This window comes from Mytilus trossulus, unplaced genomic scaffold, assembly GCF_036588685.1.
Source record: "Mytilus trossulus isolate FHL-02 unplaced genomic scaffold, PNRI_Mtr1.1.1.hap1 h1tg000406l__unscaffolded, whole genome shotgun sequence".
In the NCBI taxonomy this organism is placed as follows: domain Eukaryota; kingdom Metazoa; phylum Mollusca; class Bivalvia; order Mytilida; family Mytilidae; genus Mytilus; species Mytilus trossulus.
Window position 1 is genome coordinate 651,431 of NW_026963350.1, and position 65,931 is coordinate 717,361.

Sequence of the window (65,931 nt, forward strand, 5' to 3'; positions counted from 1 at the left end):
TGTTGATTGCATATAGAAATTAGTAATTGGTCTTATACGGCCGCATCTTTCACTTTATTATGAAAATGAAAACGGTGAGTATGTATTGTTTTGTTTTTACTTTCGGAAACATATTTTACGAGTTTGACTGTCCCTTTGGTGTCTTTCGTCCCTCTCTTATGAGCTATATGGTAGTCACAAGCACTTGTCTCAGAAAAGAAATCTATACCTGAAAGTGAGGTTTATGTAAAGGCCTAAATTAAAATATTGTTTGTTTGCCCTTTTCCGACCCTATGTTTTGAAACAGTAAAAAATAACTTAGCTCGGTACATTTTTTGTCATGGGTAGGCAGGTAGGTATAATATTTTATTTTATAGATACAAAATCTGCATGATGTTATTTTTGACTGTATTGCTTTTGTTTAAGTATGCTTTTGCTAATAAGTTTCTAGGACTATAAGTATAATAGTCCCAAGTTTTGAAAAACTTATATCATGTAGAATGTAAAGTTAATTCATATGTACTACAATTTTTTTTCAAATATCAAAATATAGGGCTGTGCAGCATTTTTTAAACATTTACATACCTGGAATTTTTAAGAATTTTAACTTGCACTAATATTCTGTACTATGTACCTTTTACGCTTACCTAGACCTAAAGTTTTCCTGTAAGAGTTAACTTTGTCCTGGTAAAATATGTCCGGGCAGAAATACATTGTATATACTAGTTAAAAAAGTAAAAAAAAAGTCCCTAGAGTGTTTAAATTTTCGTGTGTGCCTGTGTTTCCAATTAAATTGCTACGAGACCTTAAACTCAATTGTCATATATTTTACATCGCATTTGTAAATGATCTGTATGGGAAAACACGGCGATTTTACTGCCAAATATTCTCCCCTTTCCAGACCTTATGTTTGGTTCATGTCAGATATAAATCAGAATATATCAATGCTGGTCAAAGGCATCGTTAACATAATCATCCTAATCTACAGACCACCAAAGGCCATCCCTACATGGGGTACAAAGTCTGTTTACAAAATATTTTGTACACACGTTGATAATTTAGTATTGGACGAACTTTTTTTTAATGAACCCTGCTCTTCAAGTATAAAGACACAGAGTAACGTTCGTTAAATAATGATTTCAAAGCTTTCAACATTGATTTTAAACAAATGCTTTGAAACTCCAAATGCAAGTGTTCATACATGTCAAACGCTCATGTGATACCAAAAGGACTAGACCTTGTACGGGAAAGATAAAACCTGAGAATTACGGTGAAAAAGTTTTCTGCGGGGAAATACAAATATAAGATCTTTGGTAGGAACAAAAAATAAAATAAAATAAAATCTTGCTGGTAAACACAAATAAAAGATTTTCAGGCGGAACGAATTTATAGGGTCGGTCGGTAAAGGGCAAACAAGCAATATTTTAATAGACATATTTTTTTCTGAGACAAATTTGTATGTGGATGATTCAATAATGACAGATAATTCAACTTCACTGCTTTAGTATCTATTAAATGGTGGTGTTACAAATCAGTGTACTCTGGATTCTTGTTAATATATATTATATAGATATTTGTATATAAGAGTTACATGTCTGTCTAATTTGTATCCGATTGTTTATCATTCTATTCTACGATTCTAATAAAAGTGCAGTACAAATGCATGTTGGACACACTTTTATACAAATTCGTTTTTTCCAACAGATTGAATTTAAAAACACATTCATATTTTCCCACAAAACTTTCTTGTGATATTCTTCCGAATGCGTTAACACAATTTTCTGTACGTGTGCATAGATTTTAAAACATATAGATATTTCTAACAACAAAATATTTTCGTATTATTAATTTTTGTTCTAATGAGTATTCATTGAAGAAATTAATTTATTAAAAGCGAAAAGAAATGTCATATGATAAGTTACCGAAACGAAAGTCAAATCTTTATGGCAAAAATACTGAAATGTTTATGACATACGAGTATTTCTCTGATAAAACCTTTTGTTAAATGAGTGGATGTGACAAAGAAATATTGAATGTGTCAAGGCAAAAACAACTCGACCATAGAGCAGACAACAGCCGAAAGCCACAAATGGGTCTTCAATGTAGCGAGAAACTCCCGCACCCGTAGGCGTCCTTCAGCTGGCCCCTTAAAAAATATGTATACTTGTACAGTAATAATGGACGTCATACTAAACTCCGAATTATAAACAAGAAACTATAAAATTAAAAATAATACAAAACTAACAAAGGTCAGAGGCTCCTGATTTGGGACAGGCGCAAAATTGCGGCGGGGTTAAACATGTTTATGAGATCTCAACCCTTACTTAAATTTATACTAAACGGGAACTTTATTTTATATAGATCAGACCATTTCATAAAAATATGTTATACCAAATATGCAAGAAAAGTCGTATACAGTTTAACGTTATTATAATAGTTCGCAAACGTCAAATTGCAGTTACGGGGACATGTCATTGGACATCTTAGATCGTTTTTGATTTTCTACCTGCAACTCAAACAAATGTATACATATCATATCAGTTTAAAGGAAATTAACTGTATTTTGCCTTCATATCAGTTAACAGGTGTTAAACATTCGAGATATAGTAGAATTTCGTTTGATAAAATGCCTCTGAATTGTTCTTTGTGTTATTTTGTAGATCGGGACATTTCATTGGACACTGGAAAAAGGAATATGTTTTTAAAATAAGACCACAGAACTTTACATAATAACTTCAGATAGCTTCTTCGGGACATGTTTAATTTTTCTGATATTATTAAAATCCATTTTCGTCCATTATATGTGTATGTTTTTTTTAACGGGTTAAGCAGCTAATTGGGACATTTTTTCTTCTTTTTTATTTAAACTCTTTTGACGATCATTCTTCTCTTACAGTTAAAAACGTGTATTATTTCATTGAAAGTTAAATGTATACAATACAGAACTTTGCAAAATTTATTTTAAACCATTCTACTTTCTAATGAATCCGGACTGGGATTTCAAAGACGCACATAAAACAAAATTGTAACAGTAGGACACCCTTGAAATTACGTTATAGGCTCATCAAACTGAGCAAAGTTTTGAATTAAAAAACAGATAAAGCGCAAAATCATCTATGTTATTGATTTCTATGGTTTATTTCCTTTCGAATGATATGCATAACATGGATATCTATTGTAAAGGGTAAGAGCTTGAATTTGAATAATCCGCCTTCTAACTAATATTTCCAAAGTGACATTTAAAAAAGAAAACAAAATTGACCTGACATAAAATGGAGAAAATCAGCATCTATCTAGAGTTCTATTTTTAGTAGCAGGCGCCTTCCGGGGTGTCATTGAACTTATAGACAGGACATTTTTTTGCCCTCATCCTTATATTAAAATCCCTAATTCTTTGTTTTCTTAATTGTAATTATTCTTTTGGTGTGTTTCTGTTTTATCTTCCATAAATTTACTACACACAACGTTTGTTTACGATCTATGTTACTATCAATTGCTAGTTTATTGTCGACAGCGGTCACTAATAATTTATTTGTATTAGTATTAATTGCCGATTGACGACCAAATGTCAATGTTGTTCTCATTTTTTCTATTCATATTGCAAAACAAATAATGTTTTTTTTCTTTCAAGAAAATGTTCACATGATCACATTTAGTCACGGTACGTACTATTACATTGGACAATTAAGAGTCATTTCATTTCTTAAAAAGTGTGGATGTTGGTTTTTTTTAGGATATCAAAAGCCATTTTTAAGGCCCGATTGGCTCACAATATATCTGAAGGGTGCCCATTTTTGTTTCTGATGGGTCTTTTGTATTCCTAATATGTAAAAGTGAGGAAATACGGGCACAATATGGCATCTGAGGGGTTTAAAACAAAGCACGCGAGAGATTGAAATTTGCCTGCAATTTTTCTTAGGGGTCTTTGACAAGGTCTGATCCCCCGGCTTTTCATATATTAAATAGAATATCCCATTACAAAATTGTTTCTATGCAGCATTTTTGTTTACCATTTAAGACTATGGAGCAGTCATGGCGGATCAAGGATTTTTCAAACGAGGGGGTAGCTTTATTTCAGAAAACGGAATCTATCTACTACCGACGAGCGGAAACAGACATTTTCGCTATTTAGGAATCTGCGAAGTAGTGTTGATCTCTAGACAGCAACACTTTAAAAAAAAATCCTATCAGAAAATTATAAGGACAAGTCTTTAAACGAGTTGTATATTATGCATAGAAGAGGGCTTCCCGCCGCCTGTCAAAGTATAATAATAATAATAAAACATTCTTTATTTAACGAAGGTAACTCATTTAACATACAATTGTTAATCTCACACAAGGCCTTCACACATTTAAATGAATAACTCATATAACAATCAATGCATATATAGTTAACAGTTCCATTCAATCGATTTCATCCTTCCATTGGGACTCTTCGGGGTAACTGATACGAAGCCATATCAGTTATCCTGAAGAATCCCAATGGAAAGATGAAATCGATTGAATGGAACTGTTAACTTTTTAAATTATTTTACTATTTTATTTAATGAATATATATATATAAGTACGTCTGAGTCAGTGACAACCCTACAAGAGATGTATCCATCGGATCGCCATCAATGATGGTGATACATGGCTGTGTACATAATGTATATACAACTCGTCTAAACATCAACCCAACAATGTTAGATCTGTAAATTTGCTTTCGCAAATTTTTGGTTCTTCCCTCGCCGGGATTCGAACCCATGCTACTGTGATATCGTGACACCAAATCGCCTGCACTGCAGCCGTCCCGCTAGACCGCACGACCACCTGGGCTCTCATAAAAGAGCTTTTGGTGGGCATGTGTTACCTTTCCACGTCAGTTTTAATCTAGCGGCGTACTACAGTACATGATATATAAGGCATGGAGATGTTATTGTTACAGATCAGCTAAATTATCTATAGTAAAGGATCCTACAAATTAATGTAAGATACAGTCACAGAAAATAATTATTTTCATAAGTACGTCTGAGTCAGTGACAACCCTACAACAGATGTATCCATCGGATCGCCATCAATGATGGTGATACATGGATGTGTACATAATGTATATACAACTCGTCTAAATATCAACCCAACAATGTTAGACCTGTAAATTTGCTTTCGCAAATTTTTGGTTCTTCCCTCAACGGGATTCGAACCCATGCTACTGTGATATCGTGACACCAAATCCCCTACACTGCAGCCGTCCCGCTAGACCGCACGACCACCTGGGCTCTAAAAAAAAAAGAGCTTTTGGTGGGCATGTGTTACCTTTCCACGTCAGTTTTAATCTAGCGGCGTACTACAGTACATGATATATAAGGCATGAAGATGTTATTGTTACAGATCAGCTAAATTATCTATAGTAAAGGATCCTACAAATTAATGTAAGATACAGTCACAGAAAATAATTATTTTCATAAGTACGTCTGAGTCAGTGACAACCCTACAAGAGATGTATCCATCGGATCGCCATCAATGATGGTGATACATGGCTGTGTACATAATGTATATCATGTATATACAACTCGTCTAAACATCAACCCAACAATGTTAGATCTGTAAATTTGCTTTCGCAAATTTTTGGTTCTTCCCTCGCCGGGATTCGAACCCATGCTACTGTGATATCGTGACACCAAATCGCCTGCACTGCAGCCGTCCCGCAAGACCGCACGACCACCTGGGCTCTCAAAAAAAGAGCTTTTGGTGGGCATGTGTTACCTTTCCACGTCAGTTTTAATCTAGCGGCGTACTACAGTACATGATATATAAGGCATGAAGATGTTATTGTTACAGATCAGCTAAATTATCTATAGTAAAGGATCCTACAAATTAATGTAAGATACAGTCACAGAAAATAATTATTTTCATAAGTACGTCTGAGTCAGTGACAACCCTACAACAGATGTATCCATCGGATCGCCATCAATGATGGTGATACATGGCTGTGTACATAATGTATATACAACTCGTCTAAACATCAACCCAACAATGTTAGATCTGTAAATTTGCTTTCGCAAATTTTTGGTTCTTCCCTCTCCGGGATAGGAACCCATGCTATTGTGATATCGTGACACCAAATCGCCTGCACTGCAGCCGTCCCGCTAGACCGCACGACCACCTGGGCTCTCAAAAAGGAGCTTTTGGTGGGCATGTGTTACCTTTCCACGTCAGTTTTAATCTAGCGGCGTACTACAGTACATGCTATATAAGGCATGAAGATGGTATTGTAACAGATCAGCTAAATTATCTAGAGTAAAGGATTCTACAAATTAATGTAAGATACAGTCACAGAAAATAATTATTTTCATAAGTACGTCTGAGTCAGTGACAACCCTACAACAGATGTATCCATCGGATTGCCATCAATGATGGTGATACATGGCTGTGTACAATATGTACATACAACTCGTCTAAACATGATCCCAACAATGTTAGATCTGTAAATTTGCTTTCGCAAATTTTTGGTTCTTCCCTCGCCGGGATTCGAACCCATGCTACTGTGATATCGTGACACCAAATCGCCTGCACTGCAGCCGTCCCGCTAGACCGCACGACCACCTGGGCTCTCAAAAAGGAGCTTTTGGTGGGCATGTGTTACCTTTCCACGTCAGTTTTAATCTAGCGGCGTACTACAGTACATGATATATAAGGCATGGAGATGTTATTGTTACAGATCAGCAAAATTATCTATAGTAAAGGATCCTACAAATTAATGTAAGATACAGTCACAGAAAATAATTATTTTCATAAGTACGTCTGAGTCAGTGACAACCCTACAACAGATGTATCCATCGGATCGCCATCAATGATGGTGATACATGGCTGTGTACATAATGTATATACAACTCGTCTAAATATCAACCCAACAATGTTAGATTGTAAATTTGCTTTCGCAAATTTTTGGTTATTCCCTCGCCGGGATTCGAACCCATGCTACTGTGATATCGTGACACCAAATCGCCTGCACTGCAGCCGTCCCGCTAGACCGCACGACCACCTGGGCTCTCAAAAAGGAGCTTTTGGTGGGCATGTGTTACCTTTCCACGTCAGTTTTAATCTAGCGGCGTACTACAGTACATGATATATAAGGCATGGAGATGTTATTGTTACAGATCAGCAAAATTATCTATAGTAAAGGATCCTACAAATTAATGTAAGATACAGTCACAGAAAATAATTATTTTCATAAGTACGTCTGAGTCAGTGACAACCCTACAACAGATGTATCCATCGGATCGCCATCAATGATGGTGATACATGGCTGTGTACATAATGTATATACAACTCGTCTAAATATCAACCCAACAATGTTAGATTGTAAATTTGCTTTCGCAAATTTTTGGTTATTCCCTCGCCGGGATTCGAACCCATGCTACTGTGATATCGTGACACCAAATCGCCTGCACTGCAGCCGTCCCGCTAGACCGCACGACCACCTGGGCTCTAAAAAAAAGAGCTTTTGGTGGGCATGTGTTACCTTTCCACGTCAGTTTTAATCTAGCGGCGTACTACAGTACATGCTATATAAGGCATGAAGACGTTATTGTTACAGATCAGCTAAATTATCTATAGTAAAGGATCCTACAAATTAATGTAAGATACAGTCACAGAAAATAATTATTTTCATAAGTACGTCTGAGTCAGTGACAACCCTACAACATATGTATCCATCGGATCGCCATCAATGATGGTGATACATGGCTGTGTACATAATGTATATCATGTATATACAACTCGTCTAAACATCAACCCAACAATGTTAGATCTGTAAATTTGCTTTCGCAAATTTTTGGTTCTTCCCTCGCCGGGATTCGAACCCATGCTACTGTGATATCGTGACACCAAATCGCCTGCACTGCAGCCGTCCCGCTAGACCGCACGACCACCTGGGCTCTCAAAAAAGAGCTTTTGGTGGGCATGTGTTACCTTTCCACGTCAGTTTTAATCTAGCGGCGTACTACAGTACATGCTATATAAGGCATGGAGATGTTATTGTAACAGATCAGCTAAATTATCTAGAGTAAAGGATCCTACAAATTAATGTAAGATACAGTCACAGAAAATAATTATTTTCATAAGTACGTCTGAGTCATTGACAACCCTACAACAGATGTATCCATTGGATTGCCATCAATGATGGTGATACATGGCTGTGTACATAATGTATATACAACTCGTCTAAACATCAACCCAACAATGTTAGATCTGTAAATTTGCTTTCGAAAATTTTTGGTTCTTCCCTCGCCGGGATTCGAACCCATGCTACTGTGATATCGTGACACCAAATCGCCTGCATTGCAGCCGTCCCGCTAGATTGCACGACCACCTGGGCTCTCTAAAAAAAAAGAGCTTTTGGTGGGCATGTGTTACCTTTCCACGTCAGTTTTAATCTAACGGCGTACTACAGTCCATGATATATAAGGCATGAAGATGTTATTGTTACAGATCAGCTAAATTATCTATAGTAGGGGATCCTACAAATTAATGTAAGATACAGTCACAGAAAATAATTATTTTCATAAGTACGTCTGAGTCAGTGACAACCCTACAACAGATGTATCCATCGGATCGCCATCAATGATGGTGATTCATGGCTGTGTACATAATGTATATCATGTATATACAACTCGTCTAAACATCAACCCAACAATGTTAGATCTGTAAATTTGCTTTCGCAAATTTTTGGTTCTTCCCTCGCCGGGATTCGAACCCATGCTACTGTGATATCGTGACACCAAATCGCGTGCACTGCAGCCGTCCCGCTAGACCGCACGACCACCTGGGCTCTAAAAAAAAAGAGCTTTTGGTGGGCATGTGTTACCTTTCCACGTCAGTTTTAATCTAGCGGCGTACTACAGTACATGATATATAAGGCAAGAAGATGTTATTGTTACAGATCAGCTAAATTATCTATAGTAAAGGATCCTACAAATTAATGTAAGATACAGTCACAGAAAATAATTATTTTCATAAGTACGTCTGAGTCAGTGACAACCCTACAACAGATGTATCCATCGGATCGCCATCAATGATGGTGATACATGGCTGTGTACATAATGTATATACAACTCGTCTAAAAATCAACCCAACAATGTTAGATCTGTAAATTTGCTTTCGCAAATTTTTGGTTCTACACTCGCCGGGATTCGAACCCATGCTACTGTGATATCGTGACACCAAATCGCCTGCACTGCAGCCGTCCCGCTAAACAGCACGACCACCTGGGCTCTCAAAAAAGAGCTTTTGGTGGGCATGTGTTACCTTTCCACGTCAGTTTTAATCTAGCGGCGTACTACAGTACATGATATATAAGGCATGAAGATGTTATTGTAACAGATCAACTAAATTATCTATAGTAAAGGATCCTACAAATTAATGTAAGATACAGTCACAGAAAATAATTATTTTCATAAGTACGTCTGAGTCAGTGACAACCCTACAACAGATGTATCTATCGGATTGCCATCAATGATGGTGATACATGGCTGTGTACATAATGTATATACAACTCGTCTAAACATCAACCCAACAATGTTAGATCTGTAAATTTGCTTTCGCAAATTTTTGGTTCTTCCCTCGCCGGGATTCGAACCCATGCTACTGTGATATCGTGACACCAAATCGCCTGCACTGCAGCCGTCCCGCTAGACCGCACGACCACCTGGGCTCTCAAAAAAGAGCTTTTGGTGGGCATGTGTTACCTTTCCACGTCAGTTTTAATCTAGCGGCGTACTACAGTACATGGTATATAAGGCATGAAGATGTTATTGTAACAGATCAGCTAAATTATCTATAGTAAAGGATCCTACAAATTAATGTAAGATACAGTCACAGAAAATAATTATTTTCATAAGTACATTGTACGTATGAGTCAGTGACAACAATACAACAGATGTATCCATCGGATCGCCATCAATGATGGTGATACATGGCTGTGTACATAATGTATATACAACTCGTCTAAACATCAACCCAACAATGTTAGATCTGTAAATTTGCTTTCGCAAATTTTTGGTTCTTCCCTCGCCGGGATTCGAACCCATGCTACTGTGATATCGTGACACCAAATTGCCTGCACTGCAGCCGTCCCGCTAGACTGCACGACCACCTGGGCTCTCAAAAAAAGAGCTTTTGGTGGGCATATGTTACCTTTCCACGTCAGTTTTAATCTAGCGGCGTACTACAGTACATGATATATAAGGCATGAAGATGTTATTGGTACAGATCAGCTAAATTATCTATAGTAAAGGATCCTACAAATTAATGTAAGATACAGTCACAGAAAATAATTATTTTCATAAGTACGTCTGAGTCAGTGACAACCCTACAACAGATGTATCCATCGGATCGCCATCAATGATGGTGATACATAGCTGTGTACATAATGTATATACAACTCGTCTAAACATCAACCCAACAATGTTAGATCTGTAAATTTGCTTTCGCAAATTTTTGGTTCTTCCCTCGCCGGGATTCGAACCCATGCTACTGTGATATCGTGACACCAAATCGCCTGCACTGCAGCCGTCCCGCTAGACCGCACGACCACCTGGGCTCTCAAAAAAAGAGCTGTTGGTGGGCATGTGTTACCTTTCCACGTCAGTTTTAATCTAGCGGCGTACTACAGTACATGATATATAAGGCATGAAGATGTTATTGTTACAGATCAGCTAAATTATCTATAGTTAAGGATCCTACAAATTAATGTAAGATACAGTCACAGAAAATAATTATTTTCATAAGTACGTCTGAGTCAGTGACAACCCTACAACAGATGTATTCATCGGATCGCCATCAATGATGGTGATACATGGCTGTGTACATAATGTATATACAACTCGTCTAAACAAAGCAAATTTACAGATCTAACATTGTTGGGTTGATGTTTAGACGAGTTGTATATACATTATGTACACAGCCATGTATCACCATCATTGATGGCGATCCGATGGATACATCTGTTGTAGGGTTGTCAAGAACTTCGCGGTCACCTAAAACATCGGGGCTACAAAAGGAAAGACATTGATAAAGGTTTTTCACGTGCTAGCAACATCAGCCGAGATGAACATTTACAATATAAAGTCAAAAAGGTCAACAGGAGGGTGCCTTTTGTGTTGACCTACCATCCAAAATTTGACAACTTATCTCACCTTATTTGGAAAGATATCGAAAAACATCCTAAACTATCCAAGATCTTTCCCGAGCCACCTGTACTGGCTTTCCGTAGGCCCAAAAGCCTTAAAGACTTGCTGGTGAGAGCTGAGTTATCCTCTCAAGCAGGCTCTTCGTCAGTGGGCTCTTGTAAGGGTTGTGGAAACAAACGATGTCTGACTTGCAAACAAATACTGATTACCCAGACTTTTAACAGTCACTCCACTGGTACAGAATACATCATATTTTGCAATGTTAATTGCAAGACTACAAATGTTGTGTATCTCCTACAGTGTAAATGTGGTAAACAGTATGTTGGCGAGTCAGAACAGCCGTTTCACAAACGAATGAACGGTCATCGTAGCGACTACCAATGCAAGCCAGACCTCCCTCTTAGTCGACATTTGAGATCCCCTGGCCACACTAAGGCAGATCTCAATCGACTGACCATTACTATCATTGACCACAACTCTGCTTGGTCTAGGGAGGATAGACTTACTCGGGAAAGATTCTGGATAAGAAAATTAACAACTTTGGCACCAAATGGGATAAATGAAAAGATGTAGTTCGACATCATGCAGTGCTTCACATCTGGGTTATACTACTTATTATTACAGTCTCTGTTTCTATTTCTTTACCTTACTCATCTCTAAAATAAATCTGTTGAACATAACAATTTAGATTGCTTAATTTTTTGAGGGATGTATAAGTACCAAGCCACGTTCAACTAGTTTACTTTAGTCAAAATGTATTATTATATTTTAACGGCCGTTGGTTTTAAACATATCAGACTCTAATGTAACTATTCTACTGTTGTCAAATCTGTAATATTGACAAATTTAGACCGTTCAGTGCTGTTTATTTGGAATTCTTACTAACGCAATCTTTCTTGGAACATCATAATTATAGATACCGTTAAAGCTTTGGAGTTGTGCTAGTTCATATCGCACATTATTTTTTTTAATTTAAAGCATATATTTGAACTCTCTGATGTAAATAGTCATATAACCTATGTCGTGTTTAACACATTTTTAGAACTGTGCAAGCGTCCTACCTAATGTTCGGTTTGACCTTTTTAATTGTATAAACTTCAAGATTGTAACAGCTTAATCTAAGTAGATTGATAATTGATTCATTCAACATCACAATCATATATACTGATGAAGGATATCTGTTATCCGAAATATTTATAAATAATTACATTTATAGTTCCTTTATGTGTTATTGGTGTTGTTATGTACACTTTTTAGGCGTTTATATAATTTATTTTATTGTGTACATGTATCGTTATTTGTAACGATCCAGCGCCCTCGCGGGGAAAAATCGTTGACTATAATTCAGACGTTTTTTTTTTTATATATATATATATATATATATACACACAAGCATGAAAACAGGCTGCAGAACTAGCATGGCAAGAATGTCCTAAAAAAGTTTGTCTACTCAGTTTGTTTTATGATAAAGAGATTAGCACATTTCATCTTAAAGCTTTCTATATGTCTTATATCTTTTATAGCATTTGACAAATTATTCCAAGTGATTAGACCAGAATATTGAAAAGTCTTTTAGAAGTATTCAGACTTTGGCCTTGGTACATGAAGATGTACAGATGTTGTTGACCTAAAAGAATAACTATATAGATCAATACACGCAGTAAATTTACTTGTAAGATAATCTGGCGCTAGTCCATTCATACATTTAAACATTAAAATGGCTTGAAAATATTTTATCCGGGTAAAAATGGTCATCCAATTAAGTTCTTTAAACATTGATATTGATGGATAATCAAAAGGCTTATTCACAATTAATCTCGCTGTGCGCTTTTGAAGTTTATGAATCCGCTCAATGTTACAATTTGCGGTAAAACCCCATATGGTGCGACAATAATCATTTATTGGTAATATATAACTATTTCAAAAAAGGAAAATAGTAAAATAAGCAGATAAAACCTTTGCAAGGTAAATATCGTTTTAATCTTTTAAGCAGGTACATGTATAATCTGCTTGAAAATTGTTCACATACTTTATCTTTGTGGACCATGATAGATTTTTATCAATATGGATACCAAGAAGTTTTCCCACTTCTACATTGTCAGTTTGATTTAACGATAATACACACAAGACATCGTTACAATTCTCAAGTTTTCTCTCAGATCCCATAAGCATACATTTGGACTTCTTGTTATTTATTATCATATTGTTTTTAGCACAACATTCAATAACGTTTTCAAAATCTTTATTTAAATAAGAGTCTAAGTTTGAAATAGATTTGAACGATATATGCAAAGTTGTGTCATCTGCATATAATTCATAATCTGTGTGTTCTAATTTAAACGGGAGATCATTTATATAGATTAAGAATAATAAAGGTCCTAATATGGAACCTTGTGGGACCCCAACTGTTACATTATTGTATCCTGATTTAGTTGTTCCGATTTTAACCTTTTGTAATCTATTTGAGAGATAGGATGAAAACCACTTAACAGAGTGATCATCACATTTATAGAAATTAAGTTTCGATAACAAAATTTTGTTATTAACAGTGTCAAATGCTTTTTTAAAATCTAGAAATAAAACAGCAGTAAAATTGCCTTTGTCAAGTTCTTCTAACCATTTGTCAATTGTTTTGATAAGTGATGTGTGGCATGGATGTTTTTCTCTAAATCAAGATTGTTGTTGTACTAATAGTTTGTATTTAGTTAAAAATGAATACAATTGTTTAAACACAGTCCTCTCAGAAATCTTAAACACTGTAGTTAAAATCGAAATAGGACGATAATTGTAAGGATCATCCTTATAACCAGCTTTGAAAATTGGAGTTACTTTTGCATACTTTAAAATATCAGGAAATATACCTGTACATAACCTAATGTTTATTATATGAGTGAGAGAATCTACTATTATTGATTTTGATACTTTTAATATTCTTGGACCAACTCCATCGGTCCCGGTGGATTAATTAACATCTAGATTTGAGAGATATTTAAAGACATCAGCATTTTTGACAGTGTATAGTGAAAACAATGTGTTATCATTAATTTTGGATTTAACATAATTGTTTATTTTCTCTGATTCAAAATTAGAATGGGGATGTGGAATAAGTTTTTCTTCCACTGAACTAAAGTGATCATTTAAGCAGTTTACAATATCAATTTTATCCGTAAGATTCTTATCTTTGGATGTTATATCAATATCATGACCCGTTGTAGAGTTAAGATCTTTTAAATGTCTCCACAGAGTTTTACAGTTTTATCATGATTAATGGCTTCCGTAAAATACTTAGATTTTGAAGAACGAATCAGTTTATTTGTTAGGTTTCGATATTTCTTATAATTATCCGTATCTTTCTTTTTATGATAATAATCTCTCTGGTGAGCTGATTTACAGATTTCCTCTGTATACCTATCTGGTTGATATTTATTTTTTATCCGTTTGGTTACAACAGGGACATGTTTATCTGAAACATTAATAATAATTAATACCACATATTAATTGCTTCATTTGGGTCACTTATTTCATGTATAACATTAAATGGTTGTTCAGACAAATCATTTAAGAATAATTCTTCAATAAATGTTTTAAAGTTTCTGTATTGAATCTCAAAATGTGAACCAGATTTATCCTTGATTAGCTTAGTAAATATGTTTACGGTGCAGCTTATGGGGTAGTGATCACTTAAGGCATTAGATGACACTGTGACATCGATAATCTTTGAGGGATAAGTGCTGTAAATATGGTCAATTAATGTGACACTAGTTGAAGTAACTATCATATGTTTCCTGAAACGATTGTGAAGGAAATGGTATAAAAAGACAGTTTTTGTCAAACATACTCAAAGTTATATCAAATATGTTGTGTATACTCATAGAAGTGTGTTATAATAAGACGTGCAAGTTGAAATGCTGGTCCCAGCCGGTGCAGTGGTGGTCCTAGTTTCAAACAACAGTAAAATATACACATGTAATACTAAATAGTCATAGTTTTATTTACAAGCAGTGGCGAATCCACTGACTGCCTAAGAGGGGGGCGACTTCCAGTCATGCTCCAGTGATTCCCTAACTAAGCAAGTTTTTCCCACAAAAAGGGGAAAGATGGACCCCATGCCCTCCTCCCAAATCCGACACTAAGTTTTAACTAGTATATCTTTGACTCAGGTCGGTAGTCAGGAATTCCCAAGGGGGAAAAGGGGGGGGGGGGGTGTACTTGGACTCGCAAACTCAACTTTATCAGTCAGAATTCAAACAGAACCTTGATTTAACAGTGCTTTGTATTTGTTTTTGAAGGGGGTCGTCCGAACCCCCTCTTGCTACGGGTATGGTTGACTACACAATAGGGTCTTGCATGAGACCGTCTGAACAGAGACAGTTTATAAATTGCACAGAGTGTCAATGGCAATACAATTACCTTGAAACCAAGTGACATATAATACTGTATAGAATTGTTACGTTATACATTAATTTCCGTTATGCTAGGCCGGGTTAGTAAGAGATTAATTACAAATGTAACAATTCTATTTGTGTTTCGGTTAAGGTTTTGTTATTGTTGTGTTAGGTATTTAAATTTAAACCGACTTGATCCTGAGTTTTAGATTTTTTCTTGAATTCTCTGATATACATGTATGCTCGATAAAAATGATATTATGCATAGCAATGTAATATTCCCCACAGAAAGTAACCGAAAGTTAGCGGGCAATAAATTCCAATATTGCACTAGTGCAATAAATCTATTATTAATTAAAATAGATTATTCTCGCATGCTCGTGCAATATAAAATTCTACTTGGGACAATATTCCCCAATATTCATGCAATAACCCTATATTATTATTATTATTATTATTGTTTCTTTTAGCATTTTTACATGTTTTATTCAACAAATAATATTGGTCAAAAAGTTTTTAAGTATTTATTGTTTTAATATATGTTCTTCAAGATAATACTATAGTTTAGTAATGCCAAAGGTGAAGAATATAGCTCAATGGTGCCATGTTCAGAAGAAAAGTATTCACTTCTATGATTTTAACTGCACATTGCAGCATCACTCGATTTTGATGGCTGTCTTTAATTGTTCCACTTGACCAAAAATTAGTAAAACATGCACCAAAAGCACATGTATACTGGATGTGCTGAAGCTGCCATTGAACAACAATATAAAAGAAAACAAATGATGTGGTATCCATTTATGACACAAAATCAGTACATGCATATAGCAACAAATCACACATGAAAAGCAAAGGAACAGTGCTTTTATTGTTGTTCGTAATCTCAAAGTTACATTCAGTCAGTGGTACTGTTTGTACAAGTAGAAGTAAATAATATATACTTATATAAGGTAATTATAATGTTTGAATAATCTCCCTTAATTTTCTCAATAATTTACTTGAAAAGTATTTTTTTTCATAAAACCACAAAAATTCTCAAGTTTGAGATGTAAAAACATGCCTTTCCCAGGTTAGCTCATAATTATTTTTCTTAGATTTCAATGTTTCATCACATTAATTCAACAAAGAAACTGATTGGGCAAAGATCTTAAGTACTTGTGCAAGGCCTTCAAAAATTGGCCCTTTGGGGCTTGTAAATGAGCAGTGTACTTAAGATAACAGACAAATTAAATTAATTAGATTTTTATTGTCCATGAAATTACTTAAATGATTAGTGAAGACATCTGCAAAGGGAAGACAATTAAAAATAATATTATAGCAGAGAAGTTTATAGAATTCAGGAAAAGTAAATATGATTAGTTTTTTAATAACATGTCTAAGGGACATAACTAAGGCAAACAATTATTTACCTATATACAAGTTAATAAAATACACTAATATAAGTATCTTACAAATTTACTCATATACCGTTAAGTACTAGTATATTAATATTTACTTCTTCAAGTAGTAACACTGACTTCTTACTTGTGTGTTTTTTCATTGAAGTGTCATCCAAACTACAGCATGTTTGTGAATTTCTGCAATCCTGTCTTCGTTTAAATGCATTTAATAATAAAAATATATATTAAAATACTTAAATATTTATTTCTAAATTCTCCATATCTCATGTATACTGAGACAAGCATGATATTGTAGCAATGAAATTCAAAAACAATAATTATTTTCTTTAATTTTTCTGGTAGACCTATACCTGTACTTCGCCCTTCCTCCAATGCCAGCTGATTTCTTTCTGCGAGGCATTCTTCATCCTACAGTAGAGAGTATATCATATTAGAATAATAAAAAAAAACCTTTATCTTATAGCCTATTCTGAGACACTTATCTAAGATGAAGGTTCATCAGTAATTGAACAATCATGTTGTGTATGGACCTTGTTAGGTGTGATTCAGAATTTCTCAGTTCTGCATCATTCATGATTGCCAGAAAAACACACAAAAAATTGTTTCCGTAAAATTACAAATTTTACATACTTCTTTCAAGGTTACATCCGAGTTTAGTCAGTAAATTCAAGCCTACAATTGCACTTTTTATTCAAAGTGTAAATAAACAAACATTAACGATTATTACAAATCTTATATTCACACTTACCGAAACTTAAACCTCTCTAAACAGCCACATTTGCTAATTAAATAATTCTCTTCAGCAGTCAAAGATGGCGGATCTTGTTCACCTTGTCAATCACCTCGGATCACGTGACTTGCATGTTATCGATGACCACAAAATAATTACGTGTTGACTGGTCAGTACAGGAAGTGACCAATCTCTGTGTTATAGTAGTCTCAGCTGACAGCGAGGCCTGTGTGTTGTATAATAATAATATGTACGAGATAGTGTATCATTGAATTGTTTATGAATAACAACTTTCAAATTATATATTAATCAGCGGTTCAAATTAACTTTAAGCATTGGAAGGTCCAGGACTTTTGACCAAAGATACTTAAAGGTCCTCCATTATTCTTAGAAAGGTCCAATTTTTATTTAAAATTCAATTTATAAAACTCCAATCATATCTTACTACATTTACTTCATTTTTGGAAAGTTTGCTATAGCAATAAACTTTCTTAAGTCATCGGCATCTAACAGGAAGTGAGACAGACTATCTTACTTTAGGAAGTGTGTCCTACTTTTAGATAATGTAGTACTGGTATTTGATAAATCAAATAATTCAAGTTTCTTTTGAAAATGGCAATCACAAATACTTCTACGCGGAACTGCGCTATGGGGAAAGTAAGATTAATACACATACGATGGCAAGACAGTAGTTTCTACGTTATGCTTCTATCGGTATTCTCCAGACATGCGTCAGATCCATATGTGTGCCTCCAAAGGGACTACATGTACTATATTCCTGGTTCTAAAGGTTTTCTACATGTACCTTTCTCAGGTTGAAGAGAACATTAATACCTTCAAATGTTTAAAATATTTCATGACGCGGACTACGATTTTTACAAATATCAAATGAATACGTAAAAGCCCAAGAGTATCGAAAGTATCATGGTAAATCATCTCATCTGGGCCTACAACAAACTCAGCCTTTTCCATATTTGGCATTAGGAAATCGGACTATAACAAAATTCATAATTATACCTTTTGCTATTAAGACTCTTAAACAAAGTTTTTGATCACTTCTCATTATTTTTCTTCTTATGGTCTATTTAAGTGTATTTTGAGGGGCCAACAAAAGGGATGAATTTACTATAGAACCCTCTGGGATATTTTTTAAATTTTCAAATGACTATAACTTAAAAACAGTAAGTAACAGACACACATGGTTTTCAGTAATGATCACAGTACCATAAACACAAATCAAATCAAATTTAGGTTGAGTCCATGGGATCACCCCACCCAACCTATTATGTTTCATAACGTAAAAACAGTCAAAATATCCACCTCTAAACCATATATTCTTATACAGTAACACAAATTTAATCAAAAGGAATAAAAGGCGAGTCCCCTGGGGTCACTTTCACCCCCTTGTTGTTCGAGAACTTGTTAACAGTTGAGATCCCCTCCCATTTATTAACCATATATATTTCTGTATTGGACAATGAATTAAATGAAATGAAATATAGAGGAACTCCAGAGGGGTCAGTCACCCAACCCATTTCTTTTTGAAAACTTGTAAACGATCGAGATCCCCACCCCTAAACCATATACATTTTTGTATGATGCTACAGTTGGGTGCAGACCAAGCATTACATAAAGTAAACGCAAGTTAACGCCGCGTGCACATACTTCGTTAATTAACTTCAAATAACCCGTTTACTAGTAAACGCACGTTTACTATAAATACGTTAAAGTGGTCGAAATGAAAATTTCTAATGTCTACCCTAGTAAACGGGCGTTTATTATGTGTCCGTTTAGTCAGTAGTAAACGGGCGTTTACTTCAGAATTCTTCAAATTATGTGTACGTGCACTTAAAAGTAAACGGGCTTTTAGTACAGATTTTACAAGTGTATTTATAAGTGCACTTGAAAGTTAACGCACGTTTACTTTTCGCGTTAACTGATTGGGTAAATTTAGAAATAAACCTCAAGTTTTATAAAAACGACCATTAGTCTTAACATTTTACGTATATGTGTTTCAAACCAGAACAATTCAAAAACTCTTTTATTTCGAAATATTAAATGACACAAAATCACTTTCATTAAGTCCATTAACTTTACTGATTGGCAGATTTTCTATATTTTCCTTTCAAAAGTTACATGTGCAAATATCGATACGGAAAGAAAGGTTGCCCGAGACATCGGGAGAATATTTTTATTTGATGGGATATAAACATCATGGTTTACGTTGTTTCGTTCCCCATTGATAAGTTTATCTTCGAATTCCTTAACTCGGTGCATTTAATACAATAGTTTTAATCGAAATTCACCTTGTTTGCCTTGGATTAACATGATAAGAATCTGTTTTTTGACAAATGATAAAAAACATAAATTGTACAGTGTATTGAAAGGGATATCAATAAAGTGTAATATAAGTATGTACATTTGTACCATCTCGTCAATTTAAATGTTCAAATATTGCTATCTTTACATGGATATATAACTAATTTACTATGCAGCTATATATAGTGCTAATATGTATTGTTTTGGTTATAATTGGAGTCAGTCTGAGGTTAGAAAACTACTGAAATTTGTTTCAATATTCAATATTTTGAATAAAAAAAGGACAAGCTGGCACTCTAAATTTTTTAGTCATAATATTCAAATATTGCTACTGTTTTCATTATACATGTACAATCAATCCTTACATGAAAATATAACTCATTTACTATGCGGCTATATAGATGTACATAATAAAATGCTTATATGGTCAGTTTTGGTTGTTGCGGACAAATAATTTTATTATATGAGTCAGTCTGAGATATGAAAAATATTGATTTTTGTTTATGATTCAATATTTTGAACAAAAAAAGGACATGCTGGCACTCTTAACTGATGTGAACAAAATTTTCTAGTCATAATATTCAATTATTGCTACCTTTATTATTATACAATCAATCCTTACATGAAAATATAACTCATTTACTATGCGGCTATATAGATTTACATAATAAAATGCTTATATAGTCAGTTTTGGTTGTTGCTGAAAAATAATTTTATTATATGAGTCAGTTTGAGATATGAAAACTATTGAATTTTGTTTACGATTCAATATTTTGAATACAAAAATGACATGAAAGACATGCTGGCACTCTTAATTGATGTGAACAAAATTTTTTAGTCATAATATTCAAATATTGCTACCTATTTTTTTATACGATCAATCCTAACATGAAAATATAGCTCATTTACTATGCCACTATATAAATTTACATAATAAAATGCTTAATAGTATGGTCAGTTTTGGTTGTTGCTGACAAATAATTTTATTATATGAGTCAGTCAGAGGTATGAAAACTACTGAATTTTGTTTATGATTCAATATTTTAAATAAGAAAAGGACATGCTTGCACTCTAAATTGATGTCAGCAAACTTTTTTAGTCATAATATTCAAATATTGCTACCTTTCTTATTATACAATCAATCCTTACATGAAAATATAACTCATTTACTATGCAGCTATCTAGATTTACATAATAAAATGCTATTATGGTCAGTTTTGGTTGTTGCAGACAAATAATTTTATTATATGAGTCAGTCTGAGGTATGAAAACTACTAAAATTTGTTTACGATTCAATATATTGAATAAAAAAAAAGACATGCTAAAACTCTAAATGGATGAGAGTAAAATTTTTTAGTCATAATATTCAAATACTGCTATCTTTTTAATTATACAATAAATCCTTACATGAAAATGTAACTCGTTTACTATGAGGCTATATAGATTTACATAATGAAATGCTTATATGGTCAGTTTTGAGTGTTGCGGACATAAATTGTATTATATGAGTCAGTCTCAGGTAAGAAACCTATTGAATTTTGTTTGGGATTCAATATTTTGAATAAAAAAGGACATGCTGCCACTCTAAATTGATGCAAACAAAATTTTAATGTCATAATTTTCAAATATTGCTTCCTTTTTTATTATACAATCAATCGTTATATCAAAATATTACTCATTTACTATGCGGGCTATATAGATTTACATGATAACATACTTATATGGTCAGTTTTGGTTGTTGCGGAAAGATGATTTTATTGTATGAGTTAGTCTGATGTATAAAAACTACTGAATTTTGTTTACTATTCTTTTTTTTTTAAATAAAAGAGGTCATGGCCGTCAGGCTGGTACAAAAATTGCTGTCAATTGTATAATATGGTCAATTATGGCATAAAACTATAACTGAATTACTTCTATATATAATAAGATAACTTGTTAAAGGGTAAATATTGTCAGTTATTGTGAATGATATCAAATAATTTTGTTTTACGAGTCAGTCTGTCTAAGAAGAGAAAACTGTTTGATTTTGGTGAGGATTAAATTCCACGTATTTGAATAAACATATTTAAACTATTATTTGCGAAGAACAAGAAATTTACTATTATTTTTGTTCAATAAAATACAAATGTGTGACATTTTTAAATAACCGTAATCGTCAATATGTCAAGCGGAAATGACTAGTTGGTCAATTAATTTTGATGTTCCTTATCAATTCATATTTAAAGTCAGTGTATCCTTTTTACGATGACAATCTGCGTTAACGGGCGTTTACTACAAACAGTAAACGCGCGTTTACTTATTACGAAAATAGAAGACGCGCATTTTTCCACGTTAACGCGGAGGTAAACGGGAAAGTAAACGCCCGTTTACTCTTTAAAAGATTAGAAGACGCGCCGTTTTTGCGTTAACGCGGAGGTAAACGCGAAAGTAAACGCCCGTTTACTTTTTATGTCTACTGCAATTTCGAGTTAACGGACAGTTAACGCGGCGTTTACGTGAAGTGCACGCGAGTAAACGCCGCGTTATCTTTTTCGGCCCGTCTACATGTAATGCTTGATCTGCACTCAACTGTACAAATAAAATGAAATAAAATGGGAGTCCCTTTGGGTCAGCCCCACCCCTCTTGTTTGAGAACTCGGATATGGTGAAGATCGCCTTCTCTTAACCATATATATATTGTTGTACTGGACAATAAATCAAATCAAATGAAATATAGAAGAAGTCCACGGAGGTGACCCCACCACCTTCTTTTTGAAAACTTGTATATAGTTGTGATCCCCTACCCTTAACCATATATAGTCTTGTATTGGATAATAAAACAAATCAGATGAAATAAAAGGCTAGTCCCCTAGGGTCACTCTTATCCCTATCTCCTGCCTGTTTTAGAACTTTTAAACTGTCTAGATCCCCACCCATGAATCATGAATATTGCTGTACATGATTTCAAGAAGATTTGAATGACATACAGGTGTAATACCTAGACGTCACTTGTGCATATCACTTTACTAGACCAGACAATTTTGTATTGGACTTTGCCCAATGTCAGGCGACCGTGGGCGTGGGAATGACTAATTTTGAGCGCTTTGTTTGGGAGACTTCGTAGCAGCATCCTGTTACGTTTATTATTTCTTGAATGAAGTATTTTTTTTAAGTAGGACACAAGTTAACAACGCAATCTACACGACAAGTTACTTGTCACAAGCTAAACAGGTATATCAAATTGAGCCTGGAAAAGGGGAATGTGTCAAAGAGACAACAACCCGACCATAGAAAAAAACACAGCAGCAGAAGGTCACCAACAGGTCTTCAATGCAGTGAGAAATTCCCGCACCCAGAGGCGTCCTTCAGCTGACCCCTAAACAAATAAATACTAGTTCAGTGATAATGAACGCCATACTAATTTCCAAATTGTACACAAGAAACTAAAATTAAAATAATACATTTGTTAATACAAGACTTACATAGGCCAGAGGCTCCTGACTTGGGACAGGCGCAAAAATGCAGCGGGGTTGAACATGTTTGTGAGATCTCAACCCTCCCCCTATACCTCTAACAAATGTAGAAAAGTAAATGCATAACAATACGCACATTAAAATTCAGTTCAAGAGAAGTCCGAGTGTGATGTCAGAAGATGCAACCAAAGAAAATAAACAAAATGACAATAATACATAAATAACAACAGACTACTAGCAGTTAACTGACATGCCAGCTCCAGCTCAATTAAACTGACTGAAAGATTATGATTTCATCATGTGAACATCAGGCACAATCCTTCCCGTTAGGGGTTTAGTATCATACCATCATAACATACATGTTCAGAAATGTTTCAACCTCTATTTATCTGAAACTGAAATTAAGCTATTTTATATTTTCAGTTTAAAGATCTACTGTCCATTTTTATTTGATTCAAATCCAGTGAATTTATTACTTAGTAAAGGTAAGTGAACATTATAGTCAAATTGTATTGGAACATTTGGTTATTTATTTTATCAAATGAAATTCAGAAATATATTTCAATTGTAAATGTTAAACATTATTAAAGGGGAGATAATCAAGAAATAACTGGTGAATTCTAAGGAGCATTACACCACCGCTTATTTCTGTTCTTTTTTGTCCGCACCATATGTAGATTTTTAATTCTTTTTAAACAGGATTAAAATTTTGCACTCACCTACTTTTGTTAAATAAATTGGAAACAAAAAAATAACATGCCATACTTACAAAATTAATTGCATTTTGGAGTCCAAACTAAACAAAACATTGCAATCATCACAATGTAAATTGCTTAAAAAAAATAAGAGTTTTTAAGAAGTCAACTTGTTGTTTATGAATGAAAGATTGGATGTTAATGTCAATGAGATAGCAATCATTTGATGAAAGATTCCACCATTGTATTCAACCATTGAAAACTATCTTTAAATTAGACCTAGCACTGAGTGTGTACTTATTAATGAGCAACACAAGTGCCACATGTGTAGCATCTGAGTTAGTCCTCAACTGTTGATGGGTTTCCTGCTCAGTCTTTAACTGTTTATTTTGTGTTTTGTGTACTGTTGTCTGTCTTTTTCTTTTTTAGCCATATTTTTATTTTGAACATCTGTTATTTGTTGTCATTAGATATGTGTCCAGTCAATGTGATCCTTGTCCAGTCAATGTGATCCTTGTCCAGTCAAGTTACTATTATAGGTAAGTGTACAGTATATTTGAACTATATAGGATCATTTACTATTGAAATTTGTTTCCAATGTAAAATATTCAAACTCTATCAGAGGAGATAGTCAACATATAGTTTTTACATTCAAAATACCACAACACCAATGTGTTTATAGTAAACAAGACATATGACATCATTACAGATGTGTACAGGTCAATATATAGTCAACAATTCAAAAATAACCTCATATGACAAGGTCTACATTTTTATGAAGCTGACCATAACATTAAGGATTTATTCATGTTAATGAAATAATTGCACATTATACCTTTTTATCGCACCACGGGTAAATATATATGTTGTGATTGGTTTAAAGCCGTCACGTGGTGACCCCAAATGGATCCATATGGGTATGGGGTTAGTAAATTTCATATGGGTTCATGACATCCGTCTAATGTTAATGGTGACATCATCTATTGATGTTGTTGTATTTCATTGTTTATTTTTCTACAAAATGCAACAGGAAAAGTCCCATGTGCAATAAATTTGCTATATCCTATATACGGTTCACTACTGACCCCCTTTGGCCCAAACCCCTATGGATTTTACTAACCCTCTAGTCTATGGATCCGTAGGGGGTCAGTAGCAAACCATATAATTGTAAGTTGATTTTATTGAAACAGGGAGATAACACACACACATTGATATGCTTATACAGGGAGATAACACACACACATTGATATGTTTATACAGGGAGATAGCCCAAAAACATTGATATTTTTATACAGGGAGATCACCCGCAAACATTGATATGTTTATACAGGGAGATAACCCACAAACATTGATATGTTTATACAGGGAGATAACCCACAAACATTAATATGTTTATACAGGGAAAACCCACAAACATTGATATATTTATAAGAAACAGGGAGATAACACTCAAACATTTATATGTTTATACAGGGAGATAACCCACAAACATTGATATGTTTATAAGACACAGGGAGATAACACTCAAACATTTATATATTTATACAGGAAGTAAACACACAAACATTGATATGTTTATAAGAAACAGGGAGATAACCCACAAACATTGATATGTTTATAAGATACAGGGAGATAACACACAAACATTGATATGTTTATAAGAAACAGGGAGATAACACTCAAACATTTATATGTTTATACAGGAAGATAGCACACAAAGATTGATATGTTTATAAGAAAGGGAGATAATACACAAACATTGATATGAGATAAAACACAAACATTGATATGTTTATACAAGGAGACAACACACAAACATTGATATATTTATAAGAAACATTCATAACAGTTAATTATAAATAGGAGTACCAATGAAGTATTTTTAAGTGATACATTTATTTTACATATTTCAGGCTTAAACAAGTAACTATGATTTATAGTTATTTTTCACAGATGCTTTAGATGATGGCACAACCTTACTTATAAATTAGACTGACCTCAGAGGTACATTCATCAGTATTTATCTAATTAGTATGTATCATATTTTTTAAGATTGCATAACCATTTCATAAAATCTGCCTCGTTAATCTTCATTGTGTTGTGGTATTGTGTTCACCTTTAGTGTTGGAGGTGGTATGTTTGAACCCTGGACAGTTAAACCAAAGACTTGAAAATTAATATTTGCTGCTTCTCTAAAATGAGGTAAATCAATACAGACGAAGCAGTTTTCACATCTACCATGCAGTCACTTCCTGTTTGCCGATAGTTTGAAATTATACAACACTTATTGTACAATGAACCTTTCTTTGAACTTTTCTTGGTTTCTATAGAAGGGAATGGTTTTATATTAGATGAACAGATTGACAAATTTGAGTTGTAGCGTGTTAGCAATTTTTGTTTAGGCTGTGCAGCTTTTCCCTGTTTGTCAATATAGTTTGAAATTTTACAACACTCATTGTACAACGATAATGTTCATGTAAGTTTCTTGGCTCTTATGATTTTATGGAATGATCATTTATGCTTCAGTAAATATGTTACCTCAATCAATTGCATGCAGCGACACAGATCTATTTGTCTTGTTCGAAGTTATGGTCCCACAGCATAGGCTAGTGCCATTTTTGAAAAGAGCTTTTAGTTAAGGACCAAGCAACAACTTAAAATATGGCAATATAACACACCATTACATTATTCTTATCTTACTTCTCATAGTTTAAAATTAGTGTGGGCCCAATGGTCAGGGACCTTTCATTTCTGTGAGAGAACCTTTGAATTTTGGAAAACAAAGGTCCATGGCCTACAATCCGTTACATTAGTACTTATTTTAGGACCATTGCATTTATTGAGGAGGGCCTTTCACTCGAAACTTCAAATGGTCCAGGACTTAACATATTTTTAGGCAAATTGTAAAACTTACTTATAGCTTCAATCCTGTAAATACATTAAGTATGTTAAGAGGGAGGGGGTATCTGTGATCATTTTATTGGAAAATGACGCAGTCATTGTTCCATTACTGCCGACCTGAACTTCATTACATTTCTCTGCCTACCGCGCTTGGTTTCGTATTTACTATTTTCCATACAAACTGGAATCTGCTTGTGTTATCATTATGCATGATCATTGTGTAGTTATCAGCCAGGAACCAGTTTACACTCGGTTTCATATTTACTAACTGGTTTCTGCTTGTATTCCATTACACTCGAACAAAGTGTTGTAGTTTGACGGGAACCAGTTTAGAATTTGTAAACTACAAAACGTAATCAGTTATTGTTCATTCCGTTTTGGTGTTTCATACCGACTTAAATGGTTTGAATAAGCTTAAGACCCTTCAAACATTAATGTGATAGGTATCTTAAAGACTGTTTTACAAAAGGATGGAACTGTTTTACTTTCAAAGTCGTACTATAGTGATATCTGTCATGTACGGATTTCCACTCTCACCGGTTATTTTCTTCTTTTACACATGCTTTTGAAACTTCCTGTTTAAACATCGCAAGTTTCAAAATTGTTATTTGAGTGAATTAAACTTATTTTTACAATCATGAAGCGTTCCAGAACCATTTTCAAGCAGTTTCTTCTTCTCTTTGATGATGGAAAATAGGTTTTCTCAAGAAAATACCGCAAACGATCGCAGAGGAATTGAAACGTACAAGTCAAGTCGGCACCTGGTTAAATTGGCATATAGTCAAATCAGCACCTATTTGACGTCAATTCGGCATCCAATAATATTTGTTATAATATTTTCTATTCAATTAATTCATAACTGTTACCAAGTACATAGTGAATATGTTGTTGTGTATTTAGATAAACAAGGAAATCAAAGTGAATATGTTGTTGTGTATAAAGGTAAACAACGAAGCCCTTACCCAACTGATGTTTTAACAATTAGACAATTATTAAAATAAAATGGAAAACTATGAGTCCTTTCAATAAATCAAACTTTCATGCCAAATAATTAGCAAATTTAGGTGTTTTTTTTCCAGTAAAATTTAAACAGCACTAAACCAACAATCCTGTTAAATGCTCAACTGGTTAAAATAATGCATAAAAATATCCAATATCTCATGTATTAGTCCAAATAATTATGACGTCTGGCAAAGATATTTTATTTTTTTTCTTGGACGCCTTCCTAAGGAAGGCGTCTCAGAAAATAATTAACATAGCCTTGCGGTCATAGGCAGGTGTCCCAGAATAAAATTAAAAAAGCCTTGCCAGACGTAATAATTATTTGGACTACTCATATATATATATATATCATTAAAAATACACCAAAAAAGTCATTTAGTCGAGAAAAATAAATATATACAAAATGTACATGAACACCCAAAAATGTGAAAGTTAGTATTTAACTCTTTTTGCTTAAATACTGAAAAAAAATCTGGCAACCCCTTTCTTATTTATACTCTTTTTGCTTAAAATACTGTTAAAAATATATATTTAACATCGGTGATGAATTGACTAATCAGGTGTCGATTTAACCAGGTGTTGATTTGTCCAGGTGCCAATTTAACCAGGTGCCCGTTTGACTAGAATTATTTGACAAATGTTTGAAATTACCTGAGTTTCATTAGACCTTTGATAACAGTAACGAAAAGATTATTTACTTAATATTTTGTGGGAGAAGGGGGTTCAGACTGTGGTATCAGGTCTGTTCGCGCCCAGTGCACGTTCGCACCCTACACGTTCGCAGCTCGCACGTTCGCACTCTACTCATTCGCGCCCAGTTTTAATTCAAATTCAAGTTGAATAATTGGAAAAATCATGATTGTTGTTTTAAATTGCTTTGGTGTAAATACTGAATGTATTTATAGCTTGGTATGAGTAAAACATTGAAGATTGTAAAGGAAAAACACAAAAGATAATTGTTTTTGACAGCTTGGTCCCTTTGATCTGAAATAACGAAGCAATAAAATATAGGAACCAAAATATAGCAATCCACTATTATAACCAAAACATGATAAAATGTATTCAACACACAGAAAAAAACATAGTCAGAATCTCACTTCATTTTGAAACAAGTCAATGAAACAAAGTTATAGCAATACACTAACCAAAACATGATTAAGAGTTATTCAACACAAAATAAAATGTTGACAAAATACCACTTTATTTAGAAAGGATTATTATTATTTTTAACAATACCCTATCCAAAACATGATATATATTTATTCAACACTTTATTTTGAGACAATGACAACAATTATACTTATAAGAAAACTCTTGCTTACAGAGTTAATTATTAAACACAAAACCAATTAAGATTGGGTGCGAACATGTAGGGTGTGAAAGTGAAAGGGGGGCGAACATGAGTGGGCGCAAACATGAATGGGCGCGAACGGACCCGGATTCAGACTATGTACCAGTGAGAAATATACAAGCCTTTCTACGGTATTTATTTGGACAATTCAGGTAGTCTTGACCTATTCATTTGTCTTAAAAAAACCAGCCAGTTGTCACCTTCATTTCACACACACACATATACAAATATCAATTATATGCTTACGAGACAAGTTGCATTGTTAAACTAATTAAGGTATGTGAAAATCAAGACTTGCATAAAAACTATCCCAATATAAGAGACAGTGGCGTCATTTTTCCTCAGAGCTCTTTGATTGTATAAAAATAAGGAAATGTGGTATGATAAACAACGATACAATTATTCCTAGACTATAGGACAAATATATAAACAATGACACGTTGTCCAACAGCCTTCAACAATGAGCAAAACCCATACCATATAATCATAAGGAAGTGTGGTTAGATAAACAATGATACAATTATTTTTTAGATCAAAGGACAAAGATATAAACAATTACAGGTCGTCCAACAGCCTTCAACAATGAGAAAAACCCATGCCATATAATAATTAGGAGTTGTGGTATGATTAACAATGATGCAATTATTCCTAGACGATAGGACAAAGATATAAACAATTTCGTGCTGTCCAACAGCCTTCGACAATGAGCAAAACCCATACCATATGAAAATAAGGAGGTGTGGTATGATTAACAATGATACCATTAATCCTAGACCATAGGACACAGTTATAAACAATTACAGGTTGTCTAACAGCCTACAACAATGAGCAAAACCCATGCCATATAATCATCTATAAATAGCCTTGGTATGATAAAATTCGAAACATTTCAAAAGAAAAAATCCACTGCTGAAAACAACAATGAAGTAAAAACAAAGATGGTACACAAATTCTAACTACATTCACTTCCTTATTGGACAGGCTCATACAGAATAAAAAAACAGTTGAATTTAATTTGACTGTTCTAGTCGATTATTGATAGTGTTTTAAGAAACTGTTACTTGATATTTTTTATGTGTGTCTTAAAGCTGATAAAAGAAAACTTTTGACATTCTTAGACCTGGGAAAGTGCAATAGATGTTCTGGTGTTCCATGGAAAGAGTCACATCCTGCTTGTAGAATACATTTGTACATCATTTAGGTATGTTATCAGATCTTCAAGGTTTTTAGTTCAGTTCATGAACTTCTAATGTCTTATTGCCAGAAAAGTTGAGATAAATCACTGTTTCAATGCTATTATTATTTAATTAAAATTAGTATCTAAAAATATTAGGTCAGTATATTACATCCAATAATGATCATGTATTTTTAATTGACAGTAACTATAATACATGTACCTCAATGATAACTAAACAGTATATATTGAATATAATTTTTCTTTTCAATTTTTAGGATATAATGGAGGATTGGAATAAGGTAAGATTTACCTAATAGTCTCCTTGTGTAGTTTTGTTCCCCATTATTGAACAATTAGATACAAGTAAGTGTTAATTTGAGATAAAAACCTGTAGAATTCTAGGCGAATGTAACAAAACTACTATTTCGAAGAAAACAGAGCAAACAAACAAGAACAAAACCGGGACAAAGGTGACTCGCAACATTTGACCAACTAAGGTGTTGCTAATAACACTTAATTGTCTTATCTTCTACTCATTACAAGGGTGACACTTAATTGTCATATCTTCTACTCATTACACGGGTCACACTTGATTGTCTTATCTTCTACTCATTACACGGTCACACTTGATTGTCATATCTTCTACTCATTACACGAGTCACACTTAATTGTCTTATCTTCTACTCATTACACGGGTCACACTTGATTGTCATATCTTCTACTCATTACACGGGTGACACGTGATTGTCTTATCTTCTACTCATTACACAGGTGACACGTGATTGTCTTATCTTCTACTCATTACACGGGTCACACTTGATTGTCTTATCTTCTACTCATTACACGGGTCACACTTAATTGTCTTATCTTCTACTCATTACACGAGTCACACTTAATTGTCTTATCTTCTATGGATTACACAGTGGACACTTAACCTTCTTATCTTCTTCTCATTACATGAGGACACTTACTTGTCTTATCTTCTACTCATTACACGGGTCACACTTGATTGTCATATCTTCTACTCATTAAAAGGGTGACACTTGATCGTCTTATCTTCTACTCATATAAACACGGGTGACACTAATTTTTCTTATCTTCTACTCATTACACGAGTCACACTTAATTGTCTTATCTTCTACTCATTACACGGGTCACACTTGATTGTCTTATCTTCTACTCATTACACGGTCACACTTGATTGTCATATCTTCTACTCATTACACGAGTCACACTTAATTGTCTTATCTTCTACTCATTACACGGGTCACACTTGATTGTCATATCTTCTACTCATTACACGGGTGACACGTGATTGTCTTATCTTCTACTCATTACACAGGTGACACGTGATTGTCTTATCTTCTACTCATTACACGGGTCACACTTGATTGTCTTATCTTCTACTCATTACACGGGTCACACTTAATTGTCTTATCTTCTACTCATTACACGAGTCACACTTAATTGTCTTATCTTCTATGGATTACACAGTGGACACTTAACCTTCTTATCTTCTTCTCATTACATGAGGACACTTACTTGTCTTATCTTCTACTCATTACACGGGTCACACTTGATTGTCATATCTTCTACTCATTAAAAGGGTGACACTTGATCGTCTTATCTTCTACTCATATAAACAGGGGTGACACTAATTTTTCTTATCTTCTACTCATAAAAAGGGTGACACTTAATCGACTTATCTTCTACTCATTACATGGGTGACACTTAATTGTCTTATCTTCTACTCATAAAAAGGGTGACACTTAATCGACTTATCTTCTACTCATTACATGGGTGACACTTAATTGTCTTATCTTCTACTCATTACATGGGTAACACTTAATCGTCTTATCTTCTACTCATTACATGGGTGACACTTAATCATCTTATCTTCTACTCATTAAACGGGTGACACTTAATCATCTTATTTTCTACTCATTAAACGGGTGACACTTAATCATCTTATTTTCTACTCCTTACATGGGTAACACTTAATCGTCTTATCTTTTACTCATTACGAGGGTAACACTTGATCATCTTATCTTCTACTCATTACATGGGTGACACTTGATCATCTTATCTTCTACTCATTAAACGGGTGACACTTAATCATCTTATTTTCTACTCATTAAACGGGTGACACTTAATCATCTTATTTTCTACTCCTTACATGGGTAACACTTAATCGTCTTATCTTTTACTCATTACGAGGGTAACACTTGATCATCTTATCTTCTACTCATTACATGGGTGACACTTGATCATCTTATCTTCTACTCATTACATGGGTAACACTTAATCATCTTATTTTCTACTCCTTACATGGGTAACACTTAATCGTCTTATCTTCTACTCATTACATGGGTAACACTTAATCGTCTTATCTTCTACTCATTACATGGGTGACACTTAATCATCTTATCTTCTACTCATTAAACGGGTGACACTTAATCATCTTATTTTCTACTCATTAAACGGGTGACACTTAATCATCTTATTTTCTACTCCTTACATGGGTAACACTTAATCGTCTTATCTTCTACTCATTACATGGGTAACACTTAATCGTCTTATCTTCTACTCATTACATGGGTGACACTTAATCATCTTATCTTCTACTCATTAAACGGGTGACACTTAATCATCTTATTTTCTACTCATTAAACGGGTGACACTTAATCATCTTATTTTCTACTCCTTACATGGGTAACACTTAATCGTCTTATCTTTTACTCATTACGAGGGTAACACTTGATCATCTTATCTTCTACTCATTACATGGGTGACACTTGATCATCTTATCTTCTACTCATTACATGGGTAACACTTAATCATCTTATTTTCTACTCCTTACATGGGTAACACTTAATCGTCTTATCTTCTACTCATTACATGGGTAACACTTAATCGTCTTATCTTCTACTCATTACATGGGTGACACTTGATCATCTTATCTTCTACTCATAACATGGGTAACACTTAATCACCTTATCTTCTACTCATTACGAATTTACGAGGGTGACACTTAATCATCTTATCTTCTACTCAAATACATGGGTGACACTTAAACATCTTATCTTCTACTCATTACATGGGTAACACTTAATCATCTTATCTTCTACTCATTACATGGGTAACACTTAATCATCTTATCTTCTTCTCATTACGAGGGTGACACTTGATTGTCTTATCTTCTACTCATAACACAAGTGGCACTTAATCATCTTATCTTCTACTCATAACACAAGTGGCACTTAATCATCTTATCTTCTACTCATAACACAAGTGGCACTTAATCATCTTATCTTCTACTCATAACACAAGTGGCACTTAATTGTCTTATCTTCTACTCATTACGCGGGTGACACTTAATCATCTTATCTTCTACTCATTACACGGGTGACACTTAATCGACTTATCTTCTACTCATTACATGGGTGACACTTGATTGTTTTATCTTCTACTCATTACACAGGTGACACTTGATCGTCTTATCTTCTACTTATTACACAGGTGACACTTAATCAATTGACTTATCTTCTACTCATTACACGAGTGACAATTAATTGTTTTATCTTCTACTCATAACATGAGTGACAATTAATTGTCTTATCTTCTACTCATATCACGGGTAACACTTAATCGACTTATCTTCTACTCATAACATGAGTGACAATTGATTGTTTTATCTTCTACTCATGACATGAGTGACAATTAATTGTCTTATCTTCTACTCATATCACGGGTAACACTTAATCATCTTATCTTCTACTCATATCACGGGTAACACTTGATCGTCTTATCTTCTACTCATTACAAGGGTGACACATAATTGTCTTATCTTCTACTCATTACATGGGTGACACTTAATCGTCTTATCTTCTACTCATTACATGGGTGACACTTGATTGTTTTATCTTCTACTCATTACACAGGTGACACTTGGTTGTTTTATTTCTACTCTTTACACAGCAGGTGACACTTAATTAATTGACTTATCTTCTACTCATTACACGAGTGACACTTAATCGACTTATCTTCTACTCATAACATGAGTGACAATTAATTGTCTTATCTTCTACTCATAACATGAGTGACAATTAATTGACTTATCTTCTACTCATTACACAAATGACACTTAATCCACTTATCTTCTGCTCAAAACATGAGTGACAATTAATTGTCTTATCTTCTACTTATTACACAGGTGACACTTAATCAATTGACTTATCTTCTACTCATTACACGAGTGACAATTAATTGTTTTATCTTCTACTCATAACATGAGTGACAATTAATTGTCTTATCTTCTACTCATATCACGGGTAACACTTAATCATCTTATCTTCTACTCATATCACGGGTAACACTTGATCGTCTTATCTTCTACTCATTACAAGGGTGACACATAATTGTCTTATCTTCTACTCAATACATGGGTGACACTTAATCGTCTTATCTTCTACTCATTACATGGGTGACACTTGATTGTTTTATCTTCTACTCATTACACAGGTGACACTTGATCGTCTTATCTTCTACTCATTACAAGGGTGACATTTAATCATTTTATCTTCTACTCATTACATGGGTGACACTTGATTGTTTTATCTTCTACTCATTACACAGGTGACACTTGGTTGTTTTATCTTCTACTCTTTACACAGCAGGTGACACTTAATTAATTGACTTATCTTCTACTCATTACACGAGTGACACTTAATCGACTTATCTTCTACTCATAACATGAGTGACAATTAATTGTCTTATCTTCTACTCATAACATGAGTGACAATTAATTGACTTATCTTCTACTCATTACACAAATGACACTTAATCCACTTATCTTCTACTCATAACATGAGTGACAATTAATTGTCTTATCTTCTACTCATTACACGGGTAACACTTAATCGACTTATCTTCTACTCATAACATGGGTGACACTTAAACGTCTTATCTTCTACTCATTACAAGGGTGACACTTGATTGTCTTATCTTCTACTCATTACACAGGTGACACTTAATTGTCTTATCTTCTACTCATTACACAGGTGACACTTGCTTGTCTTATCTTCTACTCATAAGACGGGTGACATTAAATTAATTGTCTTATCTTGTACACTTTACACGGTTGACACTTGCACACATGCAGATTTCCTAGTAAATTTAATATATATTCTCTGAGGTTAGTGAGTCAATAACTTACATGGGAAGACTCTGCTTATTATCATACAATACTGAGTGGCAGTTTAGTTACAAAAAAAAATTGAATCTGTATTGAGTAACTGATGACAAACAAAAATGCAATTTAAAGTTTTTTCAGTAAGAAATTTATTATGAGTGTATACTCTGAAAATTACTTTCCAGTAGTAGACAGTGTATTATTTATGTAGTACCTTTAGAATCCTTGTTTAAACTGTCAATTATGTAATTCATATTCTATTTATAGAATTTCTCTCTGTCTGAATGTTTTATTAAGGAAGGATACTACTGATTTATGTAGTCATTGCTAAACAGAAGAATAATTATTACCTAAATTAACAGCAATTATTTAATACACAATTTATTAAATTTAAAATTCATGTTTTACTTACAGAAACTTGCTATAGCTGGTCAGCTTGGAGATATAGAAGCCTTAAAATTAAGTCTACAGAATGGTGCAGACATTGATTATCATGATGTGAGTAAAATACTTCATAGAAAAATCATCTTAAGAAATGTCGTCTTATGTACATGAACAATAAAAGACACTAAACAACAAGTTACTTAAAAATAGTGTACAGTGAAACAGTGTAAAACTACAAGTTACTTAAAAATAGTGTACAGTGAAACAGTGTAAAACTACAAGTTACTTAAAATTAGTGTACAGTGAAACAGTGTAAAACTACAAGTTACTTAAAAATAGTGTACAGTGAAACAGTGTAAAACTTCAAGTTACTAGTTTAAAATAGTGTACAGTGAAACAGTGTAAAACTACAAGTTACTAGTTCAAAATAGTGTACAGTAAAACAGTGTAAAACTACAAGTTACTAGTTAAAAATAGTGTACAGTGAAACACTGTAAAACTACAAGTTACTAGTTTAAAATAGTGTACAGTAAAACAGTGTAAAACTACAAGTTACTAGTTAAAAATAGTGTACAGTGAAACAGTGTAAAACTACAAGTTACTAGTTAAAAATAGTGTACAGTAAAACAGTGTAAAACTACAAGTTACTTACAAATAGTGTACAGTGAAACAGTGTAAAACTACAACTTACTTAGAAATAGTGTACAGTAAAACAGTGTAAAACTACAAGTTACTAGTTAAAAATAGTGTACAGTAAAACAGTGTAAAACTACAAGTTACTTACAAATAGTGTACAGTAAAACAGTGTAAAACTACAACTTACTTAGAAATAGTGTACAGTAAAACAGTGTAAAACTACAAGTTACTAGTTAAAAATAGTGTACAGTGAAACAGTGTAAAACTACAAGTTACTTAAAAAATACTGTACAGTAAAACAGTGTAAAACTACAAGTTACTTAAAAATAGAGAACAGTAAAACAGTGTAAAACTACAAGTTACTTAAAAATAAAGCACAGTGAAACAGTGTAAAACTACAAGTTACTTAAAAATAAAGCACAGTGAAAGAGTGTAAAACTACAAGTTACTTAAAAATAAAGTTACAGTGAAACAGTGTAAAACTACAAGTTACTTAAAAATAAAGTTACAGTGAAATAGTGTAAAACTACAAGTAACTTCACATACAGGATATTGTACATACTCAATATAAAACACACAAAATATTACTACAAGTTACTTCAAAATATAGCACAGTAAAAACAGTATAAAACTAAAAATTACTTCAAAATAAACAACAGTAAAACAGTATAAAACTAAAAGTTACTTCAAAATCAACAAGAGTAAAACAGTATAAAACTACAAGTTACATCAAGATATTGAATATTGTACATAAACACATGGCAACATACTTTGGAACATAATCATAATATAGAACATAACAGATTGAACATAAGTAGTTAAAAACATACAACTGCAAGTTACTTTAGAACAGAACAGGTTGCACATAAGAAATTACTTCAGAACAGAACAGGTTGCACATAAGAAATTACTTCAGAACATAACAGACTTTACACCAGCAGTATAGAACACACAACTACAAATTACTTCAGAACATAACAGATTGAACATAAGTAGTGAAAAACTTACAACTGCAAGTTACTTTAGAACAGAACAGGCCGCACATAAGCAGTATAAATTACACAATTTTAAGTTTCTTCAGAACATTATAGACTGTACATTAGCAGTAAAAAACACACAACTACAAATTACTTCAGAACATAACAGACTTTACACCAGCAGTATAGAACATACAACAACAAATTACTTCAGAACATAACAGAGTGTACACAAGTAGAATAGAACACACAACAACAAGTTACTTCAGAACCTAACAGATTGAAAAGCAGCAGGATAAAACACACAACTGAAAGTTACTTCAGAACATAACAGATTGTACACCAACAGTATATGACAAACAACTACGAGTTTCTTCAAATCATAAAAGATTGTACACCAGCAGTATAAAACACACAACTACAAGTTTCTTCAGAACATAAAATTGTACATAAGCAGAATAAACACACAACAAGAAGTAACTTCAGAACATAACAAATTTTTCACAAGCATATAAACATACAGCTTCAAGTTACTCCAAAACATAACAGATTGTGCACCAGCAGTAAAAAAACACACAATTGCAAGTTACTTCATATCAACAGGTTGTTCATAAGCAGTATAAAACAGACAGCTACAAGTTACTTCAAAACATAAAAAGATTGTACACCATCAGTATAGAACACACAACTACAAATTGCATCAGAACATAACAGATTGTACACTAGCAGTATATAACACACAACTACAAATTACTTCAGAACATAACAGATTTTACACCAGCAGTATATAACACACAACTACAAATTACTTTAGAATATAACAGATTGTACACCAGCAGTATAGATCACACAACTACAAATTACTTAAGAACATAACAGATTGTACATCAGCAGTATAGAACACACAACCACAAGTTACTTCACAACATAACAGATTTTACACCAGCAGTATAGAACACACAACTACAAATTACTTCAGAACATAACAGATTTTACACCAGCAGTATAGAACACACAACTACAAATTACTTCAGAACATAACAGATTGTACATCAGCAGTATAGAACACACAACTACAAATTACTTCAGAACATAACAGATTTTATAACAGCAGTATACAACACACAACTACAAATTACTTCAGAACATAACAGAATTTACACCAGCAGTATAGAACACACAACTACAAATTACTTCAGAACATAACAGATTGTACATCAGCAGTATATAACACACAACTACAAGTTTCTTCAGAACATAATATTGTACATAAGCAGTATAAAACACACAACAAGAAGTAACTTCAGAACATAACAAATTTTTCATAAGCAGTATAAACATACAGCTTCAAATTACTTAAGAACATAACAGATTGTACACCAGCAGTATAGAACACACAACCACAAGTTACTCCATAACATAACATATTTTAAACTAGCAGTATAGAACACACAACTACAAATTACTTCAGAACATAACAGATTGTACACTAGCAGTATATAACACACAACTACAAATTACTTCAGAACATAACAGATTTTACACGAGCAGTATACAACACACAACTACAAATTACTTCAGAACATAACAGATTGTACACTAGCAGTACCGAACACATAACTAAAAATTACTTGAGAACATAACAGATTGTACACCAGCAGTATACAACACACAACTACAAATTACTGCAGAACATAACAGATTGTACACTAGCAGTATATAACACACAACTGCAAAATACTTCAGAACATAACAGATTTTACACGAGCAGTATACAACACACAACTACAAGTTTCTTCAGAACATAAAATTGTACATAAGCAGAATAAACACACAACAAGAAGTAACTTCAGAACATAACAAATTTTTCACAAGCATATAAACATACAGCTTCAAGTTACTCCAAAACATAACAGATTGTGCACCAGCAGTAAAAAAACACACAATTGCAAGTTACTTCATATCAACAGGTTGTTCATAAGCAGTATAAAACAGACAGCTACAAGTTACTTCAAAACATAAAAAGATTGTACACCATCAGTATAGAACACACAACTACAAATTGCATCAGAACATAACAGATTGTACACTAGCAGTATATAACACACAACTACAAATTACTTCAGAACATAACAGATTTTACACCAGCAGTATATAACACACAACTACAAATTACTTTAGAATATAACAGATTGTACACCAGCAGTATAGATCACACAACTACAAATTACTTAAGAACATAACAGATTGTACATCAGCAGTATAGAACACACAACCACAAGTTACTTCACAACATAACAGATTTTACACCAGCAGTATAGAACACACAACTACAAATTACTTCAGAACATAACAGATTTTACACCAGCAGTATAGAACACACAACTACAAATTACTTCAGAACATAACAGATTGTACATCAGCAGTATAGAACACACAACTACAAATTACTTCAGAACATAACAGATTTTATAACAGCAGTATACAACACACAACTACAAATTACTTCAGAACATAACAGAATTTACACCAGCAGTATAGAACACACAACTACAAATTACTTCAGAACATAACAGATTGTACATCAGCAGTATATAACACACAACTACAAGTTTCTTCAGAACATAATATTGTACATAAGCAGTATAAAACACACAACAAGAAGTAACTTCAGAACATAACAAATTTTTCATAAGCAGTATAAACATACAGCTTCAAATTACTTAAGAACATAACAGATTGTACACCAGCAGTATAGAACACACAACCACAAGTTACTCCATAACATAACATATTTTACACTAGCAGTATAGAACACACAACTACAAATTACTTCAGAACATAACAGATTGTACACTAGCAGTATATAACACACAACTACAAATTACTTCAGAACATAACAGATTTTACACGAGCAGTATACAACACACAACTACAAATTACTTCAGAACATAACAGATTGTACACTAGCAGTACCGAACACATAACTAAAAATTACTTGAGAACATAACAGATTGTACACCAGCAGTATACAACACACAACTACAAATTACTGCAGAACATAACAGATTGTACACTAGCAGTATATAACACATAACTGCAAAATACTTCAGAACATAACAGATTTTACACGAGCAGTATACAACACACAACTACAAATTACTTCAGAACATAACAGATTGTACACTAGCAGTACCGAACACATAACTAAAAATTACTTGAGAACATAACAGATTGTACACCAGCAGTATATAACACACAACTCTAAATTACTTCAGAACATAACAGATTGTACACTAGCAGTATAGAACACATAACTGCAAGATACTTCAGAACCTAACAGATTTTACACCAGCAGTATAGAACACACAACTACAAATTACTTCAGAACATAACAGATTTTACACCAGCAGTATAGAACACACAACTACAAATTACTTCAGAACATAACAGATTGTACATCAGCAGTATAGAACACACAACTACAAATTACTTCAGAACATTACAGATTTTACACCAGCAGTATAGAACACACAACTTCAAATTACTTCAGAACATAACAGATTGTACATCAGCAGTATAGAACACACAACTACAAATTACTTCAGAACATAATAGATTCTACAACAGCAGTATACAACACACAACTACAAATTACTGCAGAACATAACAGATTGTACATCAGCAGTATAGAACACACAACTACAAATTACTTCAGAACATAATAGATTCTACAACAGCAGTATACAACACACAACTACAAATTACTGCAGAACATAACAGATTGTACACCAGCAGTATATAACACACAACTACAATTTACTTCAGAACATAACAGATTGTACACCAACAGTATATGACAAACAACTACGAGTTTCTTCAAAGCATAAAAGATTGTACACCAGCAGTATAAAACACACAACTACAAGTTTCTTCAGAACATAAAATTGTACATAAGCAGAATAAACACACAACAAAAAGTAACTTCAGAACATAACAAATTTTTCACAAGCATATAAACATACAGCTTCAAGTTACTCCAAAACATAACAGATTGTGCACCAGCAGTAAAAAAACACACAACTGCAAGTTACTTCATATCAACAGGTTGTTCATAAGCAGTATAAAACAGACAGCTACAAGTTACTTCAAAACATAAAAGATTGTACACCATCAGTATAGAACACACAACTACAAATTGCATCAGAACATAACAGATTGTACACTTGCAGTATAGATCACACAACTACAAATTACTTAAGAACATAACAGATTGTACATCAGCAGTATAGAACACATAACTGCAAAATACTTCAGAACATAACAGATTTTACACGAGCAGTATACAACACACAACTACAAATTACTTCAGAACATAACAGATTGTACACTAGCAGTACCGAACACATAACTAAAAATTACTTGAGAACATAACAGATTGTACACCAGCAGTATATAACACACAACTCTAAATTACTTCAGAACATAACAGATTGTACACTAGCAGTATAGAACACATAACTGCAAGATACTTCAGAACCTAACAGATTTTACACCAGCAGTATAGAACACACAACTACAAATTACTTCAGAACATAACAGATTTTACACCAGCAGTATAGAACACACAACTACAAATTACTTCAGAACATAACAGATTGTACATCAGCAGTATAGAACACACAACTACAAATTACTTCAGAACATTACAGATTTTACACCAGCAGTATAGAACACACAACTTCAAATTACTTCAGAACATAACAGATTGTACATCAGCAGTATAGAACACACAACTACAAATTACTTCAGAACATAATAGATTCTACAACAGCAGTATACAACACACAACTACAAATTACTGCAGAACATAACAGATTGTACACCAGCAGTATATAACACACAACTACAATTTACTTCAGAACATAACAGATTGTACACCAACAGTATATGACAAACAACTACGAGTTTCTTCAAAGCATAAAAGATTGTACACCAGCAGTATAAAACACACAACTACAAGTTTCTTCAGAACATAAAATTGTACATAAGCAGAATAAACACACAACAAAAAGTAACTTCAGAACATAACAAATTTTTCACAAGCATATAAACATACAGCTTCAAGTTACTCCAAAACATAACAGATTGTGCACCAGCAGTAAAAAAACACACAACTGCAAGTTACTTCATATCAACAGGTTGTTCATAAGCAGTATAAAACAGACAGCTACAAGTTACTTCAAAACATAAAAGATTGTACACCATCAGTATAGAACACACAACTACAAATTGCATCAGAACATAACAGATTGTACACTTGCAGTATAGATCACACAACTACAAATTACTTAAGAACATAACAGATTGTACATCAGCAGTATAGAACACACAACCACAAGTTACTTCACAACATAACAGATTTTACACCAGCAGTATAGAACACACAACTACAAATTACTTCAGAACATAACAGATTTTACACCAGCAGTATAGAACACACAACTACAAATTACTTCAGAACATAACAGATTGTACATCAGCAGTATAGAACACACAACTACAAATTACTTCAGAACATAACATATTTTACACTAGCAGTATAGAACACACAACTACAAATTACTTCAGAACATAACAGATTGTACACTAGCAGTATATAACACACAACTACAAATTACGTCAGAACATAACAGATTGTACACTAGCAGTATAGAACACACAACTGCAAGATACTTCAGAACATAACAGATTTTACACCAGCAGTATACAACACACAACTACAAATTACTGCAGAACATAACAGATTGTACACTAGCAGTATATAACACACAACTGCAAAATACTTCAGAACATAACAGATTTTACACGAGCAGTATACAACACACAACTACAAATTACTTCAGAACATAACAGATTGTACACTAGCAGTACCGAACACATAACTAAAAATTACTTGAGAACATAACAGATTGTACACCAGCAGTATATAACACACAACTCTAAATTACTTCAGAACATAACAGATTGTACACTAGCAGTATAGAACACATAACTGCAAGATACTTCAGAACCTAACAGATTTTACACCAGCAGTATAGAACACACAACTACAAATTACTTCAGAACATAACAGATTTTACACCAGCAGTATAGAACACACAACTACAAATTACTTCAGAACATAACAGATTGTACATCAGCAGTATAGAACACACAACTACAAATTACTTCAGAACATAACAGATTTTACACCAGCAGTATAGAACACACAACTTCAAATTACTTCAGAACATAACAGATTGTACATCAGCAGTATAGAACACACAACTACAAATTACTTCAGAACATAATAGATTCTACAACAGCAGTATACAACACACAACTACAAATTACTGCAGAACATAACAGATTGTACACCAGCAGTATATAACACACAACTACAAGTTTCTTCAGAACATAATATTGTACATAAGCAGTATAAAACACACAACAAGAAGTAACTTCAGAACATAACAAATTTTTCATAAGCAGTATAAACATACAGCTTCAAATTACTTAAGAACATAACAGATTGTACACCAGCAGTATAGAACACACAACCACAAGTTACTCCATAACATAACATATTTTACACTAGCAGTATAGAACACACAACTACAAATTACTACAGAACATAACAGATTGTACACTAGCAGTATATAACACACAACTACAAATTACTTCAGAACATAACAGATTGTACACTAGCAGTATAGAACACACAACTGCAAGATACTTCAGAACATAACAGATTTTACACCAGCAGTATACAACACACAACTACAAATTACTGCAGAACATAACAGATTGTACACTAGCAGTATATAACACACAACTGCAAAATACTTCAGAACATAACAGATTTTACACGAGCAGTATACAACACACAACTACAAATTACTTCAGAACATAACAGATTGTACACTAGCAGTACCGAACACATAACTAAAAATTACTTGAGAACATAACAGATTGTACACCAGCAGTATACAACACACAACTACAAATTACTGCAGAACATAACAGATTGTACACTAGCAGTATATAACACACAACTGCAAAATACTTCAGAACATAACAGATTTTACACGAGCAGTATACAACACACAACTACAAATTACTTCAGAACATAACAGATTGTACACTAGCAGTACCGAACACATAACTAAAAATTACTTGAGAACATAACAGATTGTACACCAGCAGTATATAACACACAACTCTAAATTACTTCAGAACATAACAGATTGTACACTAGCAGTATAGAACACATAACTGCAAGATACTTCAGAACCTAACAGATTTTACACCAGCAGTATAGAACACACAACTACAAATTACTTCAGAACATAACAGATTTTACACCAGCAGTATAGAACACACAACTACAAATTACTTCAGAACATAACAGATTGTACATCAGCAGTATAGAACACACAACTACAAATTACTTCAGAACATAACAGATTTTACACCAGCAGTATAGAACACACAACTTCAAATTACTTCAGAACATAACAGATTGTACATCAGCAGTATAGAACACACAACTACAAATTACTTCAGAACATAATAGATTCTACAACAGCAGTATACAACACACAACTACAAATTACTGCAGAACATAACAGATTGTACACCAGCAGTATATAACACACAACTACAATTTACTTCAGAACATAACAGATTGTACACCAACAGTATATGACAAACAACTACGAGTTTCTTCAAAGCATAAAAGATTGTACACCAGCAGTATAAAACACACAACTACAAGTTTCTTCAGAACATAAAATTGTACATAAGCAGAATAAACACACAACAAAAAGTAACTTCAGAACATAACAAATTTTTCACAAGCATATAAACATACAGCTTCAAGTTACTCCAAAACATAACAGATTGTGCACCAGCAGTAAAAAAACACACAACTGCAAGTTACTTCATATCAACAGGTTGTTCATAAGCAGTATAAAACAGACAGCTACAAGTTACTTCAAAACATAAAAGATTGTACACCATCAGTATAGAACACACAACTACAAATTGCATCAGAACATAACAGATTGTACACTAGCAGTATATAACACACAACTACAAATTACTTCAGAACATAACAGATTTTACACCAGCAGTATATAACACACAACTACAAATTACTTTAGAATATAACAGATTGTACACCAGCAGTATAGATCACACAACTACAAATTACTTAAGAACATAACAGATTGTACATCAGCAGTATAGAACACACAACCACAAGTTACTTCACAACATAACAGATTTTACACCAGCAGTATAGAACACACAACTACAAATTACTTCAGAACATAACAGATTTTACACCAGCAGTATAGAACACACAACTACAAATTACTTCAGAACATAACAGATTGTACATCAGCAGTATAGAACACACAACTACAAATTACTTCAGAACATAACATATTTTACACTAGCAGTATATAACACACAACTACAAATTACTTCAGAACATAACAGATTGTACACTAGCAGTATAGAACACACAACTGCAAGATACTTCAGAACATAACAGATTTTACATCAGCAGTATACAACACACAACTACAAATTACTGCAGAACATAACAGATTGTACACTAGCAGTATATAACACACAACTGCAAAATACTTCAGAACATAACAGATTTTACACGAGCAGTATACAACACACAACTACAAATTACTTCAGAACATAACAGATTGTACACTAGCAGTACCGAACACATAACTAAAAATTACTTGAGAACATAACAGATTGTACACCAGCAGTATATAACACACAACTCTAAATTACTTCAGAACATAACAGATTGTACACTAGCAGTATAGAACACATAACTGCAAGATACTTCAGAACCTAACAGATTTTACACCAGCAGTATAGAACACACAACTACAAATTACTTCAGATCATAACAGATTTTACACCAGCAGTATAGAACACACAACTACAAATTACTTCAGAACATAACAGATTGTACATCAGCAGTATAGAACACACAACTACAAATTACTTCAGAACATAACAGATTTTACACCAGCAGTATAGAACACACAACTTCAAATTACTTCAGAACATAACAGATTGTACATCAGCAGTATAGAACACACAACTACAAATTACTTCAGAACATAATAGATTCTACAACAGCAGTATACAACACACAACTACAAATTACTGCAGAACATAACAGATTGTACACCAGCAGTATATAACACACAACTACAAGTTTCTTCAGAACATAATATTGTACATAAGCAGTATAAAACACACAACAAGAAGTAACTTCAGAACATAACAAATTGTTCATAAGCAGTATGAACATACAGCTTCAAATTACTTAAGAACATAACAGATTGTACACTAGCAGTATAGGACACACAACTGCAAGATACTTCAGAACATAACAGATTTTACACCAGCAGTATATAACACACAACTACAAATTACTTTAGAACATAACAGATTGTACACTAGCAGTATAGGACACACAACTGCAAGATACTTCAGAACATAACAGATTTTACACCAGCAGTATATAAAACACAACTACAAATTACTTCAGAACATAACAGATTGTGCACTAGCAGTATATAACATACAACTACAAATTACTTCAGAACATAACAGATTGTACACTAGCAGTATAGAACACACAACTGCAAGATACTTCAGAACATAACAGATTTTACACCAGCAGTATACAACAAACAACTACAAATTACTGCAGAACATAACAGATTGTACACCAGCAGTATAGAACACACAACTACAAATTACTTTAGAACATAACAGATTGTACACTAGCAGTATATAACACACAACTGCAAGATACTTCAGAACATAACAGATTTTACACCAGCAGTATAGAACACACAACTACAAATTACTTCAGAACATAACAGATGTTACACCAGCAGTATACAACACACAACTACAAATTACTTCAGAACATAACAGATTGTACACTAGCAGTATAGAACACACAACTGCAAGATACTTCAGAAAATAACAGATTGTACACCAGCAGTATAGAACACACAACTTCCAATTACTTCAGAACATAACAGGTTTAACACCAGCAGTATATAACACACAACTACAAATTACTTCAGAACATAATGGCAATTATGTATATAATTATAGTTTATAGCTGTTATTACCCCCTGGTGCCCCTTTCAAAGAATTTCATCCGCGTGGTTATTCCAGCCTCACTTTGGTTCATTGTACATGACGTCTCAGATTTCAAAACCTCTTTGTTTCTTTCATGTGCAGAGCATAGTTCTCGTTTGAAAATTTATATTGAGAATTTCATCAACTGTATTTATTCAACTTAAATTTGGATTTGACGTTTATAACGTAATTGCAGTTTATTTCGACATACAACGAAGTATGTGCTTGCAAGTCTAGAAAGAAACTTTTTGTATATTTGGATTTATCATGGCCTCCAGACGTGCAAGGACCAGAAGCCATATTGACAATTCTAATCCCGCCAATTGGACAAGTTCACAATTAAAGGATGCGTTAAAGGAATTGGGCATTAACATTTCGATTCAATTGAGTAATAGTGCGCTCAGAAAATTGTATTTAGACAATGTAGACAATAGGAGAAACGTGCAAAATGTCGTCCAAAATAGTGCCAACTCGTCGGACAATCCAACTATTTTCGTTGCAAATAATAGATCTGTAAACAATTCAACTGAGGAAAATATTACAACAAACGATGATTCTAATCGTGTTTTAGAAGACAGTGTTATTTCGACAAATTCAAATTCTGCTTCAAATTCATCGCCGCGGATTAATCTGGACATAAATACTCCGACGTCTGCGCATGTGCAAGAGACAGCTTCCGCCCAAGTGAACAACATGTTGTTGATAAACACAATAGAACTTTGTCAACAAACTTTGAAACAAGTTAATAGTAGACAGAGTATGCTGCAAGAGACAATGCCATCTTTCAATTTACAGTCCGCTATGGCGGCATCCTTCATGCCTCATTCCACATCAACCCAAATGACCGAACCGGCCCTGTCAACAAACTGTTTCATCCAAATTGGTCAAAACGACTCGTACAGAATGCCAGTATATTCGGTTAAATCGTTTGGTGTGCCGGCTTCATCAATCAGCGACACAGACATGATTTCACCGGAAATCAGGCAGAATATCATTACAGGTAAAGACGTGAACTTAAACTCATTATTGATTCCTAATTATGAAATTCCCATTAAGAAGAAAACATCCGAAAATGATGACCGTTTGATGAGGAACTTGTCTCTGGATGAATTCATTATTGCTTTTGGTCGTTTCAAAAGGATCATGTGCTCGGCCTTCCCATCTAGGGGTGAGGACTTGGAACTTTATCTGGCCCACATTGTTGAAACAGCCAACATTTGGCCATACAAGTTTTTCGAGTATCACAGAATGTTTTCAGCTAAATGTGCAACTATGCTTCTTCAGCATAATCTCAAAATTGATTGGTCGAAGGGTGACTTTGAATTACGTCAAAAAATTTGTGCTGGTTCCAAAGTAAATTCCTGTTCTTTCTGCAGTTCGACTCTCCATACTTCAGCTATGTGTCAAATGAAAACCTCAAATCAACATGCTGTGTCCACTGCCAACTCGTCCAAAGGGTCAGATTCTCTTGGCCGAGATGTTGTATGGCACGAAGGTCAACAACTATGTAACAACTTTAATTGGGCACGTGTTTGCCAAAAACCATACTGCAAATATCTTCATGTGTGTAAATTGTGCAAGGCAAAAATTCATGGGAAATTCAATTGCATTAAAGCTCAAGACTCAACAAAACAGGGCCAACCAAGTCAAAGACCAGCACCAGTCAAAAAACAATGACTTCCCGTTGCAACATCACCCGTTAATTATACTCAATTATCTTTAGAGTTACAAAATCACCCTGATAGGGAATTTTCCTCTTTTTTATGTAACAGTATAAAATATGGATTTGATATGCTTGTTTCTGAATCAGATATTATTACTAATGAATGTAAAAATGCTCTCTCTGCTAGGAAAGATCCAGAAACTGTTCAGGCACTTATTAATGATGAACTTAAAAAAGGGTTTATAAATGGTCCATTTGATACCCCTCCCTTCACTGCTTATAGAGTGAGTCCCATTGGCATTGCTACTCACAAGTATTCATTTAAGAAAAGACTGATTCTGGATCTTTCCTCGCCGCATAACAAAGAAGAACACTTAAGTATTAATGATTTGATTGACAAAGATTTATGTTCTCTGTCTTACATTAAGTTGGACGATGCAATAAATGTAATTCAAACCTATGGTCCAAAAAGTATATGTTGCAAAGTGGACTGCCAAGACGCGTTCAAACAATTGCCTATAAGTCCAAAACAATGGCATCTTTTTTGTTTTAAATGGAATAATAAATATTATAACTATGTAAGGTTACCTTTTGGTTGTCATTCAAGTCCAAGACTTTTTGACATGTTATCCACAAGCATATGCTGGATAGCCAAGCACAATTATAATGTAGATGTTATTTTTCATTTATTGGATGATTTTTTAACCATAGATAGACCAAATTTTTGTGGTGAAAGAACTATGTCTTTATTATCATAAATTTTTAACAAATTAAATATACCGTTATCTGCTAAAAAGACAGTAGGCCCAGTTTTTGAACTTGAATATTTGGGTATTATTTTAGATACTGTTAACATGCAAGCTGGTCTGCCACAAGACAAAATTGTTCGTATTACTGATTTTATCAATACAATGATACAGAAACGAACCTGTACTAGGAAAGACTTGGAACAATTATTGGGTCACCTAAATTTTGCCAGTCGTGTTATATTACCAGGCCGTGCATTCGTAACTTACTTATATAAACTCATGTCAACAGTTAAAGAAAGTTATCATTATGTACATCTTAACAAGGAATGCAAAGCAGATCTACAGATGTGGTTAGAATTCTTAACAAATTGGAATGGTATAAATTTATTTTATGACAATCAACTGACTACAGCGTCTAGTATTTCATTATATACTGATGCTTCATCAACTCTTGGTTTTGGTGGTTTTTTCAAAAACAAATGGTTTTATGATAAATGGCCAAAAGAACTGCCAAGTATTAAAGACTTTTCAGAATCAATGGCTTTTTTAGAACTATACCCTATAGTGGTTGCAGCTATTTTATGGGGTAAACAGTGGTGCGGAAAAAAGATCCTGTTTTATTGTGACAATACTGCTACAGTTCATATCATTAAAAAAGGTCGCTCTAAAGAACCATGCATAATGAAACTTATGAGACGTTTTACAATGTGTGCTGTTTATAACAATTTTGCCGTTTTTAGTGAACATGTACCTGGTGCGAGTAACACTATAGCAGATGCTTTATCTCGTTTTCAGGTACACAAATTCCGGGAATTGGCCCCAGAAGCCGAGATGAATCCAACACCTTGTCCGCCACTGTCCGAAATCCTTTGGACTGCACAATAGACAGTTTGTGGAAATATTCACTCTCCAATAACACAACTAGTGTATATAGGACAGGAATCGAACTTTATAATAGATTTCTTTTGTTAGATGGATTGACTTGGAATAAAGACAGTCTCCCACCTGTGTCTGAAACCTTGCTTATGCGCTTCGTAGCATATTGTGCTGAACACAAACAATTATGTCATTCTACAATTAAATTATATTTATGTGGCATAAGGTTTCATTTTTTAAAGTATGGAGGTTTTAATCCATTAATAAGTTTCGGAAAGCCTCTTGAGTGTCTTAAAACAATTTTAATTGGTTTAAAGAAAAAACAAGGGTCTACTGTCAAACGAAAACGTTTACCTATTACTATGTCTATTTTGTCAAAAATGTGTAAATTACTACATACATGTATTTTTGGTAATTTTAATAGTATTATGTTAGAGGCTGCCTGTACAACAGCCTTTTTTGGTTTTTTAAGATGTGGTGAATTCACTGTAATGAATCAGTTTGATCCTGAATGTAACTTATGTTGCAGTGATTTGCAAATCACTGCTGACTGTATTTTTGTAACTCTTAAAAAGTCTAAAACTGATCCTTTCAGACAAGGAATTACTATTCCACTTTACAAAACAGGTTGTTCAATTTGTCCTGTTTTATCGATATTGAAATACAATCAGTTGAGGCAGTCTGTGTACTCCTCTAATACAGAGGCTTTTTTCATCTCCGAAGATATGAAACCTTTAAACAGAAAATTTTTCATTTCACATGTCAAAATGTTACTAGACAAATTAGGCTTATCTTGTGATTCCTACAATGGACACTCCTTTAGAATTGGTGCAGCTACATCTGCTCAAGAAGCCCGTCTTGAAGATCATTTAATTCAAACACTTGGTAGATGGTTATCTAATTGTTATACAAGATATATTCATACTTCTCTCAATGTTCTTAAGAATGCTCAAAAACAATTAGCTGAGACAGACAGAAGTTAGGATAAATTGTACTGGCAACAAAGGTTCCCCATTCCACTTGGAGGCTACAGCTGCTTCACACCTGTATTTGGCCAATTCGATACAATTTCTACACATTAGCCTTTGTATCTCATCCCCCAAGTTTTAAATTTTATATCTATATGAAAAGGGGGATAACTCAATTTTAATTTCAAAAGTGTCAAACAGCTGTTAGTCCCCAGTTTTTCCAATCTCATTAAAATCCGATGTTCTGATACGCTACCCTCCACTAACATCTGAACCAACTCGATATTGGGTCATGTCCCGACGACCTTTTTGATATGCATTCTAATTAAAATATCGACCAATCAAAATCGTTGTAATGTAAGATCCTCGGCAGCGAAAGCAAAATGGCGGAACAGAAGTTAGAACAAGCGATTGGCAAAGTATTATTAAATTTCAACATAGATACACTGAAATTGGAACAAAGAAAGATGCTGGATGCATTACTGTCAAGTAAAGATTGCATTGGAGTGTTACCAACGGGTTACGGGAAGTCTCTACCATATCAGATGCTAGTATCAATCAAGCGGGAATTGGGTATTGACGATGCCAAAGTGGTTGTATGCAGTCCTTTGGTTGCACTAATGCAGGATCAAACCCAACGTTTGAGGAATATTCCTGGCATCAAAGCAGAATACACAGGTGCATATACACATTAAGCTGCAGTAGACCATTATAAAACTTCTATAACAAATTCACGATGTGAAAAGGGGGGTCTTAAAATTTATGATACAACTTTATTTTGATTCAGTATGGCATAAAACATACACACATAAGCTCTTGTGAGCCTTTTACTGACTATAGAATATAAAAACATATAGAAAAAAATAAAACAAAGTACATGTACTGGGACATGTACCCACTTCAGAAATAATGTATTGTGTCATGACCAAACACAATACCTTTAAAGAAGGATAATCAAGCCAAGGGAACAACTAGAGACACTGACCCTATAAAAAAAATGGTATGCACTTGGGCATGTTGGGTACTCTGGCAGTCTCTGAAAAGTGAGCCAAGTTCCTTCTAACTAAACAACTACAATTGAAAATTCTTTGCGAATTAAATAGGTCACAATCTGAACAGCAGACTGTTGAGACAGATTGCTCTTTATCTAATAAAATTAGAAGATATGATATGTTTGCCAATGAGAACTCTGCAAAAGAGACCAAATACACAGAAATTAACAATTACAGGAGTACAGTCTTCAACAATGAGCATAATCCATACTGAATCATCATTTTCCGTGTTCAGTTATAGATTAAAAAGGTGATCACCCATGTGTGTAATTGTACTTGCATCTTTGATATATTGATATTTAACATGCCGTGTTGACGGCGGTACATTGACCTATAATGCTTTACATTTACATTTATAAATTGTTATTTGGATGGAGAGTTGTCTGATTGACACGCATACCACATCTTCCTATATCTATTAATAGGAAAAATAAACAATACATGTACAGGAAAAATAAAATAATAGCTTGTATACATGTTTATAATACCAGAATATATTATTAGTCTATTTTAGATTTGCAAAAAATTCATATACTGTGAAAGTACTTTAATTCGTGGTTTGAGGAATATTAAAATGTTTGTGGGTTTTTAAATTCGTGGATTTTAGTTTTCTAAAAAAAAAATTTAAATAAAAGCCTTTTAAGAAACAAAGGTTATAAATGGTCTGGATTGAGGAAATTGTAAAGTAAACATTCAATTTGACCGTTGAAATCGTAGTGATAACACTAATTAACCCGTGATAAAGTGATTAACCGGTTAAAGACCATCGAAGGTGTTAATTAGGCCATAAACATGTCACCTAAAGAAAACAGTCACATAAACAAATGCTATTAACGTATCTTGAATTGTCAAATAATTCTTATCAAAATCAAACCCAGCATGAAATTATAATTTCCCATATGAACAAGAACTATGAGGATATAAAATGAACACTTTATCATACTAGCATATCATTACCGGAAATCTGACTTTCATCGATCAAAAATATTTTAAAGAGAAGTAAAAGATCAAAAGTTGTACAGTTTAGGTTATTAAAGATTAAATGGGTATTATAATCATGCATGCGGTTGTAGTTCTGTTCCTGCTATTAAAGTATTCTCAGATTTGGCGTTATTCAATTTATTTCTTTAGATCATATCTATCAGTAGTCAAACCTACTGATGGGAATCTTTTCATGTCTTGATTGAATGTGTCATTTTGTTGGACACTTAAATTCGGGGATAAAGTCATCCACGAAAACCATGAAAATTGGTACCCCACGAATAAAAGTACTTTCACTGTAGTTAAGAATGTAAATATATACAACCTTGAATTTTTAAACTATCAACATGAAATATTTTATTAATATTTAACTATACACATATCAAAAGTTATAACAATACGATTTTTAACCAGATTGGAAAGGTACATGTACTTAATTCAAAACTGCCATCGAACACACCAATATAAATTGTGAATATAAAATTTTGATTAAACTTATTCATTTTTTGTACAGGAAGCAGTGCTGCTGCCAATGAAAACATTATAATGGGACACTTTGACTATTTATTTTCGTCACCTGAGATCCTTGTTGGAGACAAAGACTGGAGAGAAAAATTACAACGTTTCAAGGTTTCCACAATTGTTGTTGATGAATTCCATACAATTGCAACTTGGTAAGCATGATGTAATAAGGTACCTCTAACAAAAAGCAAACAATTAGCACTTTTTTTATGACTTCATCTTAAAGTCACAGTAAGTTCTTCCCACTTTGCAAAATTTCTCGCTACAAATTTGAGATGACCCCTAGCTCCAGTATGAGCTAAATTCTTTACAAAATGATGATTACATAACAACTAAATTGAAAAAAATAAATAAAGAAGAAATTTGTTTTTGAAGTAGTTTCAAGAAATTAAATTTATAGGCAAAGAAATGTACATTAATGTAATAAAATACTTATTTGCATGTTAAATACTATCCAAATTAACTCATAATTTCTGTTAGGGAAGCACAGTGGGATCCAATTTGTTGTCTTACCATTTAAATATAAAAATGGAAATGGGGAATGTCTCAACTGTTCAAGGTTCGACCTCTGTGGTTGTATAAAGCTGCACCCTGCTGAGCATCTGGTTTGATCTCTCAACCCTCCCTATAACTCTAGCCAATGTAGAAAAAAAACGCACAGTAAAACTCAGTTTAAAGGAAGTCCAATGTCATAATTGGGAAATTAAAAGAAATTAAACTGAATGTTTTCCTTCTGTACTTTTTTTTTGGAGAAGGTAAAAATAATTTACAAATTGGGAGTTTTTGACATTAAATTATATGTTGATGCCGAAGAAAATACAATAATGTTGAGATAAAAAATAAAACACCATACCCCCTCGAAAAAAAGAGGGTAAAAAAATACCAGAGGGACAGTCAAACTCATAGATCGAAAATAAACTGACAACGCCATGGCTAAAGATAAAAAAGAAAAACAGACAAATAAAAGTACACATGACACAACATAGAAAACTAAAGCCTTAGCAACACGAACCCCACAAAAAACTGGGGGTGATCTCAGGTTCTCTGGAAGGATAGGCAGAGCATGCTCCACATGTGGCACCTGTCGTCTTGCTTATGTAATTACAAACCCAGTAAATAGTCTAATTTTGTAGTTGACATTCATGGTGTCATTGACTTGCAAAAATGTATGCATACAAAAATACTATTTTTATTGCAGGGGTGAAAAGGAAGATGAAAGTAAACAGGCATTTAGAAAATGGTTTTCTTACATTGGAGAGTTGAGATCGCTGTTTCCAGATGCATCTATCTTGGCGCTTAGTGCCACATGCACGAAACAGATTTCAAAGAGGGTATTGAAAGTTTTGCAGTTAGATCCAAATGCAGTTGAAATAAGGATTTCTCCAAATAAACCAAATATAAAGCTTGTTGTGAACCAAATATTGAATACCGTAGAAATGGCCATGTGCTGGTTAGTTGATGGACTCTGTGACAAAGCTTTACCCAAAACAATGATATATTGTGCATCAAGCAAGGATGCAGCTAACATTTATGCATATATATCAACGGAAATTCCAAATTGTAAAGAAGTCCAGATGTTCCATTCTGAAACTTCGCCTGACAGTAAAAAAAGAATAATGGAATGTTTAAAAGATCCAACCAGTTGTATTAAAGTTGTGATAGCAACAAGCGCCTTAGGAATGGGTATAGATATGATTGGCTTTTCCAATGTCATAATTTATGGTGCACCAAAAACTATAGTCGATCTTATTCAAGAAATTGGTCGTGTAGGGCGTGATGGAAAGGAGGCAGTTGCACTTCTTCTTCATAATTCCTTCCATTTGAGAGATGTTGAGACTGAGGTTAAAGACACTAGTAACCCGAATTTAACTTGATCGGACAAAAACGTGTTAACGCTGTTTAAATGAAATTAATCGTCATTTGATAAAGATTGACAAAAATTAAAAATCATTTTTAATTTATTTCAATGTATATCAAATCATTTTAATGCCAGTCAAATAGCTTCGCTTGCAGCCGTTCAATTTAAATCAAGTTGGTGGTAAGTTACGTCAAACAAATAGGCCACGCCCCCGTTAAACTATTTCAAACTGGTATCAATTCGTTTTAAACCGTGTTGCGACCCGAGCTTTTAACAGGTAAATCACTCAAGCAAAACAACATCGATGTATCTTTCGTTTATTTGTTTCAAACTTTATCGACTTAAAATTATATATATAAATGCGTGTATTCTTATTAAAGTAATATACTTTACAATTTAAACAAATGAATGACCAATACACGTAACATATAAGGAATGTAAATAAAACAATTATAAGATATTGATGCACGGTTTAAAAAAATCAAAACTTATGAATCTGTTAAAAATAAAATAGTTAGATGTTTAACATATTTTTGATTTGCCCAAATGCAGTAGATCTTTATCTCACATATTCGTTTCAAAACTCGCTGAGTGCTATGAAAACTTGTGACATGTAAGTAACGTATGGTCCATTGCAATGTCTTACGAAACTTTAGGTATTCCTGTATATTTCCTTTTCTCATTTTCTGTCTTACTATAGTGTACTCGTTAATTAAATATAGACACGGAAATTAAAGTAACTTACAAAAATTATTTATTGTTCACATAGTTTAAATCGATGTATCTTATAGTTTCGGTCAACAACAAATATTCCCTAGATGCATATTGATATATGTAATAAAAACAATGATGTGTTAAATAATAAAATTAATGAACATAATGTTGACATTTGTTGAGTCTTGCACACAACATTGTAAATGAAGGAACAGCTCAATAAACTTTTAAAACTGTGTCAAATTGTAATATCGGTCGCTGACGCGAAACGGGCGTTAATTGTGGAAAAGTACACACTACGAAAATTGTGAATTGTGGTTCCGATCTGTAAAGGGATTATTGTGCTGTCATGCACCGTGACTTACAACAAGTCTTGCTATAAATGAACATATATTCTGTTTATTTGAGATCAATTTTAGTCTGCGATAACGATGGGTTGGTTGATTTAAGTTTTACGACCTTGACTTGCTCTAAGTCGACATTCTCTTACGTCTAATGCATTTAAAAAAAAAAAACTTATATTTACGTTCAGGGCATATAATATAAGTTTACCTACAAAATAAAATCAACATCAACATTATTAAAATAAACAAGAATGGAAAAGAAACAATCATGCACTGTTGCTTTGATATATTTTTTATTAACTATATTTAAGGGGTAATGTCTAAAAAAAACTAATTGTCGTACAAATAAAATATTTCATTTAGGTGCTTTCGTTGAAGTTCGCGTTACATATCAAAATGAATGTCATTGGTCGGAACTTTTGCAAACTTTCAATCCTGGTGTTCTCATCGAGGTCCGCGTTCATTTTTCAATTCAATACACAATATTTCATCTAGGTGCTTTCGTTGAGGTTCGCGTTACATAGTAAAATGAATTTCATTGGTCGGAACATTTGAACACTTTCAATCCAGGTGTTCTCATCGAGGTCCGCGTTCGTGATTCAATTCAATACACAATATGAAGTCCGATATGGTAAAAAAAATAATTTTAAACTCTACGAAGTCCGAGTGAATAAATAGAATTTAGAAAATAAAACACTTTTACGATTCTTCAAACACAATACAAATACTATCCTTTTCGCTCATGAATAATTATCACTATGATTTGTATACTATTCAATTTGGGAACAGAATACCTTACAATATATATGTTCCTGATTTGATTTATTCCTCGAGAAAATAAATTTGATTTATTCAATTAAATCAATAATTGATCAACTTGAACTTTGAAAAAGTTACACTTATATACCTTTTCACATCCTTTAATTTAAGGTAATTTAATCCAAAAAACTAAATAAAATTAATTGTATTATTTAATTTAGATTCTTTATTTCTTATAAAACCAAGTTAACGGTAAAAAGAAAGATATTTTTACATTTAATATTAACATACAGATTTTGCGTATGACAATTTGCACAACTTGAAACGAGCAACAAGAATGAGCGATTGGTGATCAGATTTGAGAACATACTTTTATTTATATATGATTCAAATTAATTTACACAAAATTTTCAAAACACAATATTTTTTTTAATAATTAAAGTGCCCAATTTCGAAACATTTACTCTGCTTACATAGTTAGGTTTAAGAAAAGGTCTTCTACTTTCTGTTAGAGTTGTGCAGTTTAGAATATAGTGAAATATATCAACCAATCTCTTGAGAGTTACAAAGTACATAGTACCTTTCCTGTCTCATAATTCTACGCCATCTACCGGTTTCTATAGGTAACCGATGATTTTCAGTTCTAAACCTTCATAACGTTATCTTATCTTTATAACGTAATACGTCTAAATATTCTTCAAATTCAAATAAAATTGAGAATGGAAATGGGGAATGTGTCAAAGAGACAACAACCCGACCAAAATAAAAAAACACAACAGCAGAAGGTCACCAACAGGTCTTCAATGTAGCGAGAAATTCCCGCACCCGGAGGCGTTTTCTTTAAACAGTTTTAAACATAATACTTTTGGAGAATATTCCATTTCTGATTTCCAAGTCTGCTGAAAATGATAAAACAATCTGTTTAATAGTTTGGATTAAAACTATAGTTACTCTGATTTAACCAAATATTTTAAAATCCATATTTTTTTACGATATTTTTTATACAAATCAACCAATCGAAAGTATATATCTTTATTACCAAAGTCTATATAAACTATAGGTATACAATTATATCAACAGCAATAATACATATAATACATACATAAACACAGACTATGTGACAGCAGAAGGTGTTGTAGAATAAACAAACATTATTTTAACATTTCGGATCTAAGCTCAAAAGATCTAAATGTAAATTTACCTAAATTACACAATTCTTTTACATTATTAGTACTCATCAGTTTAATAAATTTGTACATCGACGGTTTTTTCCAATAAAATGGCTTCATATAAATTGTTCTAAAACCTTGAAAACGTGGACATTTGAGGATGAAATGAAACTCATCCTCTATATCATTTTTACAAAAAGTACATATTCTATTATTTCTTGCTATACCATAAACTCTTCCACTTTCTATAGCTAAGTAAATCCACCATCTACGTTGAGTTTATAAATATATCTATATAGTTTACTATCAGAACTGTTTACAATGTTAGACCAAAAAATATACCATACGGTCTTCCACATATACTGACATAGGATAAGCGCATAGCTCTCCATACAGCTAGGGTTGATTTTTTTCAAGTTTAGCTTTCTAATGCATCAATAAAACTAAATCTCCAAATTTCACAGCCAAATAGCAATATATAGTCTTACAATCTTATCAGAAGATCGTACTGACATTTAATTACTGGTAGATTAACTAAAATATTTGCTTCGTTTTTTTATTAATCAATCGATAAATTGAAGATCTGAATGGAATAAAAACATAAATAAAGAAATTATTTGTTTAACGCCATCATCTTTGACTATCCTACAGGTATACTAGCCAGGAGACTGTACAATGGCGGATCCAGGTTTTGTTCTGTAGATAAGAACTCCCGTTTGTTTGATTTTTCTATAAGTGCTGTACATCAATCAGGCCGATAGTTTTCTTGTTTGAATTGTTTGAATTCATATTTGTAATTTTGGGAAATGATATAAACGTTTATGCGGTTAGGTTTTTGCTCGTTGTTGAAGGCTGTACGGTGATCTAATTCATTGGCAAGTACACCACATCTTCTTACATGTGTTCGTTAAATCATGTAGATCTTCATCAAGCCTAAATAAATAAATGATTTTGAAAATGTACTTATTGTAACTATACAACTTTTAATTCCAAATAATTATGTTTATCTAACATAGAATTATTATCAGCGGAGACATATATACACCAATTCTAAATTGGTTTAAAAAACAGACACATTATTATTGTCACATGAATATGTAATAGTGTGTTTTTATGTAAAAAAAAATCTGTGAATATCTACCACCACTGTTACGGCCTTAAGAGATCAGCTGTTCTCGCGAGCTTTGAATAAACAAATCCAAACCAAAACAAGTACATAAAATGCATATTTTTAATCACAATCTTAATATAGAAACACTTAAATTGTAATACACATTTTATGAATAATTCAATTTTATTAAATCTTTGTCAATCAGGCATGTACAGCAGCATCAAGGGATTGTAAATATACAATTCCTAATATACAATTCCTTGGCAGTATGACTTTGTATTCTTCTATATGGTGACCTTATTTGAACTAAAAGAAAAAGAAGAAGAAGAAGTCTGGAATTATCGCTATCTGTTCGACGGTCTAAAGATTACAGTGTGTTATCCATCTAGGTGTTCTCGTTGAGGTCTGCGTTCTAAATCTAAAGCATTTCATTGGTCAGTAGATTTGCAATCTTTCAATCCAATTGCAAGATGTTCTCAATGTAGTCCGCGTTCATGTTTCATTAGGATAAACTATATTGTAAGTTTTCGATCCGAGTTAACAAAGTAGATTTTTTTTATCCGAAAAAGACGGATTTTCTACATGTTCTACAATAAATTTGTACAACGATTGAATATTGCTAAATGCATCAAATTGTCCAGGTCTAGATCGAACTTGCTTTGCTTCGTCGAAAGTACGAATATAGAAAAATCAAAGATTTATATTAAAACTAGAACGTTCAAGAACAGTTAAAGAAATCATCACAATTTGTTTATTGTTAGTTATTTTGTACAAATATAACTATAATGCGAACCCGAAGTTGTAATAAAATTAACGGTACCAATTTTCTTGCACCAGATGTGCATTTCGACAAAACATGTCTCTTCAAAATAGCACTTGAAATCGCAACTAAGCGTGAATTCTTTGGAAAAGCGACGGAATACCTATTGTCAATTTCAAGTTCTGTTTCGACATCATTGTAATATATGTCACTGGACGTTAAAATTCAATCCTTAATTTCGTCTTCGTCAAATAGTGCTGTTGGTTTCTTTTTATTATCATTACATACTAGTATACATGAATACACCCCAAGTTATTCCCATGTAAAGTCATTTACTAGATATTTAGTTCAAAGTAAATTTTAAAGAGAAATTTAAGTCGTATTAGTTCGATGATGCTTCAAAATAAATATAAACTGAGGATACATGTATAACTGCCATATTCCGAATTCCCGACATTCATTTATGTAAATGAAGAAAAGATAACTACGATCGGTATCTTTGTGAATCTACGGCTCAATCAAGCTTCATACAGAATATGAATTTTCTTGAATATGATTGCCAATGGAATAAACCATGCAGGAGATTAAACTAGCCCAATTGATTTGTGTGTGAACTATAACAACTGAAATCGTAATTATGCTGTAGTGTACGCTGGTGGTTTCTGTAATACGAAGGCGTATGGCAACCATTCTACCATACTTAGTTCAAAATTTTAAAGTACACCACAACCCTTTTCTTTGTCCATAATACGCTCAGGAGCATACATCTTACTATTGTGCATGGATTGGTAGTAAATGCAACTTTTTAACTGTAGTCCATTTGATATCAAAGTATCATACTACTACTGAGGCTATCGTGCAATACCCCCACTCCGCATTCATAATAGTTTAAACATACATAGTTAAAATTTTAGATCCTTCCTTTATGGTTTAGTTCAAACCTGCAACACGTTTTATTTGATGTTATCAATGGTAAACATGTAAAATGAAACAATAACTTACTGTAATACTAATATATAAATATGTTGTATGGTCATACAAACCGAACTTGATCACTACTAGACTAAGTGTTGACACGCTCAAATTAACAAAATTGTGTTTCAAAAAACCAATGCACATAATTGATATCATAGGATTTAGTTAAACATTTAAACCAGTTCAAGGAATGTATTACTTGACAAGAACAATTAAAATGTAGGACAAATTCGGCTTACAACACGAACTTTGTTCAAATAATAGTACCAAACATGTGACAAAATGACGGGTATGTAACAGAAGTATCGCAATCACTGATGGATTGGTGGATAGCTACTGTTTGTTCAACGTTCAGTGACAAGTATATCATGTGCATATTAACATACCAAATTAAACTAACTTGAGCAGACGACAAAAGCGAAATTGTGACAAATTTTATTTCCTAGTGTTATTTAGGAAGTCAAACATGTGTATGGAAAGTAAATTTTACTATTTTTTATTGAACAAGATAAGAAAATTACTATTATTTATTGAACAAAACAAGAAGTTCAAAACCGGTAAAAGAAATTAAACCCGGTGAATGACACTCCTTATTGCTGAATTTGGGTTTGGCTGACCTTTATTTCTATTACGTTTTAAAACAATTATTCAAATCAAATATACAATTATTTTACTACTCTTTTTTTTTTTTTGGGGGGGGGGGGGGAGTCATTGACCCTAAAAAAATAACAACAATACAGGCCTATAGTATTTTGAAGCAATTTTTTAAGTATTCAAATAAAATGAAACGTCTTATATTTTTTACAAATACAAGGAAAAAGCAAGTCTGTCCAAAAAGGATTGATATTTCAGAAAAATGTATAGTGTGTTCTTTGTAAACGTAAACCAGAATGCATATAGTTGTCTTTACTTATAACAGTCACAAACCATGTCTAGAAATAAAAATCAGCAGTTTACCATCCATGCAATAATATTTTGTCGACAGTGATCGAGATAACTTTATCAGATAATTCAAATTATCGGACACTTAATTTTTTCAGAACATTTTATTGTTAATATCCGAGCCATAAAATACATACATTATATCTAGCATAGTCCCAGATTATATTCTCTGGTAATATGCATCCTTCATTTAAAGTCTTGTTTTTCTTAAACACTTTACATCGTATATCAGGGGCACTGCCGAAAATAATCTTTGAAAAAGCAAATTCAAGTTGTAACCTTTAGAACTTGTATGTCTGATAATTTGCTCACATGACAAGAAATTTTACAATAAACATTGGTCACGCACGATAGATTCTGATGTAATCATGTGCCGTTACAATAGTCAGTTTGCACGCATCAGCGCACACATGTTTGTTGAATAGGCCAGTTGATTGGAGGAAAGTTACCGAAAACCACGCCTACCTTTAACTAATATCCAATCAAACGCCTTTAACATAAACATAAATAATACATGGGTAAAATTACAGAGATTTTGTTGCGTATTCAATATTTGAAAAAAAATAAACTTAATAATTCAAACTTAAAATTATAGAATATGCTCGTAATGCATTTTTGCAATTTACAATACATTTGATGTTATACATAATTTCACCTACCTAGTGAGGAAAAATTACAAATAAAAATTGCAAATTACAACCAGGTTCAATGTTCAGTGTTAAGTATTTCATATATGCGCAGGTCCTGAGGCAGAAAATCGAATTATTCATTCACTTATATGATCTTCAAAAATAACGATTGCGGGATGATGGACAGGAAGACTTCAAACGTAGGAGTGTGAACTATAGCTGTCAGTAACTTAAGTACTCTTAGCTAGTGTTTTTTTGTTGTTCTGGTAAGGGACGACATCGAAAGTTCAATGAAGAATACAAAACTGAATTCACATAGGTTTTTTACTGACCTCCACACACCCCCCTCTTAACTTAATTTGGTAAAAATTGATTGACCAATAGGGATATATGTAAAATCGATTTTTAGATTAACAAAACTTGCAGCAAAGTTGATCCCCCCCCCCCCCCCCCCAAACTATTTGATTTAAGTTTTTTTTTATCCTACATCGATCTTTTGATGTCATCCCTAAACAAGTGAATCTTTCATTGTTGAAGACCCTTTAGGGAATATAAAGATGAACAGGAATAAAAACGCTGACCATTAATTATTTGTATTTTTGTTAAACATTGACTTTGTGTGCGATTACTGGTTCCGTATACGTTTACTCCATATTCCTTTATTTTCTATAAAAGCGTCTGTCTTGACAGTAAGTTGACATTACGCCACGAGTTATCGTTCCTGACGTTATCGAATAACGTTCACACATACAAGCCAATGCAGCAGGTTCTGCAATCACAAAGTGATTAAATAATCTGATAAAAAAAAATTACTACATGTAACCAAACTTATTTAATGCCAGCTACAAGTAAACAGACGGATTTGAACAGAAATTATTTTTTTGTGCGTATGCTATAATGGTTCATTTTCAAAATTTATTATCATATGAAGAACACGTTTGAGCAATATCTTTCTGGACAAATACGACTTCAATACGATAAAAAAAATTTGCAACCAATATAAAAAATGATGTGGTAGGATTGGTGGGAGATATCCGTTTGCGCCAAAAATGCGTCCTTTTGCGCCACAATTTTTTTTCTCAAATGTTACGTTTGCGCCACATGTTTTAAAATTAGATGGTATGATTTGCACCAAAAATAAAACATACGATTGTGCCAGTTAAAAGAAAAATTACTTCCCTACCCCTTTATTCGGACTTGGGTCCGGCATTGTAGCATGTTTTTCTTACTGCTGCTGCTGCATGGGTACTTCCCAATTTATTTGAATAAAATATTGTTTAAACTTAAACTTCCAAATTTAAAGTATGTAGTAGCTTTTAACTTCTATTCATTGTCCAAAAACCGGGTTGGTGACGAGACAACTATTCACAAGAGACAAAATGACACAGAAATTAATAACTTTAAGTTACCCATACGGCCTTCAACAGTGAGTAATTTTTACAAAGCACTCTCTTTTTCTGTCAAAATTATATCTTTAACTTTAAATTGACAAATGCAGGAAATTATTCGTAAATAATGTACTAAACACTGTGGAACATTCATAATAGAAAGTGGACAAATAAAAATCATGATTTATAGGGTGTTTTTTTTTTCGGAAATTACTCATGTTTTAGTGAAGCCATTTGTAACGCATCTTTGTCGGAATTAAAATAAAAACAAAAAAGTTATAAATATATATATTCATTTTGTCTTCATGTCTCTCACATAAACATTTTACCAAGCTGACCACACTCTTACTTATTAGTTAGGCGCACATCAACATTAAAACCTATGGCAAATAACTATGTCGGGAAATAAATGAAACAAAAGCAAATTTATTTGTCCTTTTAATCATTTTAACTTTTAAATAAGAACAACACATTTTATT

General features: G+C 33.2%; 2 protein-coding genes across 2 annotated transcripts; both read left to right on the forward strand.

The window, feature by feature from the left end:
* The first annotated feature begins 47,945 nt into the window (after positions 1–47,945).
* On the forward strand, positions 47,946–52,466 carry LOC134702171 (uncharacterized). The gene is made up of 2 exons (XM_063563250.1): positions 47,946–48,992; positions 51,200–52,466. The coding sequence occupies exons 1-2, from the start codon at positions 48,260–48,262 to the stop codon at positions 52,261–52,263; spliced, it is 1,797 nt and encodes a 598-aa protein (XP_063419320.1). The 5' UTR covers positions 47,946–48,259; the 3' UTR covers positions 52,264–52,466.
* An 11-nt stretch (positions 52,467–52,477) lies between these two features.
* LOC134702149 (probable ATP-dependent DNA helicase RecS) lies at positions 52,478–56,677 on the forward strand. Its single transcript, XM_063563235.1, has 3 exons — positions 52,478–52,926; positions 54,796–54,955; positions 56,002–56,677. Exons 1-3 carry the CDS (start codon positions 52,632–52,634, stop codon positions 56,675–56,677), a joined length of 1,131 nt encoding a protein of 376 aa, XP_063419305.1. The 5' UTR covers positions 52,478–52,631.
* Positions 56,678–65,931: the final 9,254 nt, after the last annotated feature.

Coding starts and splice junctions, on each gene's coding strand:
- LOC134702149 (XM_063563235.1), top strand. CDS start 52,632: ATGGCGGAACAGAAGTTAGAACAAGCGATTGGCAAAGTATTATTAAAT. Junction 52,927..54,795: donor CATCAAAGCAGAATACACAG/GTGCATATACAC, acceptor TTTTTTGTACAG/GAAGCAGTGCTGCTGCCAAT. Junction 54,956..56,001: donor TTCCATACAATTGCAACTTG/GTAAGCATGATG, acceptor TTTTTATTGCAG/GGGTGAAAAGGAAGATGAAA.
- LOC134702171 (XM_063563250.1), top strand. CDS start 48,260: ATGGCCTCCAGACGTGCAAGGACCAGAAGCCATATTGACAATTCTAAT. Junction 48,993..51,199: donor CAGGCAGAATATCATTACAG/GTAAAGACGTGA, acceptor TCTCGTTTTCAG/GTACACAAATTCCGGGAATT.